This window comes from Panthera onca, chromosome B4 (assembly GCF_046562875.1).
Source record: "Panthera onca isolate mPanOnc1 chromosome B4, mPanOnc1 haplotype 2, whole genome shotgun sequence".
Lineage (NCBI taxonomy): Eukaryota > Metazoa > Chordata > Mammalia > Carnivora > Felidae > Panthera > Panthera onca.
Window position 1 is genome coordinate 112,603,049 of NC_138345.1, and position 72,089 is coordinate 112,675,137.

The 72,089-nt window shown below is 37.3% G+C and overlaps 1 protein-coding gene and 1 long non-coding RNA gene across 3 annotated transcripts; one reads left to right on the forward strand and one right to left on the reverse strand.

Moving 5' to 3' along the window:
- The first annotated feature begins 4,177 nt into the window (after positions 1-4,177).
- LOC132693974 (uncharacterized) lies at positions 4,178-4,801 on the forward strand. Its single transcript, XR_009617085.3, has 2 exons — positions 4,178-4,420; positions 4,508-4,801. It is a non-coding gene; the product is annotated as an uncharacterized LOC132693974 (long non-coding RNA).
- Positions 4,802-9,826: 5,025 nt separating this feature from the next.
- On the reverse strand, positions 9,827-51,803 carry DCN (decorin). 2 transcript variants are annotated; one of them, XM_060656791.3, is made up of 8 exons: positions 51,556-51,803; positions 47,352-47,598; positions 32,362-32,474; positions 25,371-25,584; positions 24,490-24,603; positions 19,326-19,419; positions 15,759-15,897; positions 9,827-10,112 (listed from the first exon to the last, which is right to left on the reverse strand). In XM_060656791.3, the coding sequence occupies exons 2-8, from the start codon at positions 47,563-47,565 to the stop codon at positions 9,918-9,920; spliced, it is 1,083 nt and encodes a 360-aa protein (XP_060512774.1). In that variant the 5' UTR covers positions 47,566-47,598; positions 51,556-51,803; the 3' UTR covers positions 9,827-9,917. The 2 variants fall into 2 exon arrangements, with proteins under 2 accessions (XP_060512774.1, XP_060512775.1); XM_060656792.3 differs by lacking the exon at positions 51,556-51,803 and adding an exon at positions 48,369-48,499.
- Between the last annotated feature and the right edge of the window lie 20,286 nt (positions 51,804-72,089).

A 72,089-nucleotide genomic window follows, 5' to 3' on the forward strand; every position in this document is an offset into this window, starting at 1 on the left:
TTATTATTACTACAAAGCAAAACCCAGAGAATGTCTCTAAACTGTTGGAGATTAACCAAACTCATGGAGGTAATCTGTTTGGGATATATATATATATATATATATATATATATATATATATATTTTGTCAACACCAAATCATTATGTTGTACACCTTCAATGTATATAAGGTTATATGTCAATTATATCTGATTAAAATTAGAAAAAAGTAAAAGTAACACGTGCCCACAAGAAAACCAAAACCAAAAACCCAAACCGAAAACACTCTGAATCAGTGTGCAATTTGCAAGAGTCAGAGAGAACCAATATCAAGAAGTTCTAGCGAAAATGACTGTTTACATTATTACCTGATTTCCAACTTTTGCCAGCTAGGGCCTGGAGCGTTCTTTCCGAGAAAGAAGCTTAAAAGTGGATACCGGTTATCTGGAAAAAATGTAGGCTTTGTGAATGTGACAGCAACTTTCAAACTGGGAATAAACTGGACCTCCTATTCATGAGTCTTTGGAGTTTTTTGCACTGACATGGCCTCCAGAAATCTAGGTCTATTGCCACTTGTCTTAGGTAAATAGATCTCAAATATATCTATCAATGAGAGTTGCTGAAGCTAGAAAGAAATACGCCCCCCCCCAAAAAAAAAAATCCATCCATCAATCCAGATGGTATGAGAAGGATCTTAATCAAAATACAGCATCCAGAAACATCTGGTCTCATAAGCTTTGTTTATCATTGCCTAGACCTCAGTAACAGCTTTGTGATTTGTAGGTGGCCTGGTATTTCTTACAGTGTTCCAGATGTTTTTTTCTGAAGTCAACGACAGCCACAGGAAATTTGTTTAACATTATAATTTTTAATCATGAAGGAATACACAATACTCTTGGTTTTCATTTCCTCTCAGAAACTTCTCAGACCTTACCTTTGAATTCATTTTTAAAGTTTATTGAAAGAGTTTCTCACTTTCACATGCCTCAGTTATTTATTACAGGGGAAAATATATATATTTTTTTGTTTTTATTATCTCCGGACCTATCATAGTTCCTGTCATATTCTAAGTCCTTGGTAAATGTGTGAATTAAAGGAATAAATGAATGATCAATTTAATTAAAATGTTTTTTTCCTTAGGATCATAATAGCATTGCAAGGGGGCTTGCCCGCATCCCCCCCACACATGCAGATAACTGGTTTTGTGAAAAGAGGGGAAAAGCTCAATTATTTCCAGAGAATTATCTTCTATTTATCATATGTCGGTTCCAGATCAAATGACCGTGTGGAATTTTGATAAACTAGTGATCAATATAAGTTATTACAGGATTGTCTATGCTAGGATTCCATAATAAAATCACTTTGGCTGTGGAATTTGCACAAGGTTCTCTAGTTAAATGTTCTGGTACAGTGTCTGAGGCCCACTGAGACCTTCTGCAGTTTCAGGAATATGTTTGCCTTATGGTACAGAATTGTTTATTCATAACTGTCAAATCATCAGCAAGTTATCAGCCCACATTCAAGACAGGCACCAAGCTGCACTTCTGGTAATAGGAGTTCTTGAGGGAAACAGAAACTAAACCGTTTTTATACAATTCTAAACTCATAAGAGAAAATACAGGGACCTTTTCAAAAACAATAAAATCCTTTCTCCTCAAGAGGTTTTACTTTCTCAGTGTTGTTTAGGCAAGGACTGTTTTGGAAATATTGACATGATCTTAGCAAAGGCATCCAGAGGGAAACATATAATATGTTTATTTATCTTAGAAACCACGAGAACATTGCAAAAGGCCAGAATTGGCCCTGTAAAATGTGCTGCTAGCATGTATGGTGGGATTGCTTAGTTTGGATAAAGTCAAGTCATTTCTGCACTGATAAAGAAGGACAGTCTATATTCTGGCACCTCCCAAATTTGTGTCTGTAGCTCAACCCTCTCCCCGGAGCCAGACTCCTAAATCCAAAGCCTCCTCGATACCTCTATGTGGAAATTGAATCGGAATCTCAAAATGAACCGATCCAAAAGCAAACTTTGCTTTTCTGCCCCTCTTTCTCCCCCTCCGCCTCCTCAGTCTTTCCCATCTTGGGCAATGGTGATTTCATCCTCTCCGTGGCTCAGGCCAAAATTCTTGGAGTCATTCCTGTCTCTATTCTCTCTCTCTATTTGGTTTCTCAGCCATCCTTGTCCTCTGTATCTTTAAAACACCTCCACGGTGTGACCCTTCTCAGCAAATTCTCTGTTACCATCCCGGTCATATGCTGCCACTAACCAGCATCATATCGTGCTTGGTTGTTGAAGTAGCATCCTAACTATCCTTCCTGCGTCCGTCCTTGTTGCCTTACGATTTTTGCAGTCGGAGACGTCCCTTCAGAGACAGTTGAATCAAGTCATTTTTCTGCTGAGAAGTCTTCAATAGTTTCCTGTCTTGCTCAGAGGAAAGGTAGTCTTTAAAATTGCCTAAAAAGTCTTACTTGGTAGAGGTTCCCGTTCCCTCCCTGACTTGGCCTCTCCTTATTCCCTTTACTCTGTTCACATTTGACCCCTCTGAAGTCACTAGAACCTGCCATGCACCCTTGCTCTTGTTTTTTTTGGGGGGTGGGAGTGGGGGTGGGGGATGAGGTGGGGCTTGCTTCCTTCTGTCTTTCATATCCCTGCTCACATGTCACTTTATCTGAAGGTCTTTTTCTGACTATCTTATAGCAAATAGCAAATAGCAAGTCCTGCCCCCCACCACCCCACATGCCTGGTTCCCTGTTTCATTTGTCGTTCCCTGTGGTGTCCCCTCCCACTGTGACGTCTGCTGCTTGGTGGTGAGACACCCTTCTGTGCTCTACTCAGCCCCTAGGACACTGTCAGGCACCTAGCTGGGCTTTCATAAACTTCTGTTGAATAAACCTATGTGCCCGGCGACATATCAGACCTGGGCAGGAGAGTTGGATTATTTTGATTTTTTATGTAGACTTTAAAGTTGATTTGTGTTCCTGTGCTTGTTCATGACGACATGGAAGCATTCACTTAGCCCTCACGGTCCATCAGTGGCCTGGGGAGAAAGTCTCAGGATCACCAATGGCTCACGCTCTGCTGAGCCATATACACACGAGGCACCACTCCCCAAGTCAGTCCTTTCCTGCTTCTCTCACACTGAGGGGAACACGTGGACCGTCTCTTACTTCAAAATTATTTCAATCCATGTGAAGGTTGTTTTACATTCCAGGATGTTTAAGTTCGTCTTTGACTTCATTGAGTTGGGTGTTTTCCCCCTCTTGCTTTCTCTTTTGTTTCCCACTGTTCTGCTTTGTAGTGTGAAATCGGCAGTCTGTCGCAGACCTGAGATTCCAAGTAACTCTGACAGATGGTGTGCTGGGATACAGAAGCCGAGCCCCTAAAAAAATTCCTCAGCGGTAAATGTGGGAATGAAACAAAACATGAGCAGCAGAGTGAAGAATGAAATGGCTGTGATATCAAGTCAACAACCTGTAATACCTCTGCTGTGGGAGATCAGAGTCTGACGGGCAATGGAGACTAGCAAAGAGCTGTGTGTGTGTTGGGGGCAGCCTTCCAGAAGGAACTCTGGATGAATGGGAAACTGCTGTATGTAACGTTTTAGTTTACTTGAGGGATTAGGCATTTCTTTGTTCGCGTGGACAATAAGGCAGTGAGGGCATTCATCTGCAGCTGCCATAAACCGGGGGATGGAGTGCCTTGGAATAGCATTATGGAGAAGGAGGAAGGGAAAATAAGGAAAGAAAGATAATGATGATGATTCAGTAAAATGAGTGAACCAGAAGGAAAGCAGAGACCCAGTTTACGCCTGATTTATGTGATGAGAATGACATAGTAATTTTCTTTGCCAGATCAAGGTCATTGAAGAAGAATGCATTCAAAAGAACATAAGTGTTGTGTTCTGGAAAACTTGGGTCGCTTGAATACGGAAAGATGGCTTAAAACTAGCATGAACGTGTGAAGGGTGCTTGCCCAACCACAAAGGGTCAGAGGCGAAAAGACACTTCCCAACCTCTTACGTAATCCAACACAATTGTTAGCAAAAGTAAGAACAAACACTAGGTATTTCATAAAGATAAAAAGAAAGTGGATGCTAATGGTTGAATTGTGCCCCCTTCACACCGACACAAAGATATGTTCAAAGTCTAATCTCTAGGACCCGCAAGTGTGGGTGACCTTATTTGGAAATAAGGTCTTTGCAGATGGGATCAAGTTAAATGAATTCCTGCTCAATTGGGGTGGGGCCTAATCTGATATAACCAATGTCCTTATAGGAAGAGAAGAGACACAGACACACAGGAGAAGACGGTCCTGTGGAGATGGTGGCAGGGACTGAGCCTTGCGGAGAAGCAAGGAGGTGTTCTTCCCTAGAGGTTCAGAGGGAGCGGGGCCCTGCCAACGCCTTGATTTTGAACTTCTAGACTCCAGAATTGTGAGAGGGTAAATTTCTGCCATTTCAAGCTCCTAGGTTTGAGGTACTTTGTTAGAGCAGCTCTAGGAAACTAACACAATGGGGTTTTCTCACAGGAGCCAACCAGTAGGGGGGACAGGAGACAGACCCAATCCAGCATGAAATAGAGGACTCTGTTGTTTTGTTCCTCAAAGTACGGACCAAGAAGCAGCAGCCTTTCTGGGAACCTGTTCGAGATGCACAATTTCAGACCCCATCCCGGACCCAAGACCTAATTGCCCTTGAGGTGATTGCAGCCCAAACTCTGTGACCTGGCAGTCAACCTGTGTGAGCCCTTTCCATGTGCTGGGCTCCAGTCTAAAAGTTACACACTAGGTTAACCCGCTTAATCCACACACCAGCCTGCGAGGTAGGTACCATTATCATTCCCATTTTGCAGATAAGGAAATGACTCACAGAAAGGTTGAGTAATTTTGCTAAGTTGGGCAAATAACAACTGTTGAAGTCAGGGAAATGAGCCATATTTATCTTTATTTCAAAGGAAAAATATATAAGAAAGAAGTTGTATCGTTACTTGAGAGAGGGGTCCTGAAGGGCCAGGCCTCTCCACTCTCTGTGTCCTGAACAAAATTGGAAGCTGCTGGAAAAGATGTGTTTGAAGATGCGTTTTGCAGATCAAAGTCCAAAACGGTGATCTCTGTTCCTCTGTCTTGACCCATTCTTCACCCAGTTGTAGGTTAAGCAGCAGGTAACAGCAGACTTTCTCCTCCGACAGGAAGGCTCCCACATGCAGGAGGCAGGACTAGAGAAGAGAGCGTGGCACTCAAGGTCCAGCTCTGAAGAAAATAATCTAATGAAGCCATGGACCTTGAACACCTGAATGCCTTCCGACAGAAACTCCCTTTTCACTGTCATGAGAATGAGATCTCTCGGGAGGTGTAAGAGAGAAGGAAGATAAAGCCTTTCCTCCCTCCTGTTGAACATTCTGGGAGATTGATGTTTTGCAGGCCAGCAAGACTGGAAAAAAGGAAAAGAGTGGCTTCCTCTGATACCACCTCGACCCCTGTATACATTGAAGGTAAATATAAACTACTACACTGGTTTCAGAAGAAGGTAAAGACCACTGCAGTAGAGTGAATATCCCTATAAATTGAATCAAAAGTATTTTTTAGTTTCCAGTGCATATAAAAGTTATATGTACAATATACTGTAGTCTATTAAGTGTGCAATAGCATTATGTCTAAAAACTGTACATACCTTAATTTTATAGCTAAAAAATACTAACCATCATCTGAGCTTTCAGTGAGTCATAATCACTGGTAAACGATCACCATGACAAATACAATAATAAAGAAAAAGCTTGAAATATTGCAGGAATTACTAAAATGTGACAGAGACACAAAATGGGCACATGTCTGTAAACCGGCTCCATGGAGGATTACGGAAGATTGCCACAAACCTGCCTTATTTATTTATTTATTTATTTATTTAATTTACTTTAATTTCTAAATGTTTTTAAATGCTTATTTATTTTTGAGAGAGAGAGAAAGACAGAGCATGAGCAGGGGAGGGGCAGAGAGAGAGGGAGACACAGAATCTGAAACAGGCTCCAGGCTCTGAGCTGTCAGCACAGAGCCCAACGGGGGGCTGGAACTCACAAACCGCGAGATCATGACCTGGGCCAAAATCGGACCCTGAAGCGACTGAGCCAACCAGGTGCCCCAAACCTGCCATTTTCAAAAACCACAATATCTGCAAAGTGCAAGACAGTAAAGCACAGTAAAATGAGGTATACCACTATTTCCAATGATAAAATTTATTCCTCTGTATTTCTATTATTTGGTTACATGATTGTGTCTTTGTTAAACTATGATCACCTTAAAGTCAAGGATGACATCTTCTTCGCCTAGTAAATATTTTTGCATGACCAGAAATACACATCATACCATGAAAATCACAATTAAACTCATTAGGAGTATTTCAAACGTGACATCCAATATGATGTCACTAAGCGACATATGGCTATTAACTTTAAATTAATTACAATTACACAACATTTAAAAATCAGTTCTTTGCCACCTTTCTATTACCTATGGTAATAGGTACCATATTGGACAGTGCTGATACAGAACATTTTTAAGGTTGAACAGTGTTGTAGTTTCATTTTTTTTTTTTTTTTGCAAACAAATGTATCCTTTTTGAAATGTAACAAATCACATTGGTGGGATGACCCATTATCTTATAGCCCTGCATAAGAGGGCAAAGATAAAAGATGCTGTGGGTGTGCAGTGACTGTTCATTGTTGGACACAAACTCATTCTTTTCTAAAGTAGCAGGAGGCAACACACTGAAGGAATGAAATGTTTGCCTTTTCTTACTTACAAGCTGTGTATCCATGCGGAAATTATTTGACTTCTCTGGGGCTTCATTTGCTGATTTAAAAAGGTATTAAATAACCACACATAGTCCCCAGGGCTAATGTAAGTATTAAATGAGATACTGTATGTCCAATTAAGACATAGAGTTGAATAAAGGATAGTTTTTATCTCTATGGCACCTGAGCCTCAGGACACTCACCTGTTGCCACAATGCAGAGGGACTGCTAAGAGCCATGAATGGATTATCTTCTCAGTTTTCACGACTACCACCCTTGGCCTTGACATGCTTTGAGTTGTAGAAACTATTGCAAAAGCGGAGGCCGATCCTAACTGGCTCAGAACACATTGCGGTTATAATTCTGACTCTGCACTTACTCTTTCTAAATTTCATCATCTGTGAAATAGGTACAGTACATTCTTATGGGAGTTTTGTGATAAGCAGATGTGGACCAGAAAGAGCCTAGCACAGAAGCTTTGTATGCACGGAATAAACTCCAGAAATAAATGTATGTTGTGGTTGTTATCTTTCTACCAGGACTTATATTTACAAAAAAAAAAAAAAAGTTTATTGAATGGATGAATGTATGAATGAATGGAGTAAGCCAAATCAATAAATAGCCTCTCCTAGCTATTGCCTGATGCCACACTGTAAATAAATATCACTGACATGATTACTTCATGAAAGACGAGCGTGTGATTAAATAGCTCACACAAAGCACTGTGCTTTTCAGGTGGTGACTGCTGTAATGGAGAATAGGACTTTGCTAGAGCTTAGATCTGTAAGCTCTGGTTCTCAGGATTATCCAAATATTATTTTTATTTCCTGCCAAATTTATGCATACTATATAATTGACCGTCCATTAATATTGACGGTGTAAATTTTCTGTTTACACTTTGATTTTTAACACTGACCGTATTTCTTTAAAGAAGTAAACACTGCTTTAGTCAAAGCCATTATAAAAATAGCCCGTGTTTCCTAATGGAAAACCAGATTCAGTTAATCACTTGACAAAGTTTCATCGAATATTGTTTTGTTAGCAACTCCGATCAATGCAGAAAAGTCTAAAAATAATTGGGTTTCAGAAAAGGCATCTGGGATGACATAGGAGGGGAATATAATGTTTATCTGTGGCTGGTGAATTTTGTGTAATAATCCTACAGATAAAATTATAGTGCCTGGGCTAATTAGTTGTTCTCCAAGTGCCCTGACCAGATCTATTTTTTTCCCATCTCCGTCTTGCCCCAAGAAGAGCTCTCATCTTTCTAGCTTTCTTGACGGTTGTCTTTCGTTTAGGCTTAATCGGTGGGAGGATCTGACATAAAAGGTGAGGAGAGAGACCCTGTTTCAGGACCTCACCTCTGGCAGATGTGGCAACCTTCCAGAAACATAGCTCCCTGGGCACAGAAATCCTCCAAAGCTGTTCTCTTACTTGGATCCAGAAACTCAGTTCTTCCCCTGTCCATGTAGCCATTGGGGTAACAATGGCTTTTCACCACTGCCATCTTTTGGTGCCTTGTCGTCCCTTGCTTGGTGCAGTAAACTCTGTGCACACTGTATAATAGTCCCTTCATTTGAACTCTCAGAGGTAAATTCTGTTTTCTATCAGGCTCTGATTTACACAAAGATCAAAAGAGAACACTCTGTTGCCACGTATTTACCAGTATTTGACTTTTCTACAAAATGGGAATAACAGTATTGACTCATGTATACTCTGCAAGGCTGTGAAGTTGCTATGTAATAATGAGAGGGAATCTCATGACTTCTCCTGGAAATTTTGTGTTGATAAGCTTTTGTGTTCTGAGTGGTAAATAATGAGGGACACTCATTTTTTTGACCATAAGGAAGCCAGCCTGAAAATGTAATGAAGGAAGACAAAGTTGAACGAGATGCAGAGAAACTTGGCTGGAACTCTGATCAAATTGTACCTACGGGCTCCTCCAATGGCAGGACGGTTTGAGTTTTCCTTTGCGGTTTAAACCAGTTTGGATTTGGTTGTCAGTATTTGCAAACACAAAACAACTCTTCTCACATATTTGCTTATTGAATGTGAGAGCATAAATGTAGTTTATGATAAATCTCTACTTTTTGTAAATCAGCCTATTACCCCAGGCTTGCTGAGTGGTCTGCTTTGATAGGTCTTTATAAACCCTGCAGAAAATAAACAAATCTAAATTTGAAGATTTAACTAAATGCAAGAAATGTTTCTAATATTTACAATATTAGAATATTAATCGAGTAATTATAGAAATATTCAAGCCAGCGCCCTGGTTATACACATGATGTTTTAAACCTGATTAGTATCTTAGTAACTGAAAATACCAGCTTTCTAGACCAATCAGGAAAAATCAGCTTTGCACGTTATCAGCTCAGCACTGAATATAGGTAATGTAAGTTGTAATACACAAAGGTCAAAAAATAGGAGGAGATGAAATATCTGAGAACTTGAAAAGATGTACTATTTTTGCCAAGAACACAATGTCTGCTGTCTTCAGAAAATTGAGTTTAGGGAAGATTACAATTACACTTTTATACAATAGTAAGTTTGAATGTATTTGTAAATTTATTTGTTTCAAAATGATGACATTAGCAAAAATTTTACATAGCCTGTATTGAATTTACATATTCAAATGAGGCTTTACCAGTAATAATGGGGTTTAATACAGAGCTAGATAGAATTTGAAGTTCAACGTTATGTCAAAGAATCTAAGACCCTATGAGTTACAAAAGATCAATGTTTTTTTATTTGATTTCTTCTGAAAATTAGACAAGATTTACTAAATTGTTGACATGTATATACATATATATATAAATATATATATATATATATATATATATATACACACACATTTACTCCAAATTTTACGTTTAGGGAAATAAGAATATTTGCAATAACTCAGTTAACATCAACAGAAAGCTTCAAAAAAGAATTCTGAAAATGGCAGGCAAATTATTTTTTTTATTGTAGGCAATTATTTAAACTGCATATTTGGCTTTATATGCATTATAAATCATGTGGGGAAAAGATCCACATTGCAGTTAGGTTTTCAGTATCTAGCTTTCTTTTTTTTTTTTTTTTTTTTTTTTTTTTTTGAGCAACGATATTAATGGGATTTTGCCAGGTTATAAAAACGAGGGCTTTCTTGGGAGTTATTTATAATTTCCAAGCTGGATGGCGGAACGCACATAGACACATCGGAAGGTGGATGGTTGGATCTCCCAGTACTGGACCGGGTTGCTGAAAAGGCTCACACCTGAATAAGAAGCCTTTTTGGTGTTGTATCCAGGTGGGCAGAAGTCGTTAGACCCGACTGCAGAGATATTGTTGTTATGAAGGTAGACAACCTGCAAAACGAAATAATGGAGAATGATTATTTTCCTCTAAATATACGAAGCCATTCATGCAAATACCTTATTCTTTTTCTTTTATTATTTACTCTTTATCCTAGACCCATCCTTTCTCTTACACTTTCTGCCCAACCATCAACAAATGCTGCTAGCTTGATCTTCAAAATGTACCCAGAACCCAGTCCTTATCCCCACATCGACTTCTACAACATTGTCCAAAACTGCCATTATCTCCTCCTGGATGATTCAAGCTGCCTTTATTGTTGTCTTTCCTGCTTCCTCTTTTGCTCTGAAGTCAGTTTCCCTTCCTTCCTTCCTTCCTTCCTTCCTTCCTTCCTTCTCTCCTTCCTTCCTTCCTTCTTCCCCTCCCTCCCTCCTTCCTTCCTTTTTCTTTTTTATTTTCTGTAACCCTGTAAGTTAGCTCATAGAACAATTACTTAAAAAATTGAGCCGTTATATATTCTTTGCCTCAACACTCCAATGGCTTCCCATTTCATGCAGAATAAAGTCCAAAGTTCTCACAATGACCCACAAATCCAACATGGTCTGCCATCCTTCTGCTCTGACCTCATCTCCCCTCACTATTCAATCTAACTGGCCTACCTGCTTTTCCTCTATTACAAAGATCAAGGTCCTTCCTTAGGTTGGCACACATTGTTTCCTCTACCTGGCCTTATCTTCTCCACGATATCTACAAGGCTTACTCTTTCACGTAGTTTATATAACTTCTCCTTACCAGAGATGTCTTCCCTGACTATCCAATGCTGCCATTCATTCTCCATCCCAGTCACACTACTTTAAATCTTCACAGTAATTATCACTATAGAGCATATCATATGTTTGTTTGTTTGTTTCACCTGTTTTCCTTCTCTAGAATAAAAGCTCCATGAGGAAGGAAACTTGTTTTGTTTTGTTCATGACTGTATCTTCAGTGTCTATTAAACACAGTAGGTGTCCAATAAATATACATTAAATGAATACATGAATAAATTGATGTTATTTCATAAATTGTGTCTACATGGGCTGTTTTCAAGGCAAAGATAAAATGAGGGACCTTTGAACAAGATTATGCAGAATGAGGAAGTAATATATAATGAACAAGAGGAGTGTGCGTAGTATTTGAATCAAAATAATCACAAAGTCTAAGAAACACTTGAGTGTCATAGCATTTGGAATGAATAGACCTAGAAAGTTTTTTTTAAGTTTATTTATTTATTTTGAGAGAGGTACAGAGAGCATGCAGGGAAGGGGCGGAGAGACAGGGAGAAAGAGAATCCCAAGCAGGCTCCACACTGTCAGCACCGAGCCTGATGTGGGGCTCAAATTCATGAACTGCAAGATCATGATCTAAGCCCAAATCAAGAGTCAGACACTCAAATGACTGAGCCACCCAGACACCCCAGACCTAGAAATTTTTAATAAAAATTTATTCCATATTACAAATTCTATCTTATGAATAGAATTCTATAGTTCATTAGAATTTTTTCTGAAATGTATTTTATGATTATGTTTAAGATAATGGTAACTTGTTCATAGGTTTTTCTCAGGGATATTAAATATTACACTTATGAAAGGGCTTTAGAAATGGGTTTTCATGTAGATGTGATTTCTGAAGAGTGAGAAGTGACTTATCATACAACCTAACTTAAAATATAATAGTAACGTGACAGTTTCTAAAGTGTGTTATAAAGCCTATGAGATGCTTCCTTAAAATAATTAACTTAACCCAGAACACTCCTACTTATATGCAGGTGAAAAAGGCCTTGTTTAAGAAAGGTTTTAGAAGGAAGACAATAAAAACAGAAACAAGTGATATTAAAGCCAAACAATAGCTATAAGTATTTTTTTATAATTTTCAAACTTTGAAAATTTCTTCTCATTTGCCATTCTCTATTTCCTGGAAGTGACTAGCAAGAAAGGGGGCTCATGTTTGGTTAGAATTTAGGGCTAATACTGAAGGTGAGAGAAGAAAATGTCAAGACATAAAGCAAGTATTAGTCTGTGTAAAAAAGAAAATTAGATTCTCAACTCATTTTATAAGGTCATTATTTTCTATTATTAAAACCAGGCAAAAATCATGTTCATCATCATCATCATCACACACACACACACACACACACACAACCTACCTGTAAATATTTCATATTAGCATAAAGAACTTTAACAAAATATTAGGAAACTGTATCTCACAAAATATAAAAAGATTATACACCATGACCAAGATGAAGCATAATTTATCTCAGGGATGTAAAATTGCTTTAACTAGAAATTAATTAATTTAATTTACTCTATTAAAAGAATAAACAACCAAAACCACATGATCTTCTCAACAGACACAGAAAAAGCATCTGAAAAATTCGCTACAAAAACTTTCAATAAACTAATAAAAGAATCTTCTTAACTTGACAAAGAGCATCTACAAAAGACCTGTAGCTAACATCACACTGAATGGTAAAAAATTGAATGTCCACCCCTCTCTTAAAAGGAAAACAAGTCAAAGATGTCTAATTTCATCACTTCTATTCAATATTGTACTGGATATTCTAGCCAGTGCAATGAAGCAAGAAAAATAAATGAAAATAATTCAGATAAGAAAAGAATAACTAAAACTGTATTTATTTACAAGTGACATGATCCCAAATACAGAATGTCCAAAGACGTGCACAAAAACTTCTGCAACTAAAAAAATTTCAGCACAGTACCAGGATAGAAGATCAATAAACAAGAATGAATTATATTTACATATACAGTAAAACCTTGGATTGCAAGTAACTTGCTCTGTGAGTGTTCTGCAAGATTAGCAAATGCTTCTAATAAATTTTAACTTGATAAATGAGCGATGATGTCTTGCAATAGGAGTAGTATGTGATGACAAATGTCACATGGTCACAACTGAGCCAATTGTTCTTGAAATTAACTTTGATTAATTTGGATTACAAGCATGTTTCTGGAATGAATTATACTCACAAACCAAGGTTTTACTGTACTAGCAAAAAAAATGCAAAAATGAAATTAAGGTAACCATTCACAACAGCATCAAAAATAATAAAGAAAATGACAATAAACTTAGTAAAATAATTGTGAGACATGTATACTAAAAATGACAAAATATTGCTGTGAGAAGTTAAATAATATGAAATAGAGAGATATTCCATGTTTATGAATTAGAGGACTCAATATTGTTCAGATGACAATTCACCCCTAACTGATCTATAGATTCAACACAATCCCTATTTTGCAGGCTATTTTTGCAAAAATTAAAAGCTGATTCTAAAATTTATATGAAAACGCAAAGAAACAAGAATAGTTCTTATTTTTGAAAAATAAGAACAATGTTAAAAGACCTTCACTCCCAACTTCAAAACACAGCCAAAGGCTATAGTAATTAAAAAGCTTAGTGCTAGCAAGCAAAATGTGGTATATCCATACAACGGAATGTTACTCACTGATAAAAATGGAAGAACTACTGATACATGTTGTTATGGGTGACCTAACATCATTACAATAAGTCATTCTATTTATATGAAATGTCCAGGAAAGGCAAATCCACGGAGGTATAAAATAGATTAATGATTTCCTGTGAAAGGGGATGAGATTGAAAATTGACCAGAAATGGATATGAGGAATATTTGGGGGTAACATAAGTACTAGAACTGAATTGTGGTGACGGTTGAACAACTATATAATTTTGCTAAAAACAACTGAGTTATATGCTTACGAAAAAAGCAGTGATATGGGTGAAATCTCTAAGAGCCTATAAGAAGGGATGTGAAATGGGTGCACGGATAGCCAATTAGAGATGAAAAACCAAGAATGAGACCCTTCTGAACGTGAGACCCTGTGTGAATGCCCATGAGATTTGCTGACATTCAACAAAGATTTCAAAATAGCATGTTTTATAAATTTTTCTCTGTGACTCACAATAAGAACACATTATACACTAAGGTTTGGTATATATGAAACTACGCATTTAAACAACATTTTTACGAAATCCTTACCATTACAGTGATATTTTCTTTCCATGCATCCTATCCTATCCTTTCTTATCCCATACATGTTAATTAACTCATCAAACTTATTTTATGAACTCAATAATGTGTCCAGACTGAAATTTGAAAAATGGCAATCAAGAAGATAACACGGATTATTCTGGGATATAAAAATGAAAACAAACCAATCCCCGCAGCCCCCCCAAAAATGCCCACCACCAACAGAAATCTTAATAGTAACAATGGTAGCTATTACTTGGTCTTCTAAGTGTCTTGCTTTTGCTTGTGCCTTCAGATCTGCTTGCTCATTATCCTACCACCATCAAAGACCCACTAAAAAAGAATCAGCGTGAAATACAATGTTTTCAAGTGTCATCTTTATACTTATAATTCAGATACTTTATTGAAATCTAGCTAACGTGAATCCTTATAGCTATTTCGCTTGGAGTTTTTGTCACAAACCAATAAAAAAAAAAAAAAAGACGTCCATCACATTTTGGCAGAACTGATGGCAGAGTAAGGGATAAACTTATCTTGAACCACAAGCAAAAAAGTTGAGGTACTAGATTACTAAAATGGCAACTTGATGAAAAGGTTTTATCTATAATAGAGCATCAATGTCAAGATATAATTTCTGAATCATCATGGTTCAACTAAGTACCTAGGTAAATATCTGACAGAAGCAATTTAAATCTGAACTTTATAGAAGCTGAAAAATTAGATAAAATAAGCCAATACATAAATCTATGAATAACCACATTAACTTTTGAATATAAAATTTGAATAATATAGGGGCGCCTGGGTGGCTCAGTCGGTTAAGCGGCCGACTTCGGCTCAGGTCATGATCTCGCGGTCCGTGAGTTCGAGCCCCACGTCGGGCTCTGTGCTGACAGCTCAGAGCCTGGAACCTGTTTCAGATTCTGTGTCTCCCTCTCTCTGACCCTCCCCTGTTCATGCTCTGTCTCTCTCTGTCTCAAAAATAAATAAGCGTTAAAAAAAAAAATTAAAAAATAAATAAATAAATAAAAAATAAAAAAAAATTTGAATAATATATTTGTGCAATTTCCTGAGTAACAGTGGAAATATTATTTTGTTATACGTGAAAAAAATATTATCACTATTTAAACTGATGAGCATGCCTTACATTTATAGGTTTACAGACTACAAAGCTCTATTATCACCATGGGCCATTGGACCATATCTTCTTATCCTTATGCATGTACTATAGCTTGATAACTGACATGAAGTTAACTCAGTCACAGAACATTCCTTTTGACCTATATTGCATCTGTTAAAGCTAAAATTTAAAACTTCTCTTTTATTCCATATCTATTCATCATAAATGATCTCATCTCCTTCAACCAATATGTTTTTGTTACACTGATCTATGGCTTGAAACTACCTTGCCTGCTTCCTAAAACATACTCTATTCTAGAAGATAGCATTATAATAAGGTTAAGGTAATAGTCCTATTAAAAAAATAATAATTCAAGCCTGTATTTTTCAGGAAACCAGAATGAATACTGATGTGGAAACATGAAAAATATCTTTCTGCAAAAATATTGCCAGGCAGAGCTACCTGCCCCTCCTAGCATCCCAGTAGGGAGGGTTTGCTCCCTAGAGACCCCTTACAGGTTTAGTGGTGCTGCATTACCTGGATGTATTTGTGCTCCGCCAGCCCACCAGGTACTCTGATAAGCTTATTGTTGTCCAAGTGAAGCTCCCTCAAATGAGGAGTGTTGGCCAGAGTGCCATTGTCAATAGCAGAGATGCTGTTAAAACTCAGTCCCAACCTGCAAAAGGAAGTGGAAATGAATGCATGTCCTCTGCTCAGGGCACATGGATGCTTTCTTCACAGGTGCTGTGTGATTTATCAAGTCAACAGCAAGGACTTTCTTTGTTTTTGTATTTACTGTTCCCTTTGCTTAGAGTACTTTTTTCCAAACTTGCTGAGCCTACATAAAGCCCATTTGTTCCAAAGTTCCCACCATAGAGTCACTTTCTCTCTTTTTTTAAATGTTTATTTATTTTGAGAGAAAGAGAGCAAAAGCACATGTGTGCAAGCAGGGGAGGGACAGAGAGAGAGAGAGAGAGAGAGAGAGAAAGAAAGAGAGAGAGAGAGAGATAATCCCAAACAGGCTCTGCACTGTCGGTGCAGAGCCCAACCTTAGGCTCCGAACCAAAGACCATGACTTGAGCTGAAATCAAGAGTCTTGGGTTTAACTGACTAAACCACCCAGGCACCCCAACTTACTCTCTTTGAAACTCGTCTGATCCTACCAAACTAGATAGGTACCCCTAGTAAATGCTCCTATAGCATCCTGTTAGCACCCTCTTAAAAAATTCAAGGGACTGTGTACTTGTGGTCTCTCCTAGAGAAAAGTGACTGTTTTGCAGCATATCCAGTCTTAACAGAAAGCTTCTTATGATCAATGAGTCGCTGCTGAATTGATTTCTATGTATAATACATATGATGAATTCACTCCGTAGAATACTCAAAGGAGTACTATTATCATTTGGGTCACTTTAGAAATCAAACAATTGTATACTTATTATATACATTTCTTCATTGGAAATAAAAGGTAGAAGGTTCCAATGAATCAGTAAACATATCTGCCAGGAAGGTTAACAGAATTAGCATTTTGCTTTCGTTTGAGTTTATCAGTGATCATCTGCTACTATCAGAATTTGCCTGGTGCCAGCATTCCTGGCTTCTGACCCTGACCTCTGACCTACATGTCTGTTTCTTGGCCCTTTAACATTTCTTCTACAATACCACTCAAAGTTTTGGGCTGCATTTTTTAAATTAAGTGCGTAACAAGTGAAAGTTCTGCAGCCATGCGGTCCCTTCCTAGTAAATGGGATTCAAAAGTCAGAAGAGGTTAACATGGAGACAAGGTTGATGTATTTGGCATTCCGAAGATGAATGCCTCTGTCAAACTAGGGTGCTGTCAATCCTAAAGGGCAGAGAGGAGATACCTGGGATGAGGCAACAAGGTAATGAAAGAGAACCAGAAAACTCAAAGGGAGAGAAAGAGGAGGAGTCTATTGGGCTCCTTCACATGATGTGGAATAGGCTTGGAAACTTTGTAGGATCGTTTTAGCTTGCCTTCAGCTAGTTCTGATTTTTGAGCCCTTCTGAGATTTAGATTCCGGTTTATGTAACCCAAGTCTCTCAGTTTTAATCATGACTTGGTATTTGAAATAACTGAGATTATACTATGCTAATTTTAAGCTATTAATAAAACAGTGGATTTATCTTAGCTATTGATTATTAACCTGGCATCTTGGCAGAGAACACGTTGTTTCCCCACCACCCCACCCTCCCCAGTCTTAGACATATTTCTTGTTTCTGATCTTGTCTCTCCTATCACAGAGTCATGTCTCCTATTTCTTACAACACCCCAAATCCCATATCCAATTTTGGGCTACTACATTCTTAGAATATAATATTCTTAATAACTGATTCAAAGAAACTTCAATTTTATGGTGATTTATTTATATGTTCAATCAATAAATATTTTTGAGGACCTGCTATGTTCAAGATATTATTCTAGCCTTATGAAGGCAGAGGGCACATGGCTCAAAAACAATGATTCCTTCCATTGAAGAGTATTTCATCAAATAAGGGAGATGATGATATATGTATACATATATAACAAAAAGGAAAGTGTGCCCCAAAACCATCTTATATTTTTGGAGAGAGGCATATACTATTTCTCCCCACATGTTCCTAATAACTAATTGGAATATTTGCCCCACAACGTTCTGAGATCAGTGGCTGCTTTTTTTTCTTCTTTTCCCAGTTTTGATTTTCAATACCAAAATACTTCTCATGTCCCAACATCAACGAAGAGTAAACAACATGAGGATTTGATGGTTTCATAGACATATTTTTCTGGACTTGATTCCAAAAAGAAATTTGTCTGATAAATTCAAGAATTGGAAAAATTTGCTTGGCCAATGGGTCAATCTGCTCCAATTTAATGAATGGAGTTAAAAAAAAAATTCCATACCACTTTCAGTATAAAATAAACTTTTATTCTAAAAAGGCACAGATATTATTAGGGGCTTACCATATTTGGAATTAGACTATTGTACATCTCAACCACTGCTACCACTAACAGCTGTCCTAAAGACAGTTCTATACAATAGGCAATGCAACTGATCTTCCTACATTTTTCTGCAGCTAGAGGGACCAAATCAACAAAAAAAGGTCAGTGATGCACAATGCTATTTCAAAATATATTTTCTATATTAGAGGCTGTAATGAAAATGACTTTAGATTTCTTCTCGTCTGAGACTTAGGGTAATACACTGTGTTATAGTCACATCTATATGCTCACCTTCAGCTCTCACCACCCACCAGCTCACTGGGGAATACCCACAGAAATGGGAAAAGCTGTGTTATATATCATCTTGTCTTAGCTATTTCTCAAGGATAAATGATATACTTTATTTGTCTCCCATAAAATTTATAAAGAAAAAAAGAGAAGTGAGTCAATTTGGCATAACACTACGCTCCTTCGTAAGAACATTCAGCAATACAGTTCAAGAGCACAGTGTTTTTTGAAGATAAAGCAAATAGTTTGCAAGCCTTCTCCTCTTTTTATTACTTAACCAGATTGCAAACATAAAAAGATTAAAGTTAGGGTAGAAGTCAGGAAAGGAACTAATGATTATCTGTCAGGAAAAAAAAAGTTAACAAGGCCCAGAAACACACACACACACACACACACACACACACACACACACAACCCAATGACTTTTGTAAGACTACATTAAATGTCCAGAGACATTTTAAACTCTTCAGAGAATAGAGATATGAGAATCTCATCATAATCATCCGGATACAATGGTGTGGGATGCCCAGTACTTCCATGTCCTGGTAGCTTTCATTGTAAGGCATTTTCAAATTCTGAACACTGGGTTATAATGTAATCAACCTTCTGTTGAATTCAACTAAGTTAGAACCTACTGAATAAGCATGTTGATTTAATCAGGTACATTGTACATGAGATATGTCATGGTTATGCTAAGTATGCCATTTCATGGCTTTTTAAAGAAATAATTGAGCATGCTGAGGTCTGAGATTGTTGGGACCAACAGCAAAAAATATGGTATGGTCAGAAATTGCCCGTGGCATTTCTAGTTCTAGGCATGTGGGCACCTATACATCAAGCCATTTTACAGACATAAGGTTATGAAAGAATATTATTACTTAGCCAAATTATTCAGTCCTTTCAGGCTAGCTGCATCAACTTTGGAGATTTTGTTGCCTTCAAGATGTAATTCAGTAAGGGAAGGAGGAAGACCTGGAATACAGAAATACAAAATGTTACATTAGCAGATAAACGTGATGATGGGATGTAAAGACTTAATGAAGACAAAGGCCACCAATTTTCTAAAAGACAGAGTGTCAAAGGATTTGCTTTACATCATTTTCATTGGTTTTGATTTTTATCTTTTTTCTTCATCCCTTTCATAACAATATACACTTCTAGAAGTAGTACAGGGGCTTTTTCCTTTTCTCGTAGTTCAATTTTAAACAAAAACATGGACTGTGGTTTCTCACATAGTAGATTTTTGTCTCAGGAATTCTTAGGATACAATTGTAGAACTGAGGTCAAACCCTGAATCTCATTAGTTTCTTACACTTCTGCTAATAAGTTAACACTACCGTGGATAAAAGATGACAACTCTTTATTATATGCTTTATTATAGCATTTGAGCTATAATAAAGAGATCATGTATAAGTTAAACCTATAGGCAAATTTAACTAAGTATCTCATTCATGGGCATTATTAATAATTGACGCTGATATACTGTGCTGGCTTCAGTCTTAATCAGCTTTTCTGCATTAAAAATCAAACACATGGGACGCCTGGGTGGCTCAGGAGGTTTAAGCGTCTGACTTCAGCTCAGGTCATGATCTCACGGTTTCATGGGTTCGAGCCCCACGTTGGGCTCTGTGCTGACAGCTCGGGGCCTGGAGCCTGCTTCGGATTCTGTGTTTCCCTCTGACCCTCCCCCACTCATGCTCTATCTCTCTCTGTCTCTCAAAAATAAAAAAAAGAAACAAGAAAACTTTTAAATAAATCAAATGCAGAAACAAACCCAACATCAAATTCCTCTGCAACACGGATGTGTCCAAAGAGCTAAGAGCTATTACTTGGACCTTTCAAATCAAGACTGTTCCCCTACACAAGAGGAATGTGGAGGCCTATAATCAAGCAACCTGCCATATGTAGAACACCTGGGGAAATAATTTCAGATCCAAAGTATCCACAAAACCTCTGGATAGTGCTTCTTGAAAGGCTATGACTTCTAAAAATTTAGTAATATTAATATAAAAGTTTAAATATTTTATTTTCATTTCCTCCTGCCATCTGAGGATGCATTATGCTTTTATACAGCTTTTTAAAGGGCATATTGTTCCACTTACAAGAATAGCACCAACCACGAAGAAAAGAGCAAATTGGTTACATGTAGAACTAACATCTGCTTAGCAGAGAGTGTCGGTTGTTTGTCCATAAAGAACAAAATTGGAAAACTGCAGGTTATGTTCGGCATGAAATTGTCATTGCGTGTCACTGAATTCTATCAGTACTGTCTATTTAATGTAAAAGTTTAGTCCATATTTGATTTGACCTTAGTATCAGTTTCTCTATGGTGCTATGTTTTGTGTGGGAGCTGCTAAGGAAGGAATTTCTACTCCCTGCAAGTCTGAAACGTGGTCAACTCTGTGGCACTTTCCCTAATTTAGCTCATTTACTTGTTTCAGTTTACAAACTATTTTTTGTTAATCCCTGTTCATAGACGAAGAAACAGAGACTCAAAGTTACAAATTTGGAGACTATCTAGCTGCTAAGTAGGGAAGGTAAAATGTTCCCAGACAGTCAAAGGGAGTTAAATTGAACTATAGTTGCTCTTAACTGAATGAAATGAAGTTGAGACAGCATGAGAGAAGCAAGAGGGACTTAACTCCCATAAAGCCACTGGTCTGAGGCAAAGGTTAAAAGTTTCCATATACTTAGAGACAAATACCTCCTTCTGGGAAAGCGAACAAATGAGATAATAGTCATTACGAGTAATGGTTGTCTGGGCAAAATTAGAAGTAACAATTTAAAGCCTGCTTGCACAAGTATTTCTATTTTCCAGGAGCCCTAAAAGAATGTCAACCATAAAGGCATTCTAGGATTGTCTCTTGTCCACTGAAAACTAACGACCGCAGATAACGACCGTGGGATTGAAGAATGCTTCCCAAATCCTAGCCCCTCTCCCCTAGGAAAAATGCCTTTACAAGTCTTGCACAATACCCTTTCAGAGAGCAACAGTTCTCTTTCTTGTCGGCTCCCTTGTACACAAGTTATCTCTAATAAACTCCACCCACACTCTTTCCCCTCACTTCAGTGTTCATTTCTATGACACTGAGACTCAAGAACCTAGTCTCCGGGGTCCGGTAACAAAATCACAATTGCACAGTTCTTATGACTAAATATCATGAAAACATAGTCACTCTTGGAAGAAGGGATTCTAACTACTCAAGTCTCTTTAGAATACACAAGTGTGGATTTTTAAATTACTCCCATATGTAATTAATGAGTGACTTTATAACAAACCATACTGAATACACATCGTTTCTTCCCTATCACCATGAAAAGATAGTATTAAAATGTAGTGTCTCTAGAACAATTATCCTCACATCCATAACTCTTACCAAGGTTCTAAGTGTCTTCCCTTTTGCAATGTCAGTTTCCCCAAAGTTAAGGTATAGCCAGGAGAAAGTTTGTGGAAGAAAACTTTGCAATAAGATAGAGAGAGGCAAATTTGCAAAGAATACCATTAATCTTTGCCACCGTAGCGTTTAGCTAAGGAACCTACACTCTAGTTACTTTTTTTGTTCCTTTCCCTTTTCATTTTTAAGGTAAATATGAGAGCTTACCTTGGGCCAGGTACTATGCATGCACATTCAAGTCTTATTTGTGTCTATCCTCACAAATATACTAGAAGATAGGTGTCACTAATACCTCTGTAGATAGTAAAACTGAGGTTTTAGAGATGTGCAATAACTAGCCTAAAGTCACAGAAAGACTAAGTGGCTGAGCCAGACCTCTCACTCCTGTTTTCTAAGTGGAGAAACCATAACTCATCACTTCATTCCACGGCCTTGTGTTTCCATCAGTGATGGTAGACCATTAATGTGGACATTAAGCCTCCCAGAGGCAGCTGATGGTCTGGTGTAAGAATCCAGCCTAAGAAAGGCAGACTCATGTATTTCATCAGCATAAATATGCATAAGAGAGAGGACTTAGGTAAGCAGCAGAATACAGTGGTCACGCACATGGGCTCTGACATCAGCACAGCACAGTCCCAGCTTGGCCACCTCCAAACTCCAAGACCTTGGTCACAATTTACTTCATGTCGTTAAGCTTTGGTTTTCCGTATTTATTAAGCAGGCATGATAATATTCCTAGAGAGGAATGGTTTGAGATTCATATAGAAAAATCCACAAAAAGCATTTGGCACAATACCTGCTACTAAATAAGGGCTGAACAAAATTTAGTTACTGTAATTTTTATAGTAAGTGTTTAATAAATAAAAGTAAGCTAGAAATGGTGAGAAGAGAGTACATAGAATAGGGAGAAGATGTGAGGAATATAGATCCCTAAGTGATGAAATGTGTCACTGAAAGATATTTTGGAGGATGCATTAAAAGGGACAGCAAAATCAAAGACTGGTTCCAGTTTTTTTATTTGGCCTTCTATAGCTCTATGGCCGTAGGCAAAATGTATGCGTATATATTCTATACAAAAATATAATTAAATAATTAAAATATTACTAAAACTGATGTGCCTGGGTGGTTCAGTCGGTTGAGCATCTGACTTCCACTCAGGTCATGATCTCACAGTCGTGGGAATGAACCCTACATCGAGCCCCACATTGAGCGTGAAGCCTGCTTGGGATCCTCTCTGCCCCTCTCCCTCTCTGTCTTACACTCTCACACTCTCTTTCTCAAAACAAATAAATATTTTTTTAAAGAATGACACTCATTACATGCAACAAGTTGGAGGCTCAATATGAGTGCTTTATAAACTATAAATGAGTATCTATCATCTATCTATCTATCTATCTATCTATTATCTATCTATACCAATAGTTGCTGTTATGGGCATAAACACATCTTCTGTAGCAAAAAGACTATGGAGAGAGCAAGGGGTAGTAAGAAACCATTCTATGGAATATGTACTCACAGGAGCTGACGTTTCTGTGGAAGCACAATAAAAGGTAATTGTTTTCTGTGGGCAGAACCTACATTTTGTGCCCAGTCCAAGAACAAGATATCTAAGCTGAGAAAGGGCCAGATGGAGGGGAAACTTGGAGAATACAGCTGGGCTTTTGAAAGACTAAAACCCTGGGCCAGGTAAAATGTGAAAATTAGAGGAATTTCTTTATGGTAATTAGATTTCTTTTCTTTGTGGCTTATGTGTCTCTCCCAGGTAGCCCTTAGCACAATGACCTTAACCCCATGGCTGTGTAGTGATTGCTATTTATTTTCTGGCTTTGCTCTAGGTAATAAGGTCCATGAAGGCAGGCAGTATACCCTATTCACTGTCCTGTCTCCAGTGTTTGGTACTTTGCCTAAGCAAAATGAGTGTTAAAACATTTTTACAAATAATAAAAGGTAATATTAATCCACTATTTATTTACTTACATGCCTGATATTTTTCTAATTAGTTATTTAATCATTAGACAATCTAATGAGTTGTATGTTGGTGTTATTACCACTTTACCAATAAAGAAGTTAAGGCATAAATATTGAATAACTTGTCCAAGGTCTTAGAGCCAGTTAGGGACACACTGAACTCAAGCAAATAGACCAAAATACATATTCTCTACAACACTATTATATAAGACTTATTATATAAGTGGCCACTATGGATCCTCTTATTCAGAGAGTAAGATGGAAAGGAATTCACTAAAAGATTGGAGACTCAAAGTAAAAATTGGCTCAATTTCTGAGGTGTTCCCATGTATCTTTTTTCCTTTAACACCAGCAAGGGATTCTATTCTTTAAATAACTGTACTTTTTCCCCTGTGCTCTCACAATTCTTTAACATGAAATCATTATGTGTAAGTTATATCTTAGAAGAGACTTTATAAGTCTCGCCATCTCTACAATGAGTCTAAATGGCCCAGGGGTCATCCAGGCTCAATAGAAACAAGGGTAGACAATTTACTGGAAATAACTGGAAATGTCCAGTAAAGACAATTTACTGGAAGTTGGCTGCTTCAGTCACCGTTTAAATTTCCAAAACAATTTTTTTGAATGTTAAAGTTGTTATATTTGGATGTTCAAACTGCTTTGGAGAATTTTCTATCACCTTGCGGGATGGTGGTTATATTGGTGTCGGCAATGCGGATGTAGGACAGCTTCTTCATTCCCTGGAAGGCTCCATTTTCAATTCCCGAGCTCTTCAGTGGGTTGGTGCCCAGTTCTACAAATGCAAAAAGTGCAAAGTTCTTAGAGAACAATATTAGGATATTGCAAATCAGAGTCGTGTCTGTTTCAACAAGGAGTTTAAGAGAAATTTGGGTCAATAACAGCTTGACTGAAAAACAAAACAGAAATTAATGAACACGCTCTTCATAGGGATGGCAAACTAAGGTAAAATTTTCTCTCATTAAAACAAACAAAAACCAAACAATAACAATAAAACACAAAGATTTGTGGTAAAAGCAATAGGTTTGCCCGGAAATCAACAAACACAAGTGTTTATAAGTCACACTTATGGTGGGGCTATTACTTTCCTGAGATGAGTTGCAATGCTAAATAATCTGAAACTAGCATTTTGTAAGCCAATTATAAAATCACCATTTGTTATCACGATTAGAACACATTTGTTAAAACAAATGATTTATGAATGTTCACAATAGAAACAATCCCCACAGTGGAAAGGTATCCCCCACACATCTCTAATTAATTACTACTTAATTCCATCCATTCCATTGCATCTTGGCCATACATGAGGGTGACTTTGGGCCTACAGTTTTCTCCACACTCCCAGATCCTTAAGATTGAGGAACAAAAACATCGTAAAGCACAGATTCAAAATCTCATGTCTGCCGGTCTTGCTACTGTTCCTGGTATAGGCTAAAGACATGCCAGTTCTAGCTAATTTTCCCTTCCTGCAGCTAAAGCTTACTTGGAATCTTTTAAGGTGAACCTTCAATCCTGGCCTTAGAGTTATAAGAATATCTGTACCTACGACGATCATCTGGTTCAGGCCATTGAACACAGCTTTTCGCACTTTGGTGATCTCATTCTCGTGAGCACGCAGCTCCTGAAGAGTTTTGGGCATTTTTTCTGGCAATTCCTTCAGATGATTCTTGGACAGATAAAGTCGTTCCAATTTCAACAAAGGTGTAAATGCTCCAGGGCTGATTTTGCTAATTTTGTTGTTGACAAGGATCAACGTCTGTAGATAGTGAACAAAAACAACATATATATAATAGGTGTGTAGTTTATTTATTTCATTCATGAGACTAACAGAGAAATCTACAAAACTGCAAGAGATCAGAAAAGAATTAACCAAATGTGATTCTTTCATTTCAGAAGTGTAATGAGGATCTGAACATCAGAAATTAAGGTGATGAAATATAGATTATAATATAGATACAGAGACACTTAATTTTTCAACAGTAAATACTCCTAAAGATTGAAATTATGAGAGTAACCCAAAATGCCTGAAAACAAGCCAATGCCACAGGCATCCATCCCCCAGTCAACTTTTTAACCTAAAAATCCAAATTCATTGACTGCTGTCACGGATTCCACTGCAATAGGATGGCATTGATTTGTCCTGTCATCAGCAATGCAAGACATAAAATTTTCTTGCAGCCTTACAAATTCAGATAAAACTTTTCCCCAAAAGTTTGCCAAATTGGTATATTATGTTGTAGCTCACTGTAATTTCTTTGGATTTCTTGGTCACTTGAAAGGTAAAATCAATTTCCTTTTGTTCGGTATCTTATGGAAAGAAAGATTTGCGTGATCACAATACTTCTCATTTTTATTACATTTTAATATATTTAATAACTGGTTTATAGAAAATAAAGATATAGTTAACATGAAATGCAGAGCCTTAATATTTTTTATTCTGTTTTTGTCCTTTTTACATATAAGGTTTTATATAGTCAAGTATGTTAATATTTTTGGTAATTCTTAAATTTTTGTTCCTGCCTTCTCCTAATATAGAAAATTACTTCTGGGGCACCTGGGTAGCTCAGTCGGTTGAGCGTCCGACTTCGGCTCAGGTCACAATCTCACGGTCCGTGAGTTCAAGCCCCGCGTCAGGCTCTGGGCTGATGGCTCAGAGCCTGGAGCCTGCTTCCGATTGTGTCTCCCTCTCTCTCTGCCCCTCCCCCGTTCATGCTCTGTCTCTCTCTGTCCCAAAAATAAATAAACGTTAAAAAAAATTAAAAAAAAAATTAAAAAAAAAAAGAAAATTACTTCTCATTCCTTATTGTTACACATATAGCTATTGCTAAACTTAGTTTTGGGCTACTTCTTTCTTTTCCAATGGTACGTATGTCTATAGAACCATACTTCTTATTATTCCAAGTCTTCTTGTCAACTAATTCTATGGGATTCGGGATAATTTTATCCAGGTCTGAGAAACTTGCTTTTCAGTTGTAGTTCACTTTGTGCATATATGAAAATGCACGGGAACAAAAAATAAAACAATGAGAACTTACACTATCAGAAATGCAGAAATACTTTCTGAAGGTAACAGCTGGTAGGTTAACCCATGTACATCCTCATGTTGTTCCCATTATTTGACTAATTAAACCTTATCACAAGTAACAATCTTTTAACTGATCCTGAAAGATGCATGGGTTGGTTAAAACAAAATCCCAGGAAATCCCAAAGCATATTACAAAAAATTCAAACACCCGCCATGGTTCAAGTCATAGGATATTAATATTTACAAGCAAAATGTCCAGGAAATTAGTAACAGCAGAGCTAAAAGAGCGGTCTAAGAGGAGCTGCATCGTTGAAAGACACCCAACATGGCAGATGCTTAATTAATTATGAAGAAAGAGGAGAGCATCTATTGCCATCTATGGAAGAAAACTCTGAAAGCTTGGCATCAGTAAATGTATTAAACGTGGTCTGAAAATCTGCTTCTTTTACGTTAAATGTCAAAACCTATTATGCAGAATCACCCTGATGATGCATTACCTGTTATTTCAGCCAATAAAATATTACTTTGTTCACTAGGTAATAATTAAATAACACCTCTACCTGTGAGCACGCCATAGTACTATCCGCCGTTAAGTTTTAGTGGCAGTAGGACACTTGCCCCAATTATTTCTTCAGTACACTGGGAATAATAATAGCACCTACAGGGGGTTATTGTGAGAGTCAAAGCACAGTGATGCATATGGACTTCTTTGCAAAGCACTTTTCAAATGGCATTGCTGGTTGAATGTCTTAATCCAGTGGAAATCACACCTGCTTTCAAATTAAAATACATTTGAAAAATAAATATAAGCTATGAAAATTTCGGTCATAATGAGGTAAACTTTTAAGAGCTATATGAGCTAGAACTTCACATAAAACAGATCCACAAGCGAAAACAAAGTTATTTGTGTATATACAGTATTTGTAAAGATGGTTGATGTTAGTTCCATGCATGCTGATAACTATTTAAGAAAGCACACTCATAAAATAACAGGCAATGACAAGATTGTAAGATAGGAATAAACTAATTACATTGGCTAACGCCAAAGGCCAGCAAAAACAGAGAAAGAGTCAAAGGTGAACCTCAGGTAGTCATCAGGAGATCAGCTAATGAAAAGAAGGAACCTCTTCCCATAAACAGCCTGAGATGATCTCTGAAAATGGTTCACCTCTCACTTGATCCAGAAAATCCCACAAAATCATGCAAGCCGAGACAATCAAATCTTTGTGTTCACTTTAAAAATGCACGTGAGATTTCCCAGGACATCAAGGAAAAGCCACCGATTATCTGAAGGATGTCACTTTGCAGAAGCCACATGTGCCACCCTGTCACTACGATCGTGGAGTTGGTAGCTGTGCCCAGGCCAGAGAGTGAAGCTGGACACAGGTGACTCAGAAAGAGTGCTGAGTTTTTACTGAATATGCTTAAAAAACGCAGAGAGTAGAGCTGGACTTAAGGGTTTAGATGTAGATTCTCTGGTCATTGAGCACATCCAAGTGAACAAAGCCAAGATGCAGGAGTTAAACTTATAGGGCTTATGGTTGGATTAACCCCTACCTGAGATAATCCTTACTGTAAAAGAGCAGATTCCTCTTAAATCAGAAGAGGAGGATGCACAGAACAAAAAGATATCACAGAAGAAACTGAAGAAACAAAAACTTATGGCCCAGAGTCAATTCTGCAAAAGATAAATGCAAACAAGAGTGAAAACAGAAAGAAAAGAAAAAGGAAAGAAAGAAAGAAAGAAAGAAAGAAAGAAAGAAGAGAAAAGAGAAAGACAAGTAGAATCGACTCATCAAGACTTTGCTAAGAGGTGAGAGAAGTCAGAGGAGAAGAGAACTTGCTGCTTGCGGGCAGGAAATGACTTGAGCATCACATAGACTAAAATTGAAGCACAGCCTCAAAAATCAGCACAACCTACTTCCTTTCCTTGGTAACTAAATAAAAAGGGATCTAGCCTGGGAGGTATGGGAGAGGAGATGAAAAGAAAACAGGCAATGGAAATGGAGTGGAAGAAAGAATAAAAGCATTTTCACCACCTTCATCCAAGAAGGTGATCGAAAGTTACAAACTTCCAGTTAAATGAGGGCTGGGATGTAAGGTACAACATTACGACTGCAGCCAACATTGGGGTATGGTATATTTGAAGGGTGCTAAGAGAGTAAGTCTTAAAAGATCTCCTCGCAAGGTCACAAGGAAAAATACATTTTTTTTTCTTTTCACACACAAACACACACACACACACACACACACACACACACACATTGTTCAAGATGAAGGATATTAACTAAACTTATTGTGGTGATCACTTTGCAATATATGAAGTCATTATGCTGTATACCTTAAACTAAATACCTGTATTTAAATACCTTAAATACAGTGCTGTGTGTCAATTATATTTCAACACAATTGAAACAAAAAAAATGTTAAAGCCTGACTTAGTATTATTTCCCCAAAACCACTAATGCAGGTTTATACTGTACCAGGTATCGTTTTAAGGGACTGTATGGTTACTATCATATTTATAGGCAATAAACGTACAGAGTCAATTCAGAATGCTCTCAAGTTTAGATCTAAAGATTTGGCTCTTATTTGCTGTGTGACTAGGAACAAGTAACTGAATAAACAACCTCTCTGTGCCTGAGTGTCCTCATCTGTATAAGGGAGTTATCAAGAGTGTCTACCTCATAAGAAGAGTTGTAAGAATTACATAAGTGACTGTATATAGGTATTAAGCCTAGTATGTAGTAATTGCTACACAAATGTTTGTTATTATGAAACTTTTGACAATTTTTTATTTTTAATTAAAAAGAACTTCCTTACTAGATTTATTAAGCATTTATTCAAAGGAAATATATGAAAAGTTGACATTGTAATACTTAATTTTCCATTATTTCACAGAATAATTATGTTTTTTCTATTACATAGAAAAGTATTATATTACATTTCTATAAGTATAAAACTACTCTTGCACAGCATATACTACTCATTATGAGACAAAGAGTTTAAATTGATCAAATTATTGAGAAAAAAGGAAGCTTTCTGTTAAATCCTTTCTATTTTAATCTTTGCTAAATTTTCATTTCTCTTCTTCCTTCTCATTCAAGCGTGCCTTTCCTGGCTGAAATTATAACGTTTATTTGCAAAATAACAAGTTTAGAAATGATCATGAATGAAAGAGTAAGAGAAAAATAGCTGGTTAACATTCCTTGAACAGTTGGAAGCTCTAATAAACTCTTCCTCTCTTCAATGTATACTTTGAAGTAGAAGGAAAGAGATTCCAAGATAGTAGTTGCCTAAAACATACTGAGAGGGAGACGTGGAAAAGAAAGAACATCTTATTACAAATGCCAGATTTAATGAGAGTGTCACAGAAACTAGATATCTCTTATTTAAGGCTATAAGGAGGTCAAACAAATTATTCAGATTATACTTAAACATACAGTAATTTGAGATTAGAGTAAGAGAATTCTCCTTCCTTAAAAAAGTACCTTTAGGGTGAAGTTATAAAAATAAAATGAAGCCTTTAAATTTTAGCTCATTGGAAATAACATTAAATTTTTCTTAATCTTCTAACATATTCAATGACAGTTTGAAGAGTCATTGACAGACTGTGTTGGTTTCACCATCAGCTCACTCCGAGTGAAATCATACCATGAAGGCAGAGAAAACGTGAGTTGGGGCTCAGGTCCGTATCTTATCAGTAGAAATGGATCCCATTGCTTCAAGATTTGAGATCTCTAGCTCATGCCTCATCTTCACTCTTTGCAGCCTGTATCTTTCCCTCCAGCCAACTCCTGTATCTGCTTATTTTCTTTGCCTTGCCTGTCCTTTCACACAGAAAACCCTCTTTTCTTCTCTTCCTTTCAAAATTCTGCTAACCCTCTAGATCCTTTGTCCAATATTCTCTCAAATACTAACTGGTAACCTGATGTAGGACATGTCTGATTTGACTATTTCTTAGTACCCATAACATTATCTCTACATCTCATAACTATGCAATTCTCTCCCTTTTTTTTCTGAAAATTCTAATGCTTTACATTGTATTTTTAATGTTAAGCAAAACTCTGCTCCCCTGAAATTTCCACTCAGTTGCCAATAGGACAATTCTGTCACTTTGTAGTTGAAGTAAGTAAATTCAATTTCTCTTCTCCAATATGGCCCTTCATATATGTCACTCGTGACCTTTTTTCATTCAATTTAGATATCCACATCTCTGTCAACTGTGCCCATAAGAGATGATTTCCAGATTCTTTATCCCCATGATGATCATTCTGAAGATACTTAAAGGTTAATGCCCTTCTAAAAATGTCTTGCCCAGGACCAGACTCAATACTTCAAGAGGGGCCTACAGTGAGGTGTTTGGCATTTATTATGGACATTGAAACCCAGCTTCTTTATAATAAACGTGCAATGATATTCTGAGGGGAGACTACATTCTACTCATCCCACAGGTAGAGAGCTGGACTAAAAATACAGTTCATAGGTATTCTGATGACCTACCTGAAAAGGCAATGCACTTTCTCTTACAGAAGGCTGCCTTAGCAATACTTAACCCTATTTGATTGGGTTGGTCTTTCTCCATTTATAACGTACTTTCTCCCAACTACAGTTATACTCATTCTTTGTTCTATGTGACCTTCCTCTATGTCCTGGGAAGTGAACTTGGAAACTGCCTAACCCAGATGACCCTAACCTCTGACCTCTCATTAGGTTCATCCATAGGAGACACTGACAGGAAATCAGGAGGTGGGAATACAGTTCCCTACTTCTCTCAAGGTGGGCTTGCATACTTCATAACGCTTTGCTGGCTCCTATATCCCTTTGTAAATAGTCCCTTCAGTAAAGCCTTCTCTGTGAGCCCTTTTGAGAGTGCCATTAATTTTCTGCTGGAATCCTATCCGGTACACTGGATGTGTGACACTATAATAATGACAATAAAAGCACAGATACAGATAAGAATGAAGCATGCATACTCCTGCATACAAAGCAAGATCTAGATATATAGATATAGATGTTTGGAGATAGAATTATATTTACTAAGTAAAACATGGATGTTTATCCCTTTTTCTATTGGTGCCAATCTTTGAGCCTTTAAAACACTTGCACCTCTTAGAAAATGAATGAAAGAAAACAAAAAGAAATAAATGAATGCTAAGATCAGTAGTCCATTTTGTTCGCCTAATGAAGTACTATCTAACTGGGGAGATAAAGACTTTTATTCATGAAACATAAGAGAAGATTAAGATATATATATTTTTAGGAAGCAAATACTAAAGATATATGGGGTATATGCAAGAAAACTGGCTGACTTTTAGGGGTTAATGAATACGATGCTTTGCACCCCTATCGCTCCCTAAACAGAGAATTTAATCAACACTTATGTGTTGATTTATTACCATATAGTACCCCAGGCCTTACCTAAGTTTTGTTTTGAAAAATCCTCTGAGTCAGATCTTGTTACAACTCACAAACCAACCAACAAACAAATACACAAAGAATCCTTACATGAAGGTTCTTCAGGTTCTTGAAGTCTCCATCTTTGATTTCGGTTATTTTGTTGTTTTGCAAGTCCAGCAGCGTAGTGTCAGGAGGGAGCTCTTTTGGCACTTTTTCCAAACCTTGCATGAGAGTAAAAGTGACGTATAGTCAGTAAAAGGGGCACATGACTACACAATCACAAGGGATGTGTTTGCAAAGAAATCAGTGTTACAATGAAAATTTTACCAGTACCATAATTTTCTTCTTCTAGGAATTATACCAATTGTAGTTTAAAATATCTGCTTTATTTTTCCCAAAGAAGTCAAAGGATGTATACAAAGGATACATATATATAAAGGTTACATATATGTATATTCAAGTATAAATAAACACATCATTTTTCCCATGTAATTACTTTTCTGAATAAAAGTAAAATTTATATTTTGTAAGAGAGTGGCTCAAATTTCTCAGTGCACATTGTTTTACCTCACTGTTCTTGTTTTAACAATCAATTCCTTTGATAAATGTTAAGTGCAAGCGACCTCTAAATCTATACTTTCTGCATAAATATACCATGAGTAGAGAAGAGCTTCAGCCAAATCATCAAAGACCCTTTAGACCTAACATGACATTCCCACAGATCTACATTTAAAATGCCTCTCTTGGGGCGTCTGGTGGCTCAGTTGGTTAAGCGTCAATCTCGTGCGGTTCGGGAGTTTGAGCCCCGCATCAGGCTCTGTGCTGACAGCTCAGAGCCTAGAGCCTGTTTTGAATTCTGTGTCTCCCTCTCTCTCTGCTCCTCCCCCGCTCACACTCTGTCTCTCTCTGTGCATCTCAAAAATAATTAAGATTAAAAAAATTAAAATGCCTCTCTCTCTTCCATTGGCTTTGTTTCACATTGGTGTAGGTCGTTAAGCAAAAATTTGATATTCTATTGACTCAAATTCATGTGATCATTTCTGTATTTTAGGTTGTATCACATAAACCAGAAAAGTTGTTTAACCTCTCCATCATATCTGAAACTTGAATTCTTTCATTCATTCAACAAAGCTTTACGGAATACTTCCTAGACACCATCAATTTATTAGGCCCGGGGGACACAGCAGGAACAAGACAGAAATTGTCCACATCCCCACAGAACATATAATTCAATGTTTTCAATTACAAAGAAAATTTCTACAGGGACAACAACTGCTATGTTGCAAAGGTATCTTTCCAATTTTGAATTTTACGGGAGTACAGACTGTGGAATTACCATTGCAGTCATAGTGCTATATTCGTGTCTTCCATGAAAATTGCAGAGAATATTCCTGAAATCACCTACCTTCTAAGTTCTCTGCAAATAATTTTTTACTCACATTGTCACATTATCAGAGATCAACTATCGTTATAAATTTAAATAGCGGAATGCAGGCGATGCTAAACATGTACAAATATATTCCAAGAACTCACTACAGAAACAGTTCACAGAGAAGAAACAAGAGTGAAGTGTTTTCAGCGATGAACAGCTATCTTGTAGGAGGATATTTAACTGCTCTATGCAGTCATGATTGCTGCCATTTTCAGAAATGTCAGATTGATAATTTCATGCAATTAGGAGTGGCAGGCTTCTGCCAAATCATTGATAATTAGTGTTCTCCAACCAAGTAAAGACACATTTCCTTTCCTTTGGAAAAAAGTTCCCATCTACATTTCATTATTAATCTGTGGGCTTCTCTGTCAAAGTTTTAATCTCCACTTATGCTTACTTTTACGTATTATTGAACTTAAATCCTAGTGACTCTCTTAACATTTGTTTAATGCCAAAGTGCAGATAAATGTCAGATGTGGAGAGGGAAAAAATGATATATCATTTTTGATATATCATTTGGCTAACAATTTTGATTATTTTGTCCTGGAATTTTAGGAACTGCTTGAGGTGAATTATATATGTCATTTTTCTGAAGATTTAATGTCAAAAAATCTTCAGGCTTGTGATTTTTGCATTTTAGTGCTTAGAAAGTCATTTTCTCGATTAAAATCATAACCCTACCATCTACTCTGAGCTACTAGTAAATTTATATCTATTTGGAGGATTTATAGAGCAGTATTTTTATTAAAGCTTTCTACTGATGTCGCTTTATAGTTTATAAAAACTGAAAATATGTTATCTTATTTAACTTACATCAATCTGGCAAGATAGGTAAGGCTGTAGGGTGATTTTACTTTTCCAGATGATTTTTAGAAAAGGCTTCATGCCGTGAGCAACTCACATAAGAGGGTCAAAGTGCAGACTAGAACACAATTTTCCTGTATCCCCAACAAGAGCTATTTTTTTTAGAAAAAAATTTTTAATGTTTATTTAGTTTTGAAAGGAAGAGAGAGAGACAGAGCATGAGCAGGGGAGGGGCAGAGAGAGAGGGAGCTGTCAGCCCAGAGCCTGACATGGGGCTCAAACCCATGAACTGGGGATCATGACCTGAGCTGAAGTCTGATGCTCAACAGACTGAGCCACGCAGGCACCCCAGAACCATTCTGATGTCAGATGCAATCACATGTTGTACATTTAAGGTCTAGACAGGGCATTGAACTTGCTCAACAACTAAAGGCAGAGTACAATGGGGACATTATCCCAGTTATGATTTCTTAAAATGTCACAAAGGAAAGGACCATTAAGTAACAGCTTGTCTATGATTCCCAAATGCTGATCAGGGAGACACTACAATGAGATTCTTACCAGTCTACATCAAACAAAATTCGACAAAAATAAGTGCAACTGAGTGTGTTTTTAATGTAAATTACACACCCACACCCACATATACACAAACACACACACACATTTCTGAGACGAGCATCTGCCTCCATTTCAAATATACCTCTTAAAAAAATAATTCTGATAGCAGACGGCAGGTTGTTGTTACTTCGTTGCATTTGGTTTTGATCTTATAAGAAATCAACTTGTTCAACATTCAAAACTTCACTTGTCCCAGAAATTAGGAGACTTCTAATATAGACCGAGGCTCTCTTTTATAGGTAATTTAAATTTAATGGAGTTATATGGCTTCTCTAAGGCATCTCATGTTTAACCTAAACCAAGAACAAGGTGACATGAGTCCTCACTCTAGATCTACCCGATGTGCCATAGATGTATGTAAACACGGCACATATTTTTTTTAAAAGATGCTGATCTACACTGTTCCTTAAACATACTGTGCTGATTCTTAAATACTTGTTTTTATTTACAATTTATGTTTTATGGAATATTCCACCCACTCAAGTCCTTCTAGCTTCATTCTAATAACCCCTTAAAGTGTGCCCTTCACCCCCTCCTCTATAATATTCATCCTAACCACACCAGATAACAGTGACCCCTCTGCCACCAACTCCTTATATATAATCTCATGAGGTATTGTCCTGCACTTCAGTTTTCTTTCTTTTCTGTAAATTCTGGGCAAGCAGGAACAAATGACTATATTTCATGAGAGCTGTGGTCTTACTGCTTTACACATAAAGGTGACTTGTCGATTGATTAGTTGGAAAATCATTATCTGTCCTGCTGTCCTTGGTGAAATGTTCATGGTCATGACTTCAAGATCTTTTCTGCTATGTTTTGTTACAATCATCTCTTCGCATCTTGCTTTCATAACGGTTCTTACTTTTCCTCAGAAGTACTAGAATACAACTGGCTATAATAATCAGAATTTTCTTTCTGATTCTTGGTTTAGCTAGAAACATTTTAGTAATGAACACTACCATCAAATATGCTGTCCCCATTATCTGCACCTGAAAACTGCTCTCAATTTCTTCTGTGTCTATGACATATTTGTGAGGAACCTTTGTTCACATATGTCTGAAGTATACCACCTTTTCTGTCCCACGTGGTAACTGATACAATGGTAACAGTTTTTTTGTATGACATATATTTCTCATGGGAAGAGATCAATTGTAAACCCTTGGATGGAGGAACAGACCCTCACTTATAGATAAGTATTATCAAAAACAATCAAGCAAATAATGAACCCTGAATCTGATTAAGCCTGTAGATGTAACTCCCAATTTACAAGAGATACAGAAGTCAAAGGTATATGCTTAAGTCTATTAAAGAAATGGATTCAACAATGTCAATTAAAAAATGGGCAGAAGACATGAACAGACATTTCTCCAAAGGAAGCATACAGATGGCCAGCAGATACATGAAAAGAAGCTCAACATCCCCCATTATCAAAGAAATACAGATCAAAACTCCAATGAGGTATCACCTCACACCTGTTACAATGGCTAACATCCATAACACAAGAAACAACCAGCATTGGTGAGAATGTGAAGAAAAAGGAACCCTCAAGGACTGTTCGTGGGAATGCAAACTGGTACAGCCAGTGTGGAAGACAGTATGGAGGTTCCTTAAAACGTTAAAAATGGAACTACCTTAGGATCCAGCAGTCACACTACTGGGTAATTACCCAAAGAATACAAGAACACTAATTCAAGGGAAGCATGCACTCCTGGGTTTATAGCAACATTATTTACAATGGCCAAGATATGGAAGGAGCCCAAGTGCCCAGTGATTAATGAATAAAAAAGATGTGGTGTATACACACACACACACACACACACATGCACACACACACACAAAGAAATATTATCCAGCCATAAGAAGGAATTAAATCTTGTCATTTGACATGGCATGGATGGATCTAGAGAGTATATTGCTAAATAAAATAATTCAGTCGGAGAAAAACAAATACTATATGATTTCACTCATATGTGGAATTTAAGAAACAAATAAGCAAAAGGGAACAAAAATGAGAGAGAGAGAGCAAGTGAGAGAGAAATAAACAAATTCTTAATTACAGAAAACATACTGATGGTTACCAGAGGGGAGGGGAGTGGGGGGATGGGTTAAATGAGATGGAGATTAAGAAGTGCAGTTGTCTTGATGAGCACAGGGTGATGTGTGGAACTGTTGAATTCCTATATTGTACACCTGAAATTAATATAACATTGTATGTTAACTCACTAGAATCAAAATAAAAACGTAAACAAAAATAAAGAAACGGATTCAACAAAATCCCTATTTCCTCAACAGATAAACCGCAGGGGAAAGTAAAGAAAGGCTTGTTTTTCAATCATTTATAGTTTACAAGACTTTAAAGCTATTTAAATAATTGCAGTGTATGTACTTCATTTGGATCCTAATTCACACAAACTGTAAAATTAAACATTCGTAATATTTACTAGATGGTTGAAAATGTGTACACTGAATGAATCTCAGATGACATTAAGAAATGATCTTAAATTTTAGATGTGATCTGGTTGTCGTGATTGTATGAATTAAGAGCTTTAATCTTTCAGAGAAACATACCGATACATTGTTGGAAAAAATGACAGGACAACTGAAATTTGCTTTAAAATAACATGGAAGGCAGAGGCACCTGGGTGGCTCAGTCAGTTAAGCATCCAACTTCAGCTCAGGTCATGATCTCCCAGTCAGTGGGTTCGAGCCCCGCATTGGGCTCCATGCTGACCGCTCAGAGCCTGCAGCCTGCTTCAGATTCTGTGTCTCCCTCTCTCTCTGTTCCTCCCCGGCTCGCACTCTGTCTCTCTCTGTCTCAAAAATGAATAAATTTTAAAAAATTAAAAATTTAAAAATTAAAAAAATAATATGGAAGGGGGAAGGTGGGTGGAGATATGTAGAAAAATACAGGCATTAGTTGACAGTTGTTGAAGCTTGGTGATGAATATACAAGTCTCTCTTATTTTGCAGATTTTGTATATTTAAAAATCTTCCTATAACCTTTTATTTTTTTAAACATTTTTTATTTTATTTATTTATTTTTTGAGACAGAGAGTGACAGAGCATGAACGGGGGAGGGTCAGACAGAGGGAGACACAGAATCAGAAGCAGGCTCCAGGCTCTGAGCCATCAGCCCAGAGCCCGACGCGGGGCTCGAACTCACGGACTGCGAGATCGTGACCTGAGCTGAAGTCGGACGCTTAACCGACTGAGCCACCCAGGTGCCCCTCCTATAACCTTTTAAATAAGACTGTTATTTGAATTTTAATCCTGGTTCCTCTTTTTTGATCCTTAACATCCTTGGGTAAGTTGCTTAAGCTGTCTATGCCTCAGTTTTCTTGCAGCTTTCAAAGAAGTTTTGTGAGGATTCACTAAATTGTCCTACAACATAATTTCTTACCATCTTGCAGAGCAGGGCCTCAATTACTGGTACCTACAAGTATTTTCAATAAGGAGACAAAAGGGTGCCGCTCCGATTATCTTGCTGATTATTAGTCTGTAAATCTGTGGCAAAGTGACTGTTTTTCGGGGGTTTTTCCCTGTAATCAATACAATGATAACACGTATTATCCTGGAAGCTGACATCCGCTCTGCCTATGTGTCACACACACATTTTTCATTTATAGTTCTTACTCCTGGGTTGGCTCTTCTCACCAAACCCCGTGTGGTCTTGTTGCATTCATCCTTGCTCCCATGACGTTCAAAGTCTCTAAAGACGTTCACGGTCTTTGATGCTCAAGGTCTCTAGAGAGCTTGTCTACAAAGCCCTGCCTTTTGCTGGTATCTCCTCATTTCAGGAAGCACATGTTCCCCAACAACTAACTCGGCCTCCCCAAAGCTGTTGCTGGTCCATTTAACTAGATTTTAATAGTGGCAAATGCTACACTCCTTTGGCAAATTTGGAAAATTTCAGTCACTTTTGCATTGGGCTATTTGTTTTGGTCAACATTATCATATTTAGAGTCAGAGTGACTTCGTCTTAACATCAACTCGGATGCCAACCAGAGATAACTGGGACCTTTAATTCATTATATTCACGTATATAACGCTTCTTGATCTTAAAACGCTGAGCATGAAGTAGACTAGGGTGGAAATCCTAAAGCTAAAGATTATTTTGAGGTGATTAAAAAACTTTATTTTAGTTAAAAATTGTTTACTTGAACTAAAACTAATCTTCAGATAGCATACAAGCAGACAGTTGTTCAATCTTAAGTATATTTTTATCTCAAGCTTTTAAATTAAAAAAAAACCCTCAAATTCTGTCTTTATATATGATTTTATTAACCATCTATGATTTTAACTAAACCATTCCTACTGATACTGATGAATTTTATATTAATTCCTAAAACTATATGGAAAGTAAGATGTTAAGCATTTTATTTTATTTTATTTTATTTTATTTTATTTTATTTTATTTTATTCTCATATAAAATTTATTGTCAAATTGGTTTCCATACAACACCCAGGGCTCATCCCAACAGGTGCCCTCCTCAATGCCCATCACCCACTCCCCCCCACCCCCTGTCAACTCTCAGTTTGTTCTCAGTTTTTAAGAGTCTCTTACGTTTTGGCTCCCTCCCTCTCTAACTTTTTAGGCATTTTAAATGAAATACCAATTTTCAAGGTAAAACTTGCTTCAAAAAAGGTATTCTACAGGGGTGCTGAGGGGTTCAGTCAGTTAAGCGCCCGACTCCTGTTTTGGCTCAGGTCATGATCTCATAGTTCAAGGGATCAAGCCCCATGTTGGGCACTGTTTTGACAGCATGGAGTCTGCTTGGGATTCTCTTTCTCTCTCTCTCTCTCTCTCTCTCTCTCTGCCCCCCCCCCCACTTTCTCTGTCTCTCTAAAAAATGAATAAATAAGCATTTTATTAAAAAAGATACTTCTACAATGGAAAAAAAAGCTATGAAGATATGATTCAATGCCTTTCTTAAACTCAAGTAGAAAGTTTCAGTAACTATGAAGTAAACTTGTCAATTAATTTTCATTATCATTGACTTGACCTCTTACGTAGTTAAATAATGACCTTCACAGGGACATGTAATATCTGTGGAGTTTCCACATAGAATACATAACTTATGCCTATGTTTCTCATTAGAAACATATATAAATCCAAGTGAGCGTGTAGAAGGTCACAGTTTCCAAAGATGACATTAATTATATCTCCCATCTCATATGCTCTTATTCAATAACAATAAAAAGATGAAGTCAAATCCCCCTCCTTTCAAACCTGGGCTGGCCTTACAATGTCTCTATGACCTAATGGAATGGGCCGGAGGAGACACGGTGTGACTTTTGAGGCCAGGTCAAAAAAGGTTGTACAGCTGCTACCCAGTTCTTCTGGGAAGCTTGCTCTGGGAGCAGCCAGGGGCCATGTAAAAAGCCTGTCTAAGCTGAGACCACCCTGCTGCAGGGGCCATCTGAAGCACTCCAGATGACAGAACAGCTGGGCTCATAGGCAACAGCAGCAACAATTGCCAGTTATGAGTGAGCTGTTTTGGGTGTGCTAGACTCCCCATGGCCCCGGCCCCAGCCAACACCTGTCTGAAATGCAAGAGAGACCCCAAGTCAAATCTCCTGTCCTTAAATAATGAGCGAAGCAAAATTATCTTTTTACGTGGTCAAGTTTTGAGATAGTATTTATTCAATAATAGTAACATGAACAGAGTGGTTCTCTCCATTCAATTATCTTTCAATGAGCTTCCTTTAATGTGATTCTAAATTTTCCATTGAAATGCAATTGTTTCTAAGGCTAGTCTGAATTATTTATTTGTTCTCCCAAATTCTGTAAAAGGAACTTTATCTTCGTTAAAATAGGGTTATTTGTTAAAGTAAATAAGATTCTACTTAAGATATTACCAGAAAATCATTTCTGAAATGAAGGCTAATGACAAATTGTACTTTTTTTTTTCTAGTTGCCCCAGTGATGAATAGCATGGTTCTTTAGCAAATGTCAGCAATCTGGTAAACTGCATGTTGGACAAAGGCCAGGTTGCCCTAAGACATCATGCTTCCCCCCCCTCCCCTGTTCTGTGGCAGGGGTCCTAACTCCACAATTTATTCTTGTTGACTGCCAACAATATTTTTTAATAATGCTGTCTTCAATTTAATAATGAAGACAATAGTGATACACTTCAGTTTTGGCACATGACAGATACAACAGGTTGGAGTCTCAGTTCCACCAAAAACCTTTCTGTTCAAGGCATACATGTTTCCTGATTCCCCTCTTAAAAACAGCAATTTGATTGTGATGGCAGTTGCATTGGGTTTCAGAAATAGGAGATTCCCCCTTTAATTTGATTCTCTTTTCAGATAAACTCAAGGAAGGTTTAAGCTTCCTGATTCTATGGCCATCCTCAAACAAACAAACAAACAAACAAACAAAACAACAACCAAAAAACAAAAATGCTGTGCACCACAGCTCCAGGACTCCTAGTCAGCCATGTTTTCTCCTTTTTCCAGCTTGATAGAATCAAGAATATTGTAGAATTATGCACTCATCCAAGCACTAGGTCATGCATATATTCACTTATTCATTCGTCAGGCAATTATTGATGTTTGAGAGCCTAACAAGTATAAGGCATTTTGTTGAGTACAGGGTATACAAAGTAAGTTATCACTATACTTTCCTTAGGGTATTGGAAGGAAATGTTTCAGTAAATAAATAAAATATACTGAATAACTACTATATATATGTTATATATAATTTATATATATATAAATATATAAGAATAATCAAGGAAAATATAGATTATAGTGAAAGCACAGAAGTAGACAAGCTACAGGAAAGCAATCCGCCAACTAAGTCAAGGATTAATTGAACCTTGACTGTTATAGTGTAGTTGCTTCAGGGCTTTCTCCTTTTATTGAGACTGGAATGAAAAGTGGATTACTTCTCCTATATCCTTATTTTCAAGGAAATATATAATCTCTTTGCTATTCTCTGAAGGAGAAAAGTTAAGATTAGAGGGTCCCCTGCATTTCTTTTGCTCAGGGAGTTGATATTCCGGTAACCTATTCTCAGCCTGTCCTCTGGAGCCAAGATGATCTTGCAGGGGAGAACACATCGCAGCTGTAGTCTGACCAAATGCCTTGATCTCACACAGCTGCCTCTCTCTCCCTCCCGGGACTGAGAATGAAACCAGGGATGTGTCAGTTCTCAGTCAGCTCAAGAAGACAGATGCTTCCTGTGGCTTTCTCTGACTCCTTTCTTCCTCCTCCCCATCTTTGACCCCTGATGTCAGGAACCTCGGCCATCCGAGTCGCATGAGAATTCCTCTTGCTGCGTCTAAAGATCTGCCATACTCCACCCTACCCAATAATAGTTTAGGCAACCCATTGGGCATGCTCGGTGCACAGCCTCCTTCCCGCACCATGTCTTAGACATACGCTTTGGCTGCATCTGAAACTCCCAGTGAGGGTCACCCATGTCCCTGCTGCTGCAACAGAAACTATAAAAGCAACTGAACTTCCAGCATTCTCTCTGCCCCTCTACAAAACAGCCCTAATTTATTCTTCTGAGTTGATTTCACAGAGTAAGTGTAATGGTTCATTTACCTCATGGATAAAATTTGCTTCTGGAAAACCAGTTTCCCCAGATAAGAAACAGCTATGGCATATATGTCTCAAGTGGTGACCACTGACAAAATTTTCACCAGTTGAAGCAAAATGATTAAAAAGAAGAAAAGTAACTCTACGCAACTTGAAGGCTTGTATTTTTTTTTTTTTTGCTAAGATTTGTTTTAAACTAAAATATCCTTTGCCATATGAAGTACATTTTAGGAACCAGTAGCTATTTGTACTGCTTTTACAGGGCAAAATAAAATGTTACATCTTCTGACATCATCTCTAGAGAGCTAACTATGTGGGTTGTGAATCATTTATGATTATAAAATAGCCAAATGTTTCATTGTTCTCCACTTAACCAAACCCCTTTTATTCAAAGGAATAGTGTTTGGAGAAGAGTGAACTGCTTGATAATTGCAGCATTTTCTAGTTCATGTCTGCTTATAGCTGGAGGTGATACAGTCCCTTTGGGAGGCAGGGGAGAGAAGGTGTTATTTTATATCAATCTTGACAAGCCATGTACTTCTTAGAGATTCTCAATTTCAAAGAAAAACACAAGAACATTATGAGGAAGAGCCTCATGTGACTAGCCAACTTTGTCTGAAATGGTAAGCTAAATACAACAGAAAGGTAGACACTATTACAAACATTTCTATTCTTACCTAACGAAATGGGATCTATTCCCACTTACCCAATGAAAGTTGCAAAGTAACAGGTAGTAAATGGTAAAGCAGAACTTCAGTTCAGAGGTATTGAACGGCATAACCCAAGTTCTTTCAACTATTAAATAATTTTAAAAGGTATTTAAATTCCTTTCAAGTTTGCTTATAGGAAATGTATCGACAAGTATTATTTAAGTTTGGAAGAATAGTCAAAAAACAATGCTGATCCTTATTTTACCTGCCAGGATCGATCTGCCTTTTAGCAGCCAGATGAAAGTACCAAATAATGCTACTTGGTAACATGTGAGCCAAAGACGAATGGTTACCTGATAACACTTGGGCCAAAGAGGATACGTATAAGTAAGGGGACTGTTTTCCTGCAAGATATGAGGTACATAAAACAGAACTTCCAATCACAGGATCAATATTGAACATTTTGAAAAGATTGCACTAAAATGAGTTACATTGGTGCCTTTTTGATTTTAAGGGAACTCACAGATTTCAAATTTGCTAAGCTTATGTTTATTTTATTTTTGTAATAAATGTTACATTTAAGAGTAAATTGCTTTATGTCTTAAGAGAAAAAAGAAAGAAGGAAGATTTCATAAAATTCTGATCCAAACTGCAATTACGAGAAAGTACAAGAAATTCAGCCAAACAACTTGGCCAATATCTATGGAGCATTCATTATTTCTTGGACGGGTTGAAATATGCTTACTTTCTCAATCCTGGATGCTATAGAAATAATAAACATGCTATAGAAAATATACCATAATGCTATTCAGATACATTAGAATGAAGGATGAAAGCAGTCAATGTGTCTTCTTGAACCACCTCGAATTTTCCCATGGACTAATTATTCAATTGTAACTTCACAGTTTTAACATCTCAGCTTTGAAAGAACTGTTTACAAATTTGATGCCATTTAACTTTGTTAAAAATACTTCTTAGTGGCAAAAATAGTCAAACGTTTTAATAAGAAATGTTTGCTTCTGTTAAACATTGTTTAGATGACAAAGGCCTACTGTCCTTCAACACTGTAGGTCCTCTCCCCTCATTAGAAGCTCTGGCAAGGATAATCCTTAAGAAAACATTAGCCTTTGATGCAGATAAGCATTCACATTTCTCGTTCCAAAGTGCATTACATTTTTTTTCTCTGTTACAATAATTCAAGCTTCATGTTCAGATCACTAGAAAATTTAAACCAAAAAATAAACTGCATTGCCTTTACTATGAACAAGGTTGCCTATTTCTCCTTCCTCTTTTTTTCTTTTTTACATATCTTTCAGCCTTTATTCCATAGAATCCTCATATAGAAAATATGTATTGGGGCACCTGGGTGGCTCAATCAGTTGAGCGCCGAAGTCTTGATTTCAGCTCAGGGCATGATCACACAGTTCGTGAGTTCGAGCCTCAGGTTGGGCTCCATGCTGACGGTGCAGAGCCTGCTTGGGATTCTCTCTCCCCCTCTCTCTGCCCCTCCCCCACCTCTCTCTCTCTCTCTCTCTCTCTCTCTCAAAATAAATAAATAAACACTTAAAAATATATTTTCTGTTTTAGAAATATCTGACCAAAATTATTTACAATATATTTAAATATGAATTTAACAGAAACTAAAAGTAACTTAGATGAGACCATTGCTCATGGGAACTCAGTTCTCTTAATTATATAGGGTTTCCTCAAACAAATCATTATTACAATGTTGACTACTTCTTTGGTATATAATGTCAGTAAACCTTTTACAGGAAAGACGTGCACTCTGGGCTCTTAGATAAAGGTAACACGTAAAAAATTTCCTCATCAAAAAACAACTCAAAATAAACAATAAAAAATAATAACAAGGACAACAACAAAGCTGTATCATGAGATGCCCAAGTCAATGAACTTGATGTTTCCTGAGACTGATTTTTCTGTTTAGTTTTGAGAAATAGCCTTAGGGCTTTTTTATGAAAGACCAGTAGAAAACTGTCTCCAATGCTTTCATCAGAGTCAAGCTTTATAAACTATTTATCATGTGAGCAAAATAAAGCCACATCTATGGAAAAATAAAACCAGTGAAGTGACCGAACAAGTCTTTGCTCCTTAAAATTATCAACTGTTCATTGTTGGTATTATATGTAGTGGGAATAATCATGAATCTTTTTAACATTGTTACGAGAGGCCAAGTGAGATTTAACGTGTATCACATGTCTTAGGAACTTGGCCATTTAATAAATTTTTTAAAAGTCTACCACTTGGGGCACCTGGTGGCTCAGTTGATTAAGCATCTGACCCTTAATTTTACCTCAGGTCATGATCTCATGGTTCTTGAGTTTGAGCCCCACATCAGTCTCTGTGATGGCAGCACGGAGCCTGCTTGGGATTCTCTGTCACCCTCTCTCTCTGCCTCTCTCTGCCTCTCTCTCTCTCTCAAAAATAAATAAATAAACATTCAAAAAACAAAAGTTTACCACTAGTATATCCATCATATGATGATTCCTCTGTTCAGATATTTTCATCTCCATTATTTTTCTGCCTATATGAGTAATGCAGGTAATCTCTAGATGCTTATAATAGTTTCTGTAGAATTTGATAGCAATCTAATCCCCCTTGTAGTGAATATACAATTCAAAAAAGAAATAACCACTAATATAATATCAGACCCACATGAATAAGGACCATATTTGTCTTCCTCATTCCTTTCTTCCCAGGGCTTACAACATTGTGGGGTCTCGATGTATTTGCTGAATGAATACATGAATCCAGTGGAATTATCCTGTAGCCTTTTTAAAGCCTTCTACACACTTTTGTGGGGAGGGGGTTAAATGGCTATACAATACGTCAGCACCGAAAAAGCTATCTTGAAGTGTTTGATTTTCAGTTGTTAGTATTGAACATGTTTTATGTTTTCCTGGGTTCTAGTTTGTAGTTTATTCCAACTATAGAAGTTAGTGGCAAATTTCCCTGCAAAATATTGCTAGAAAGCATGTTCTGAATAAATATAGAATGTTGAAAAGAAGTACCCTACTACACTATGGAGTTTCTCCTGTAAGGAAATACTCCATACCCCATGGTAAAGTCATTCTGTGGGGATTTTTTTTTCTTTATTTTTCCTTATAATAAATGAACCGAGAGAGAGAGAGAGAGAGATACAAATCAACTGTCGTGTCAACTACATTCATTCCCCTTTGGCCCATCTGCTGGGGCCTCAAACTTTCTGGAGATTTATCTTTTGAGTGTATTGCTCTTGGAATTCCCAGGCCAAATTTTTCCTGAAACATGATAAATCAAAGTGTATACAGTGTTGGGCTAAAGTTATATGTCTCGTGATTATATTGGATATTTACACCATATCTTGGCTGTAAAGATTGCTCTTGAAACTTTCTAAAGAATATAAATAGCTAGATTACAGAATGCCAAATGTAAAGCCAAAACTAAGACCCAGAGATTAAGGGAGTAGTTTGGTACTTGAAAGATAATTTTTTGTTCTAAAACTTTACTTGTTTTACTTCTGATAACTCTACATACTTTACAATTTAGTAATGTTCAAACACCGTTATCTGGGCTAAGCCAAGAGTAGAGACATCACCCACGTCTTAATATCTAGTATTTCTTGAAAGCAAATCACTGAATTAAAATGAGCCTTCACTTTGGAATCATAGGACAGTGATTTGTTCAAAATTTTATTTCAAAGAAAGGGGACCATGAAGCTCAGAAAGATTTTTCAAAACGTGATTTGTCTAAGATTGTGCAAGTGATGGAGCCCCTACTTTAAAAAAGGGAAGAAAACAGTCTCCTAACTTCAAGGCTACTTCCTTCTACGCTATTCGGCTTCCTTTGCTTCTCCATAGGTGGCACTGTCTCTCACATTTGGAACTGCGGGGATTCAAAATGAAAATGTTTTAACTCTCAAGGAAGCCCATTCCTGTGAACACAACAGGGTAGGGGATATGTTAACTAACTATTTGAAACAAACAGTAACAAAAAAATAGAACATAAAACAAGGTAAGGAAAGAGGGCCTCCTGCACCTACTCACCCAAATCAGAACACTGCACAACTCGAAGGTGGCACTGACAGCGGAAAGGACACACTGGTCCCAGAGGCTCTAATTCAGAATCAATAGGAGGGTGCTCTTCTGGGCCTATCCCAGAAGCCTCATCTTCTAGCATAAAGTCAAATAAGCCTCTCTGTTGGAACGGCCCAGCCCAGGAAACTTGTGCAAGCAGGAGGAAGATGATAGTTGCCTTCATGATTTATCTCATGTATTTTCACTGCCAAGGAACCTGGGAAACAAACGAAAGGTTTAGAGGAGTAGCACTGCCTGGTTACGTTGTTATCTCTGATATGAGATAGAGTAGAGTGAGTGTAAAGCATAAAAAAAAACCATATTTCATTTATTGTTAGGAAGCCGAATATTGAAATGTATTTGAAAGGTACATAATAGACTACCTGGCACAGCTATTTACTTCTGTAAAGAAATGTGAATGTTCTTGAAATCTGCTTGCTTGAATTTGGAGTCTGAATTAAGGCAATATATATTCACATCATTTGCAAAATCGTTAAGATGATAGATCACGTTGGAATTTTCAATGCTCATTCAACATAAGCCATGCTACGGTCAAATAAAATTTCATCTATACACATGAGAGATCTCCAATTCCTGTGTCAGAAATATCTCTGGAAGCCAATCTCCTCTCTCCATCCCACTGTATTTATCTTGGTCCAGACCTTTCTCATCACTCCCTGAACTTTCACAAGAGCTTCCAACTGGTCTCGGCCTTGGCCTTGAAGATTCTCTCTACTCCAGGCCATCTTCAACTCTGCTGCCCAAGTCATGTTCAGAAAATCAGATTTCATTGTATTTCTATTCTACTGAAAACTCCTTGTTGACTTCTCAAGGCTTGCCCATCAGGTCCACATCCCCTTTGCTGCAAGTGAGACCATTCACAATCTGGTGCCGATGTTTCAAGCCCTGTTTCTCTCCATTTCCTCTCCACTCCGACCCCCACCACAGCCCTGACACTCAAAGCTAATTGCCCTTTAAAATACCTACCTTGGGAGAGAGTTGTAAAGATTGAATGAGATAATGGACTTCCCTTGTGTATTCCCTGGCTCATCCACACAGGATGCTGCTTCCTCCCTCTTCTGTGTCCCAAAGCACGTTGCTCTTACCTCTTTTAAAGAACTTATCACATTATACTGTAATTTGTTTGGCGTGCTTGGTCTGTCCCCCCCAGCTAGAAGATGCACTCCTTCAGGGCGTGTCTTATTATTCTTTGTTCTGTACCCAGGCCTTGCACAATATTTTGCACAAAAATGACTCAATTGACCATCAATTTATTAATAATACACGTTATTCGGTTTGTTCCAAGCAACCAGTCTGATTTTTTAAAACACAAAGTTGTATTTTTTCAATAGCAAATTTCTAGCATGAGGAAGGTAACAAATCCAAAACTTAAATTTGGTATAAGCACAGTTTACTTTTCAAAATAAATCTATTGACCAGTTTCTCAAACTGATCATTTTTTTAAAAAAACAAATAAACATCTATGGAAAATCCTACTGATTTTTATATGACTCCCATGTTATCTGGTTTTTTGTAAAGAAACAAAAGTACAGTTTTGGCAAATCCATGTACTTCTCCATTCATTCAATGAGCCCTTTAGATTTATATATCTGTTGTTGAATTTGTTGTTTTGTTAGCTGAAGTGAACTAAATAAATCTTAATTGACAAAAAGTAGCTGATCATATGGAGAAGAAGCAGTCTATTTTTGAGCTGATATATTTTAAAACACCACTGGAAATGTTCTAAGGATTCCAAAAACACATTGTAGATACTATCTTTAGTTTTGCCACATCTACGTTGAATTGTACACTTACAAGGAGCATATTAAAGCTGCAAATTCATAACTAGACTTAAAGAATGATTTTTTCATCAGCAGCCAATGGTAGCATATGCAAAAAAAAAAAAAAAAAAAAAAAAGAAAAAGAAAAAAGAAAGAAAGAAGGAAGAAAGAAACCCAAAAAACAAACAACAACAACAAAACAAGCAACTTTATATGCCCTGACCTTAAGGTATCTAAGTATCTTCTGGAAATTCTTGGCTAGGTCCACTAGAGAGGGAAAAAACAGTTTTTGGATTTCTTACACTTTTGTTCTTAGTTTCTACTTATTACTGAGGTGTGTATAAGGCAGCACATATACAGAACGGGTCGTGGCTTTTCATTTAAAAAATACCACAAAGTTTATTATTCACGCTGCCCCTTTAAATTTGGTATCAGGTTTTCTCTAGGAGTATATTCCCACTCATTTACTGCATAGCCTTTTTACGGAGACCCTATTGTTTTGGCAGTGTTTCCTTGGACTGGATCTCAGGGAGTGGTTTTTGGTCTGTTTCACATTAAAATGCAATGTTTACGGTTTACCACAGTTTGCTAGCCTTGCATATTTAATATCTTACAATTTTAGGAGAAAAATGAAGCAAAGTAATTGCAGATTTAATAAATAGCAATGCGAATTAACGCAGATGTTGCCTTTTGATCTTTTCTCCAGAGCAGAGAATGCCTGGTTGTTTCACTAACTCAAAAAAAGAAATGTTGAACATGAGCTCAGAGGAATATTATCATTTATATGTGTTTCCTCTTGTTAAAATGGTGCAAATTCTCTGCACAATATTTTTCTTGGTTAAAGCTGAACACAAACAGGAAGTTTATAGCTTTCATTACTTATATTATATCACTTTGATGTGTGTGCATGTGCGTGTGTGTGTGTGTGTGTGTGTGTGTGTGTGTGTATGTGTGTGCATTTTAACCCTGAATGTCCTGGAGAAGAATATGTCAAGTAACTTTATACAAATTCCCCCAGGAGATTATTTCTTTAAATTACTGTCATCATACTTGAAGATGCAGCATCTTAAAACAATTAGTGGAGGCTATTGATATGAATAATTTTTAATCACTTTTCCTTCCTTAGTATATAAGAAAAATAAGCACAAAATAGCAGTTGCCCTGTGGAACCCAGAAGATTATTTACTGACATATTATATTTCCCAAGTTTCTTTGAAATTGTTTTAAGCATTCTCAAAATGTATGACTCCTTCTTACCTGCTAATTGTTAGGTATAATGTCACTACTGCACTAAAGCTACTTGCCCCACTTTCTAAGTGTTTCATCAAAAATAATAATTTCTGTCTCCTTAAACTACTTCAGCCCATTAAATTCACTATGTAATTCAGATCACCATTTGTAGGATGTCATTTATGCCTTTGGTGTGACTTTCAAAATCCAAATTTAACCCTCAGGAGATTAGTAAAACTATAACTACAGACAAAAATAAAAATCCCCCAGCACTAGGTGAATGGAAAACCCCAATAATAACAGAAATGATTTAAAAATAGACAATAAAAAAGGCATTTATCCACAAATAAGGGCTGCTATAGGAGGCATTTGGTTCTTTTTCTGGTCAAAATAGCAATAGGAAAAGCAAAAGCCACAGGAATTTATGTCACTGGGAGCCCACTTAACCAGTGGTCATCGGTGGTACCCTCTTTTGAAATTAGCAAGAAAAATAACCTACACCCTAGTGATGTATCTTACAATACAATTTCATTTGCATTGAGAAAACTGACTGGGTCTTATCTTTCCCTGTAAGGAATTATGTAGCTAACTGTGAGATTTTCTTTAATAAACAGCATAATATTTGCAACATTTATTTTCACCTCTGTGATGATAATTTCTGTTCTTTTCTAGGTTGTAGAAATATACATTTAACTTCTGCAGCTCACCACCAGAGTTCACATCACTGAGGTTTTAAAAGTTCTGAACATATGCAAGAATTCAGGAGGGGACTAAATCCTTAAATACATACATATAACCCAACTACAAATTCGATGCTGATCTAGAATACTTTTTTATAAATACTTTCTAAAGAGGTAAAACATTTCATTAGTACAAATACAAAATACATCAATATAGATACTCATGGTGTTAGGTTACAGTTTTTTTAATAAACATCTTTGCAAGAACAGAAAGAACTAAAACAATGCATTCAACCATTTTACCAAATATTTAACTTCTGTCTTCAAGCAATACTTGTTTAAAATGCTGCATAAAGATTATCAAAAGTTTAGCACGATTTTTTTTCTTTCCTTTTTCTCACCAAACAATTCCTTTTTGCTCTCAACTTGATCGAAGTTTTATTAGTCTGTAGCAGAGTTCAGGACAATTATTGAAAACCATACCTTTTAATCCGGGGATTTGCCACAGGAGCCCTCAAAGCTGAGATGTAATTACACTAAATATTCAGCCCCAGCAAAAGAGTTTGCAGGTGTGGAAAGGAGGAGGGGGTAGGTGCTGCTCTGTGACTGTCACTAGGTTGAAAACCTCCTGCTTCTACTCCATAGCACGGTTAAAAAATAAGGTTTCCCTCAATGAACACAATCCGGCTGACACCCACATTAGATCATATGGTAATGATATGTCTCTTGTATTGCAGCCAGAAAGTTTATCGACCTTTTTTCTCCCCATTTGCTTTATTCCTTTTGCATCTGCTTAAGATTCTAAACTGCTTATGTGGTAGAAAGGGGCAACTTGATTTGAAATTTGTTTTATTGTGTGGATTCATTTCCCTAAAACATTGTAGCTAAAGGGTTTGCTTCCCCACCCCCAACCTCACTGCACTAGCCACCCTTTCTAGTCTTGTTTATAAGAAGCATTTATACTTCCAAAATGACAGTTTTTCTTGCTATCAGGATGTGTAAATCCAGCAAATGGAACGAAATTAATCTTGTAGTTATTTTAAATGTGGTCTGCAGAAATAAATGAGTGATTTAGGTGAAAATTTTCATTCAGATTCTTACTTGCCTTGGGCTGTTTGCACAAATTCAAGTACTCAGCTGTGGAGTTTTCCTGTGTATTTTGAACATATTTCTAGTGTCCTGGAAAAAAGTCATGATTTTTTATGTGAAGAATATCACGTAGTTATTATTTCCTTACTCATAGTTTATAATCTCTCTTGTTGTTTACCAGCCTTTAGGTTTCTTTCTATTTTTCTAAATAAAACACATAGATACCAGAAATGGGTTTCATTTTAATTTAGCCTGTATATGAAAATTTTGATTTTCATGGACCACACTTTTATATAATCCAGAATTTTGAAAAGGCAACAAAGTCTATGGCTCTTTTCAAATTTCAGTAAATAGCAAAAAGGAAATGTAAACACAAGGAAAGATATTTATTTAGCCACTGGAAAGCTTTTTTGAGTTTTTCTTAATTCCCTTGCTGGATGCTCTTTAATTCTTTTCCTCTGTGTCTCTATGTTTTGACTTGTATCTTTATGCCATGGCCCCTAGGCTGTTACCAGGTGGAAACTTGAAATCCACATCTGTGAAACATGAGAAGTTAACCCTCCCCTCCTCCACCTTCCCCTCCCCTCCTCTAGCCATCCAACTACACAATTCTACAGTAAATACTTCTGCCTTAATGAAACTTGAAGGAATTAAATTCCTGAGTGGATATCTAAAGGAGGGGAGGGGTGCTGTCACATGATATTTTTCCTTGTTTCCCAAGACCAGCCTCCCTTAATTTTACAACTCCCTGCCCAACACCTCCTCTCTTTGACATCTAATAACCACATACCCAGTTATTTGGATCACTTAGAAAAAAGCCAAGAATTATTTTCCCTGGACATTGGTGCAAAGTCCATGATCCCCTTATGTGGAATCAATTACATTTTCCTCTTGAACTCCTCTTGTATCTATTTCTTTCATATACAGGTAATCCCTTCTTCTTCGTATTGTAGCTTTTTATGTATGTGTCTTACCCCAAGGGAGGGAGCACATCGTTTTCTTTTGTAGAGTGCTCGCACCCAAGCACAGTCACGGTATACAGTAAATTCTCAAGAAACACTTGGTGAATGACCACATAAAGTCAGTCAGATCTTTGGCTATGGATTCCACCATGATTATTGTTTTGCCCAGTCCTGGTTTGATCCTTATCAAAACTCAACCCTACCACAGAGTATATAATGAATAATGGCGATAATTGTTGCTGAAGAGAGAGAAAGGGGTGGGAGGATAAGGATATTAAGGAGAAGTAGGAAAGGCAATGGAAAAGACGACACATTATCTCGATATGTAGATACTTTCATAAAGCAGAGACATTTTGGTTATGGTTCACATCTGGGTTCTTTCTTCTGATGGTAAGTGTATGAATTCAGACAATATTTAACATCTGAGTCTCAGTTCCCATATCTGTATGATAGGTAAAAATTATTACCTAACTCAAATTGGAGAGAAACATTGGAGAGAAAACTAAATAAAGCAATATACATAAAGCATACAACTCAGAACATGTCCCAGTTAATTAAACTCTCCATAAATGTTAGCTTTTTTTGTTCTGATGTACTTCACAGCAATCCTTTGTGATGAGCAAGGGAAATCGTCTTTATTCTTTCCATTTTACAGATTAAAAAACAGAAGTCCAATGATCTGCCCAAGTTCACAGAGCTAGCTGGTAAGAAGCACAACAGAAACTAATACCCAGTTCTTCTTGAACCTAATCTAGCTTTCCATTACTGGACTAGATTTTAAGAAAGATCAAACTCTTAAGATATAAAAAACTAATTAGCAAAATTCTTGGGCAACATGTCTTTGCAGACTAGTTTAAGATCTGTGACCAAGTTACAATTCTTTCTACACTTTGTATTTGTGCAAGAACAAATCTTTCCTCTTTTTTTTTTTAAATTTCAGTAAGAACCCCACTTCTAAAACCCCAAGGATTTTACCAACATCGTCTGATTTAAAATCTGTTCTAGGGTGCCTGGGTGGCTCAGTCGGTTAAGCATCTGACTCTTGGTTTTGACTCAGGTCATGATTTCACCATGGTGAGATTGAGCCCCATGTCAGGCTCTATGCTGACAGCATGGAGCCTGCTTTGGATTCTCCCTCTCCCTCTCTGTCCTTTGTACATTCACACGATCTCTCTCTCTCTCTCTCTCTCTCTATGTCAGAAATATATAAATAAACATTTTAAAATATAAAATTTGTTGTTTAATTAGATGTTAAGTTGCATACTGTCACACCCACTTTTAGGTAGGAGACCCTAAGACACAATAAAGTCATATGCAGTTAAGTCACAAAGATGCCACGGGGCTATCATCAGAATCCAGGTATCTTGCAATCTAGTGGGAAATGGAACACTTTTGAGGCTAGAAGTAGTGCTTGTGCAGGCAGCCGAAACTTACCCTGGCTTGGAATGCTTGGGGGTAGGGTTTACTGAAACCTTGGCTGCCTTATAATTATTCGAAATATTCAAATTCAGAGCACATACCACATCTGCTGTTAAAGACACTTAAACTATGATTTCTACTGACAACCCACTAGTTAACAGGGTAACTATATTCTACATGTTGTCAAAGTTCATTTCAAGGCTAGTCACTCTTCTTCACCAACATCAAATACAAGTGATTTAAATTGTACCTGTATATTAAAGATGTGAAACATGCCAGAATTTAGAAAGGTCTCCTTTGGACACCCTTTTATTTTCTAAGAGGTCTGGAAACAAGTGGTTATCTTCACAAACCTGATGTGACTGGTTTATTCTTAGACTGACTCTTCAAAGTCAGGTCAGGGGCTGGAATGGACTATCTGGTGCTTTATTTTGTCACCCAGGACAGGTATTTTTTCTTTAGCGAAGAAAGAAGCCTCAGGTGAAGTTCAGGACAGCCTTGAATGCCGGGTGGCTTGAAACACAATCTGGTAGTAGAAAACTATGACCTTGGCCATCTTTCTTTCCCGCAAGCCTCCACTCCCCAGACCCCTCACCATCATGTTCAGTGTACTTGTGCCTTGTATAAATAACCGAACCTCTCTGACATTCAGGTTTTTAATCTATAAAATGTGGATAAGCATAGTATTACCTACTTCATAGGTTTGCAGGGAGGTTTAAAGTAGGTTAGTACATATAGCTAAATAACTGTCTGCCTTGACTTAGGCATAACATCTTTTCTAGGTTCTATGTCCTGCTGAAAGGCATTCATGGACTTCATAAGGATCCAGAGACTCTAGGTGAAGAATCTCTACTTGAGCAATGAAACGGTAATAGGAATAAACATGGGACATGGAAAGTTATGAATGACGATAAGGAAAAATTATGGAGATATGTAGCTCTCTTTTACCACAGGGATGTATTCAATTCCTGAATTCTCTGCCTCTTTTCTTGAACACTCAGGAGCATCTCGTTTATCAATGGCAGTCAAGGGATTTTTATTGTTTTCATAAATTAAGTAGTTTGTACTGAAACAACAAGTCAACATTAATTAAATATCTGGTAGTGTGAACAAAGAACATACCTTTCTGTTACATAGGAAATTTCCCATAACTTAGCAAATAATTGATCAATCAACCAGCAAATACTGACTGAGGGATCACCATGTGAGAAAATATTAATACTAGGTGCTATGGAAGATACCAGGAAATAAAAAGGACAATGTGAAAGGCATGACCTTAAAGAACTCACATCGGTAAGGAGATAGGACATAATCTACCTAAATATATTGAATATATATTTATTTAAATATATATATTTAATAGCATTTTAGAGTTATCACACCATGAAACTTATAATGCATTATATAATTATAATTCCTAGGCAAAGTAAAGTATGATATAATTAAAAATAATGGTCTTAGGAAGGCAGAGGAGGGGTGGGGGAGAGATCATTTTACACATGGATAGTTAGGTAAGTGTTTATGGAGAACAAGTACAATTTGAGCTGAATCCTGAAGGCCAAAAAGAATGTGAAAGAAGAGAGAGCTTTTAGCCTGACAGAACAACGTTATCAAAATCTTGGCAATGGGAAGGCGAGAGACAATAAATAAATCAATGGGGCTTAAGTGGATGTTTTCTTTCAAAGAAGCCATGGGCCCTTTTGTCATCCTTGAATATTTAACAACTGCCACGGTGTCTGACATGTTGAAGTCACGCAGTAAATGAATGTCCCTGTGTATGGTCGTAACTAACAGGAGCTGAGGTAAGACATGAAGGTTGGGTTTGTGAAAAGACTTGAAAGTCTCCCATAGAGCACTCGTTTACTCATTCATTTGCTCACCGAACCCACTTGGTGATTAATATCTACCAATTAATGTGTTGTCGGCTGGATGTTATCAAAGGTATTTGGATGAGGTAATACCGTGATGAAAGTTCTATTTTAGCAGATCAACGCTAACAAGTGTCTGCAGGGTGTTGAAACTAGAATCAAGGAAACTAGCAAGGAAGTTCTTGCTTTAGTCTTGCTGTATTAATACCTTAGTAACGAGCAGATGGACATGGTGAAAATAGGCCCACTGCCCAGGAAGCTGCTGTGATATATTAAGGACGAATGTTTGGAGCACCGGTTCTTGGTTGTGTTCTTTCAATGCATTATCTCAGGTAAGACTCATGATAACCCTATCATCGAGGCACTAGCATAATCCATTCTTGTTATCAATTTCTGTAAGATTGTATTTTTAAGTGATCCCTACACCCAATGTGGGGCTGGAACTCACAACCCCAAGATCAAAAGTCACATGTTCTACTGACTGAACCACCTAGATGCCCCTCGCATAATCAACTCTAAAAGCACAGAGCTGAGGCTGGAAGAAGCCATGCCCTCCCCTCGCTGTTCTCTGCCATCCTAACCAGATGCTTTTGTCATGTAAGCAAAGACAGAGTCAACTTCTTTACAGGCATCTTTCTCTCCTGGGAGAACATTCTTTAAATGGAGAAGAGTCACCATCAAAATAAAGCTACGTAAAGCTCTGGATGTCTGCAAAACTCATAAGGAATTGACCATCTTATATGAATTCAACTTTTAGGGTACGAAAATGATTTGTAGCCTTGATGGTGACTCCGGTGCGAGAAATTAAGGAGAAATCAGGCAATCTGAATTATGGGCTTAAAAAAAGGAAAGATTGATGTAGAATCTTTCCCTGCGAAGTCTCACACAGGGTAAGACTTCATGTTGAATGAAGGCTTCCCATACTGAGCGAAGGCAGAATTGTTGACATTTTACAGAGGACACCAGCTCAGGAGATGTGCATCTTGGGAGTGAGTGGAAACTACAAAAGAGAGAGATAAAAGCCAGACCTTCCAGTTTCCTGGAAGACCACCTCCTGGCCGAGCTCCTGCCTGTTTACTTACTAATTGACTGGTGCTGCTGGAAACAAGGCTTGCTACCATAAACCCACTGAAGCACTCCTTTGGCAATGCTATGCTTCCTTTCCAAACAAAGGAAAATATACTAGATGAGGATGAAAGTTGAGTTCAAGCCCAAGATAAGATTGAATCAAATAATGTGCAATGCCTGAATTGCAGAAACAAAGAAGACCCTGTATTTGTAATTACTTTCAACGGAGATCACTTCATTTTTCAGGGAGGTAGCATACATCGTGTAATCATTGAGTACACAGACCCTGGGGCCAGACAGACGATTCAGGTTTGATTCTCGGCTCTGCCACTGAGTATCTGTGTGACCTTAGGCGGTTTCCCCATTCCTGATCACACCTTATTTCACAGGACGATACAATGAGTCTATATTTGTAAAGAGGGTAGAACAGAACCATGGAGGAGAAGCTCTGTGAGTTTATGTCAAGTAATGAAAATGTTAGAATGGGCCGAGGACTTTAAGAGATCGTTTTCTTCTTCGTCTTGTTTTTCATTCGTACTCCAGCCTGAAAGTTCTGTCCTGTTTAGTTTGGAGCATTCAAATGCAGGTCATGTCTGTGCAATGTGTATTGGCTGTGTGGCACCTATTTGGTCTGTAAATATTCTCCTTTCTATTTACCCTGTATCCTAGGAAAAGTAAATGCTCTGCCACAGAATAGAGCCTTCCAGAATTTAAGTAGGCAAACGCATGAAAAGTGTTGTTCTAATGTCTGTACTGTACAATAATGACTTAGTTTAGGAACTTGTTTCTGAGATGGTTATAGTCCCTTGAGAACTATTTGATTTGATTCAAGTTGTCCCTGTAATAGCAATAATTCATTCCTTGTAATTTGCCTTGTTGAGGTTATTTCTTTAATAATTCATGAGATGAATTTTTTGATGCAGATATACATTAACATGACAAACAAAGTGAAACATGCTTTCCCATTTAAATCATATGAGAGCTTTTATATTTGGAAACAATCCTGTATTTTGAATAAATCCACTTCAAATACTTGAGGAAATATTACTCTTCACAAATGATTTATATGCTCATTTTTAATAGAATGATGTCTAAGCATATCATTTATAAAAGGATTAAATCACCAATATGAGCACTTACTTTATAATTATGAGTCTATGGGGATAAAAAAGAAAATTGAGGCATGATCACATTTGGTGTATCGGGTTTAAATCTCTTTGGAGCTTTCTTCATCAAAAGGTTGGCTTCTCATGAAACATCTTCATTCCTGGAGGCCATTTTCAGTAACTTCCCTAGCATTACTCATGGTCTGAAACAATACGAAATCTAACCAGAAACAGAGCATTTAATTCTTCCCATAGGCCAACAACCATAGAAGTTTGTGTTATCAAAGCAGCACTTTAAATAGGTGATTTGGTAAACTTCTGAATGATAAGAACATTATGTGCCTCTCTGATGAGAGTAAAACCACATAGCAAAAGCTGCTGACAGATTATAGGAAATATTGAGCTTTTTTTTTTTTCATGTAGTTGTGATGAGGGAGCATAAGGCAAGCTGACAGGCCGCAAACACCACCCCCAACCCCCCACCCAGGCGGGATATGTGTGATATTCCTCAGGCACCCCTGGCTGCCCAAGAACAAAGGAAAGGGGAAAAACAAATGGCTAACTGATAGAAATCCTCCTCCTGCAGGACCTAAGTCTCCATCACCCCTCCGTAGTAATGTGGGAAACAAAGAAGGAGACGGCAGATAGAACTAAATTTCCTTATAACCTGAAGCCCATTGACAAATACTTGAGGCAGGCAGAGTAAAATGTTTCTCCAGGAACTCCTTTACTGTCTTAATGTTAATGCTTGGCTAGAGGGAAAAGCAACTTTAGCCTGACCATAGCTAGGCTTCCACTATGGCTGAAGTATTCTTTAGCATACGAAAATCTCACTGGAAACTTCCCCTGGACTTTACCTCCCCCAACCCCATAGTATATAACCAGTCTTTCCTCATTGTCCCTGGGCAATGTTCCTGTCTGTGGGTCCTGTCCCTGTGTTTCAATCAAATCACCTTTTTGCACCAAAGACAGCTTCAAGAATTCTTTCTTGGTTGTCGACTCTGGACCCACAAACCCCGCTGTCACCCGCCCCCCCAAAAAAACCTCGTAAGTTGCAGATCTTGATGGTGGCTAGCTGGAATGTTTTCATACATGGTGACACCCACATTACACTAGGAAGTATTTAGTGATGCCTTTGCAAATCTGGTGGTTTCAAAGGCTGTGTGTGTATTTGTGTGTGTGTGTGTGTGTGCGTGCGCACATGTGTGGTAAAAATATACATAACATGTTATCACTTTATATTTTAAATGTTCAATTTGGGGGCATTAAGTACATTTACAATGCATCCACCACTATTCTCCATTTCCAGAACTTTTTATCATCCCACACAGAAACTCTGTACCCACTAAACCATAACTCATTTCTTTCTCCCCTTTGTCCTCAGTAAACCCTATTCTACAATCCCCATAGATTTGCCTATTCTAGATACCTCATTTAAGTAAAATCATACAATAAATTTTTAATTTAGAAAAAAAAGCTTTCTTTTTTTTGTTTGCTAGTTTAAAACTATGTATATATTTAAGTGAGAAGATAGTGAAATGTAAGGAAATTATCACAAGGGCTTCTTCAAAAGAAAGGGTTTCTTCTTGGAGAACATCCCTGGTCTCAACCAATAAATCCTAGTCATTGGGCCTGGGGGCTTGCTATGTTTATGTCACAGAGGAAATTGAAAGACACCTCACATTTTTAATTAAAATCATTACCAAACTGAGCATAACAATTAAAATACACAGATTTTCTATAGAAAGCAATTCACCCAGAAAGTTTTAATGTCACCAAGTGTTTGTTTACAAGCGTTGAGGACATAATCTGAAGACCAGATAATGCATTTGGAATGATGGTACTAACTCCTTATCACCAGGCATTTATTTTCAGTTCTCTGCTCAGTCTTGATAACCGAGCTTCAGTAAAGTATCTGTGTCTTGTCACAGCAGTTCTGTGAAACCAGGAATATAAGGCTATGTTTTGTGATTATAAAATACAGTTAGACTAACTTAGCATAGTCAAATAAACCTTGGTCTTGCTAGAAATATTTTCTACACAAGCTGGCTGTTTTGAGGACAGTACTAAAAACACGTTCTTTCTGAAAGAATAGCACCTATTTCTGTAAAGCGCTTTTAAAATATTGAGTATGTTGAAATTAACAACTGACCACTTAAATGTTTAATTCCAAACAAGAGAAATAATTTAAGCATCATATAAAGATTTTGAGGGAAAAAAAATCAGTATTAGACCAAAGGTACCTCGGGAGATGTGAAGTTTCTTTCATTGATCATTTAAGAGCCATAATGTAGTTCACCACAAACTTACTGTATACTAATGTATAACTTATGTATAACTTAATGTATACATACTTAACGTGTACCCACATCCAGGATGTGGGTACCGGAATGAAAGCTCCATTGGGGCAGGGATATGTGCTTCTTTTGTTTACTGCTCTGTCTCTTATGCTTCAAACAGGTACGGCACATAGTGGGACAAGGTAAATAGTTGTTGAAAATTAGCCCTTAGGACCTAAGGTTCCACAAACCCCAAGGCACCCACATTCATTTCTTCCGTGTTACCTTCCCTTAAACAACTAGAAGAACCTGTCTTTGCTGACAAAGTCCCCTTAGATTGGCAGAGGATCAAGTCAAAGTGCCACCTAAGCCGAGTACCATTTCGGAGGGGTAATTTTGAGGAGCTCAGCCCTTCCAGTTTCCCTGCCTTACTGCAGAGTTGAGACATCACTATCCCTGTTTGTTCTTCAAAGCCCCACAGATGACACCCAGGCACTCACACATAGAATATCAAAATCACATCTGTCTAAATTTTTATGTGCCTCTCCACTTCGATTTCCAAGCCCAAGCTTTTCCACACTGCAACTTTCCGTTACCACTGCCATTTCCCCCATAAGTTAGTGACCCTCAAAATTCAGTCAGCTGATGACCAATGGCGTAAGTTTTTATCATCTCCTGTTTTCCTCCATGATTATGTATGTTACGTATTGATCATTCCTTATTTACTTAATGGCTATTGTTCTAAACAATAACAAAATCTGAAAAACCACATCATGGTATGGTAGTTGTATTTTCTGTTACATGCTTAAGGGAATATGAAATTATTCTAATAAAACTGTTCATCGATGGATCATCTAAAATCGCATCGCCTGTTATCAATGGCAGAGGTTTTACTCCTTGGGAAATATTTAATAACCCCTAATCCAAGACTTTAAAAACCAAATTCCAATATTTTATATTTAATTTAATGTTAGTAATGATTAGTCCATAATAGATGTCAGGCATATACATATTTGGGGGCTTCCCACCTAAGGCTGCTTTAGTTTGTTGGAATCAGGTGGGAAATATATCCTTAGTTCTTCATGTTTCTGAAATGGCACAGAGACTCCCAATAGCAGCAGTGTAAGGGCTACGATAATCTTATTTTCTATGTGTTAAAACTACTCTAAATGGGTCCCGGGCTGATCAGCCACTCTGCTCTTACTGGGTGAAGTTACGGGAGCAGGTGTCAGTAGTCTAAGTCTCAAGGATCTTCTAATACCCTACAAATCCCACATTAGATCTTTCCTAACCGTTTCCCTTAATTAATGCCTAATCCTGTGTCCAGTCTGGCCCCTCAGGATTTTCCTTGACACTTGGGATGCTAATGTGTGCCTATAGTCAGAGATATCTCAGGTCAGCTTCACCAGGAAGCAGATTCTGAGCCAAAGCTTTCTTTCGGGAGGTTGACTGGAGAAAGCTCTCAGAAACAACCCTTGTAAGGCAGAGATGAAGCAGGATGAGACATATGGAGCATTGGTGCTGCGTTGCAGTGACAACCTCAGCCTCAGCTGGTCAGGCGGGAAGCTCTGAAGCTGAAAGGACTTGAGACTTAACTTGAATTCCTTTGGCAAGGCAGCTGAACTTCCGTTCCCCAACATCGGCCAGAGGAATCATCCCTGGGAAGGGGCTAAACTTTAGGCAAGGTAGCTCCCTTCACCAATGGGACCCTGCTGTGAACTGTCAGTCTTCAAAAATTCTGGCAGCTAGAAGGTGAGTGTCTCAATCTCTGCTGAGGAGATCTGGGCGATGGTCTGTGGCCCACAACAGCAGGCACAAGGGCTTCCAGCCCTATCATGTAGGGAAAAACAAGCTATGTTTTCACATGAATCAAGCTCACATGGGGCACCTTTGTGGCTCAGTCAGTTAAGTGTCCAACTTTGGCTCAGGTCATGATCTCACGGCTTATGTGTTCAAGCCCGACGTCAGGCCTTGTGCCAACAGTGTGGAGCCTGCTTGGAATTCTTTCTCTCTCCTTATCTCTCTGCCCCTTCCGCATTCTCTCTCCCAAAGTAAATAACTAAATTCAAAAAAAAAAAAAAAAGAGAGAGTTCATAGTATTTTCCATTACTTTGAAAAGGTCTTTGTAATTGTTTATCCCGCTACACTATGAGTTGGTTAAATGTAGGGGCCATGTCTTTTCAACTTCATCATTCCTGATGTATCGGTCATATGGTTGCTCCATAATTGTTAAATCATCGAAACTAAACCACTAGACATTTGGCACAAGTCCCTAAACAAAATACAATGGATTAATAGTATATAAAAGTCATGAAATGGGCTAATAGACTCATACGTAACTGTTTATATATTGTTGAGAGGCTAGAAATGCTAAGTGGACTATATTTTTGATTTTGTTATAAAGTGTGATGAATTATAACTTAATCCAGCGGTTTTCAAACATGCTACCATGTGAAGGTTGAGGAAAGTGGTGGCTGATTCTCCCCCAAGCCCCTCTGCAACCAGGGCAATACTGACATTTTATGTTCATGTGATCCCATCCCTAAGAAAAAGGCCCATAAAAATCTAAGTGTCCAACAGTCATTTCCTAGTACATCTGTGAAGAAAACATGGTGTCTCGGTCCATACCGGCCATTACAATAGAACACCAGACACTGTGTGGCTTACAAACAAGGTATTTTTTTCTCACAGTTCTGGAGGCTGGGAAGTCCAGGAACAGGCGTTGGCAGATTCAGTGTTTGGTGAGCTCCTGCTTCCTGGATCAGAGACCATCGTCTTTTTTGCTATAATCTCACACGGCACCTTCTCTCAGGCCTCTTTTATAGGAGCGTGAATCCCACTCATGAGGGCCCAACCTTCATGACGTAACTACCTCTCAAAGTCCCTGCCTCCAAATACCTTCACACTGAGGATCAGATTTCAGTATATGAATTTGGGGGGAATACAAACATTGAGTTTATAACACACTGTACTCCAATTTCTCATATTTACAAATAGCTCTAAAGCCAGATCATTACAGGCATATAAAAATTAGAGGTACCATGTCAGTTTTTAAAAATTTGGCTCTTCATAAGATTAATTTTTTAATGTTTATTTATTTATTTTGAGGGAGAGCGAGAGAGAACAGGGGATGGGCAGAGAGAGAGAGAGAGAGAGAGAGAATCCCAGGTAAGCTCCATGCTATCAGCACAGAGCCTGACACAGGGATCAATCTCATGAACCGTGAGATCATGACCTGAGCTGAAATTAAGAGTCTGATGCTTAACCAACTGAGCCACCCAGGCACCCCTATAAGATTAATTTTTTTGAATTTTGTCCGGTTTTTTAAGATGAAATTGGCTACAGATCTTTCTTTTTTTGTAATATATGCACTTTTCGCTATAAATTCCTTCTTACCACTGTTTTTATGGTATTCCCCAAGTTTTGATAATTTGTATTCTCATTTTCATTTGCTTCAAATGAAACTTTCTCTTCTTTGACCCAAACACTCGTCTTCTTTAACCCAAAAGTTATTTAAAAGTATGTTGTCTAATTTCAAACATTTGGGGTTTTGACCACTATCTCTTATTTCCACGGAGTTTGAGAACATACCTTGCATGTTTTCTAATCTATTAACTTGGTTAAGGCATATTTTATGTCCCAGCATGTGTTCAATCCTGATGACTGTTCTGTGCCAGCTGGCGAAGGATGTGTCCTCTGCTGTCATTGGTTGGAGCATTCCGTAAATATCAGTTAGATCAAGTTGATTGATAGTGATATCCAGGTTATATACATTCCAATTTTCTGCTTGATCTATTACTTACTGAAAGAGTAGTGTTGAAGGCATCAACTTTAGTGGTGAATTTGTTCATATCTGCCTTCAATGTTACCAGCTTTTGTCTAACTTGACTTGGCACTTTGTTGTTAAGTACGTACACATTTAAGAGAAATTAAAATTTACTTCTTTATCATGATGTGATGCTCGTTTACCCATGATAATTTTCCTTGCTCTGAACTATGTTTTGTTTGCAATTAATACAACTTCTTTAGTTTTGTTTTGCTTATTGTTAGCGTATTTTGCTCTATCCCTTTTAACCAATCTGAGGCTTTGTTTTTAAAGTCGGTTTCTGTGAGACAATGTGAAGTTGGGCCTTGCTTTTTTATCCATTCTGACAGTTTCTGAATTTTAATTGGTGTTTTGACCATTCACATGGAGAACTATTCTTGACATAGTTTGGTTAATATCTAACATGTTTGTAACTTTGTTCTATTTGCCGAACTTGTTCCTTCTTTCTTTTTTCCCTTTTTTTGCTTTGTCTGTTTTTTAAATACATTTATTTACTTTATTTATTTTATCTATTTATTTATTAATTTAGTAAGTGGGGGAAGGACAAAGAGAGGGAGAGAGAGATTCCCAAGCAGGCCATGCACTTACAGTGCAGAGCCCTACGTGGGGCTCAAACTCACAAACTGTCAGATCACGACCTGAGCTGAAACCACCAGCGTCAGATGCTTAACTGACTGAGCCACTCGGGCACCCAGCTATTATGACTTTATAAAAGTTATATTTTATATCAAATAAGAATAAAAAATAAAATATTTTTATTTTGTCTGTCTTTATTTTTTCCTCTGACAGCCTTCTTTAGGTAGACCCAAGTTTGTAGCTTATATCATTTTCCTTCTGCCTAAAGAAATCTTTTCACATATTTTTGTGTGTGCATACAGGTATGCTGGCAATAAATTTCTTCAGTTTTTGTCTAAGGAAGTTTTTATTTATCTTTCAATTTGAAGGATAATTTTTCCAGATACAGAATTCCTGGCTGGTACTTGTTTCTTTCCTTTCAACATTTTCAATTCATCCCACCTTGTTCTTCCTTACATGATTTCTTATAAAAAGAAGTCCACTATATACTTGTTCCTCTATAGGTAAGTACATTTGTTCCCCTCTGGGGAGCTTTTTTTGTCTTTCTCTTTTGGGGAGGTGGGAGAGAGGTTCTAAATACAAATTGCCTTGATGTTGCGTTCCAGTGTGTATCCTGCTTAGTGTTTTCCAACCTTCCTGGATCTGTGGTTTGGTATCTATTATAAATTTTGGAAGACTTTCAGCCATTATAACATCAACGTTTTCTTTCTTTTTCTGCTATTACAATTATGAGTATGTTATATCCTTTGACATTATTCTACACTTTGGGGATATTCTGGGTTTTGTTTCGTTTTGTTTTGTTGTTTTGTTTTTTCTCATTGTCTCTTTCTCTTCAAATGCCAGTTTGTGAAGTTTCTATTGATCTATCTTCAAGCTCACTGATTCTTTCTTCAGACATGTCTTATATCTAATTTACTAATGCATGTGTCATGGGCATTCTTTGTATCTGTTATGAATTTGGGATTTCTAGCATTTCTTTTGTAATTTTCCTCTGGGTTTCCATCTCTTTACTGTTACCCAACTGTTCTTTCATGTTGTCTACTTTTTCCATTAGAACTGCCACACATTATCAAAGTTTTTAAAAATCCCCTGTGAATATGCCAGCATCTACGTTATACGTTAACGTTAACATATACGTTAGGATTACTTTGTTTCTTATTTTTCCTTGCTCTTTAGCTTGCCTTATAATTTTTTGTTGAGAGCCAAGCATGTTGTATTAGGTGAGAACTGAGGTCAATAGGCCTGTAGCATGAGGATGTGCATTAATATGTTTAGGAATTGGACTGTGTATTTTTTGTGGCTTTAAGTGACAAAAGTTTCAAAATCTTCTAATGCCCTTGTCTCCTCACTTGCCTTTGAATTTTCCTAAGTACCCTTCCTCAGAGGGAGTGCCATGAAGCTCTTTTTACAATAATCTACTGTTATTATAATGGAGCTTATTATTTGTTTATTTATTTGTTTTTGAGAGAGAGACAGAGAGAGAGAGAGAGAAATGGGCAAAGAGAGAGGGAGAAAGAGAATCCCAAGCAGGATCTGCATTGTTAGCACAGAGCCCTACGTGGGCTTGATCTCAGGAACTACGAGATCATGACCTGAGCTGAAATCAAGAATTGGTTGCTTAACAAATTGAGCTACCCAGGCATCCCAATAATGGAGCTTATTGTGTTATGAAAAGGAAGGGGGAGGCATTCAATAGTCTCACAATGAAATCTTAGTTTTTAGTGTGCCTGTATGTCTGGGCTGTGACCTTCACAACTATCTGTCCCCTGGTATAGCCTCATCCCCCGCCAACCCCAAACTTGCTTTGGTACAACATGAAGGCTGGACAAGCTGGAGTGGTAGGAACCCCCTTCCCCCAACTGGGATAAGGCTCCGGTCAAGCCTTTTCCCTGAAATAGATCTTTGTTACAGGGAACATTCCAGGTACATTCCATAGTATTTACTCATCTTCTCCCATTCCAAAACCACAAGAAGATCTTCCTCAGATCTTCAGCTTGAGAACCTGGTGGAGTTTCCAGAGGCAAAAATCCTGAAAATGTAAGGTCACCTTAACATTGAAGACCAAGAAATTTCTCATTGTCATGGTAGTACACATTCAGCCTTCAGTGACTGCTCAAAAGTGCCACTTATGTGTTTGTGTCAGTTTATGGCTACAGTGGCTTCTGCTCCACTTAAGCACATTCCGGCTGTGACTCTGAATTCACCTGTTTAGCCGGATTTCAGTATAGTATTTTGCCCTGAAACCTCCATTTTCTTATGAGTCCAAGAAGGTCACTGATGCTCAGTCTGTTCAGCTTTTTCTTACTGTAACAGGAGTTACTTCCAAGATTCTTATACATTGTTGCTGAAACTGGAAATGTCTTAGTTCTTTTAAGCCAGTGAGCTTTATCCTTCTTTCTGGCTTCCAAAGTTCTATTGCCACGGTCTTATTTTCTCTTTTTACCATCCTTTTTGATAGATTTTTAAAGACTTTTTGAGGTGCCTGGGTGGTTCAGTCAGTTGAGCGTCTGACTTTGGCTCAGGTCATGATCTCGCGGTTCAAGCCTTACATTGGGCTCGCTGCTGTCAGCACAAAGCCTGCTTCAGATCCTCTGTCCTCCTTTCTCTCTCCCCCTCCCCCACTTGCACAAGCACGCGCATGTGCGCGCTCTGTCTCTGAAAAATAAACATTTTTTTAAAAAGTCTCTTTTTATTGCTATCTTAATGGGATTTGGTAAAGAAATAGAAGTTGATGAAATTGTTCAATTTTCCACCAGCTATTTAAACTTTACCATTATATTCCCTTAGAACTCTATAAGACATAATTTCCCCAGCTAGGTTAATATCTATGTTGGTTCCTAGAATCGTTTTTCTTTGTTCATTTTTCTTTTTTATCTGCAAGGTCAAAACAGTTCTTGGTAAACAGTAGGCACTTCAAGAATGTTTGCTAAATAAATGGATGGATGAATGAGTGATTGCATAGGTGAATGGTCACCTGGTTTATTGGAGTTGTAGTTATGCCAGGAACAGTCCTCTCTTCAAACCACAGCATCAATGGCCTACTTGTGCTAGAAGTTCTTTTGGAGTTTTCAGATGTCAGTCTGGAAGCCTTTTCACATTTCTAGATTGTTGATTGTTTAAGTTGAATTACTCTGGAAGAAATGACAGAGAAGCCAATATCACCTAACATTCCAGTAAAAATTTGCATGAACCTAAACAAAACTGAAGACTGTTAAAACTGGAAGGACTCACATATTTGCCTTGGTATGATTTTCCTTGTGATGTCTTGAGGGAAAAAAAAGTCTTTATTATTAAGTCCTTTCCCGTATCATGATTATATCTGCATCCTTTTAAAAGATGCATCCTTTTCCTGAAGAATTTCCATGTATCATTTGTGAATCTAATCCTGGCACACAAATACTTCTTAATAAATAATATTTTCAAATTGATTAAATAAATGAATGAATGGGCTTAACCCACACATTTGGTAGAACGATGTGTGTTTACTATATAAACTAATCTCTTGCTCTAGAGCAGAAGTCGGAAAACTTTTTCTAAGAAAAAGTCCAGGTATTAATTTTTTTTGATGTCTGGGCCATAAGTCTCTTTTGTAACTATTTAGCTCGGTCATTGTAGAGCAAAGGCAGCTATAGACATTAAGTAAATAAATGTACATGCTGATGTGTCAATAGCCTTTATTTACAAAACACTGCACTACTGTCTGGACATTTGCTCTGTTCTCTATAATTTTCTATTCCTCTTTTTACTGAACATTCCCTCTGGGATGTCCCATAGGCATTTTATATGATATATATATATATATATATAGCCAGATTTTCATTTATTTTTTTATATGTCTGGCCTTTGTAGGCATTAAAATTTGGGATTCCCAGTGTAAATAATATAGTGCTGTCCAGTAGAATTTTCCACAATGATAAAAATGATCGATATCTATACTGTCCCAAATAGCAGCCACTAGACATAGAGGCAATTAAGCACTTGAAATGTGGCTGAGGTGATGGTGCAATTTAATTCTAATTATATTTAATTTTAATTTATTGACGTTAAATTTAAACAACCACATATGGAGGCACCTGGGTGGCTCAGTCGGTTAAGCGTCCGACTTCGGCTCAGGTCATGATCTCACGGTCCGTGAGTTCGAGCCCCGCGTCAGGCTCTGTGCTGACCGCTCAGAGCCTGGAGCCTGTTTCAGATTCTGTGTCTCCCTCTCTCTCTGACCCTCCCCCATTCATGCTCTGTCTCTCTCTGTCTCAAAAATAAATAAACGTTAAAAAAAATTAAAATAAACAACCACATATGGCTGTGGCTATCTTCTTGAACAATACAGAAACAAATCTCACTACTTCAAATACAAGATCAATGGCAGGTTCTTGCTAGGTCTCCAGCCTCATCTTTTAATGTGTCTTTCCATGACCTATCTGAAAATCAACCATAGTGAATAGCCTAGAGGACCCCAAATGCATCATATTGTTTCATACCCCCTGGCTCATTGCTCATGCTTTGTTTTCTCTTCTGTGAATTAGTGAAATTTACTTAAGTTTCAATATTCATTTAAAATATAACTTCTCAGGGTACCTGTGTGGCTCAGTGGCTTAAGTGTTTTAACTCTTGATTTCAGTTCAGGTCATGATTTTACTGTTATGAGATTGAGCCCTAAGTCAGTCTCCACGCTGGACACACTCTCTCTCTCCCTCTCTAAAAAAAAAAAAAAAACAACAACAAAACAAAAAAATACACAAACAAAAAAATAAACACCACCACCACCAAAAAAAAAACCATACATAAAATATAAATTCTGTTTCAAGTGTAACTTGATCTGTGCCATTGTCTTGATTCTTAGAAGTAGTTATTAATTCATTTTTGCCATTCACAACGTCATGTATGTAGGACAGACTTTTCTCAAATCAACTATAACATTTGTGTTTGTTTGTTTATATGTCTTTCTCCCCTTATAATACAGTGCATTTTGTATATTTCTTGAGGATAAAAATGTTGCACTATTATCTTTTAAAAAATTTTTTTAAACATTTATTTATTTTTGAGAGAGAGAGAGAGAGAGAGAGAGAGATAGTGGGGAAAGGGCATCGAGAGGGAGACAGAGGATCCAAAGCAGGTTCCGTGCTATGAGCACAGAGCCTGATGTGAGGCCCAAACTCATGAACTGCAAGATCATGACCTGAGCCGAAATTAAGAGTCATCAGCTTAACTGACTGAGCCACCCAGGCATCCCTGCCCTATTATCTTTAGTATCAGCAGAGTGGGTACCCCTATAGATGCTAAATAAATGTTGAATGAATGAATGAATGAATGAATAGAAATTTGGGACTGTGATACAAATCAATTTAAAAACTGGATAAATGATCTTATATATATGTATTCTCAAAAAATAATCCTCCACTAAAGAAGACCATATTATCAGTCTCTTAAAAGTTTGGTAGAAACCAGTATCTCTTTCATTTTCACTTTTAGTATTAAGATATATAAAAATAAGATTTGAAATCAGCTGTGTCTCTTTTTTATCTTTAAAAATTTTTTTAAATATTTATTTATTTTTGAGAGCACAATTTGGGGAGGGTCAGAGAGAGGGCGACAGAGGATCCAAATCGGGCTTTGTACTGATAGCACTGAGCCCAATGTGAAGCTTGAACTCAGGAAGCTCGAGAGCACGACTTGAGCTAAAGTCAAATGTTCAACTGACCAAGCCACCCAGGTACCCCAAAATCAGTTGTGTCTTTAAAGAAGTATGATCATAATTTCATTTAAATTCCATCAATGTATCTCTGAAATTATATGTACAAGATTATTTGGAGGTAGTGGTGAAGTCAAAATTTGAAAAGCTGTGAATGTCAAATGGAATGCTAAGTGGTCCTACCATATAGCTCGTCCCGATGATGGGCTTTAATGTTCATATATGAAAGCATATATGAATCAATGTGTATATATATATATATATATATATATATATGCACATATACATATGAATATATGAATATATATTCATGCACATTTACTGTTTGAAACTTTACAAGTTTTCAGTGAGAAAACGTAAGAATTGATGTGTTAAGATATTTTATAATACTGTTTTGAACATTATACAGATGTTCTTGAAACTGTGAATTCAACATTTCCAAATTTCTTATCAATCGATTGCCTTCGTTTCTTACTGCTTCATTTTGTAAGTAATTATGGACCACGCCTAGTTGTTCTCTAAAAGAAATACATTTCCTCAGAATGTTTGTATGGATGTGGGGCTATGAATCAGAGAGACACATAGTTTATGTATATGGAGGGATGCATTCATGTTTTCACTTGCAATTAAATTATACCCTGAAGATAACAGTAAATATTACTCCAGCAGCTTTTTGTTTTTTAACATACAAACACAAATTTCCTTGATCTATATACTGTGGATGAAGAAGATGAGAATTCAAAAGTTATTTTTATTCTTAAGAAAAAGAGCATTAGCTCTTAAGAAAAAGAGCATCAGAAAGTATTTCATTTGCTTTATGAGAATTTCCGTCCGTGAACAAAAGAAATTGCTGTAGCCATAAAGCAGCTCAGCCAGATACTGTTTTAGCAATTAATTTCTTGAAGGCCTCATTATTCTCACATTCATGCAAATAAAGCAGAATCTGTTGACAGCTACATGTTCAATGTGATATGGTTAATATTACCGAGTGTAATGTTCCTTAACCACTCAAATTATTTCATCTGGTCTCATATCTGTTTTCCTACACTCTTCTCGGCACCACAAATATACGTCCATTGGTTTTACATGGTTAAAAGGGGAAAGTTTCTGTGTTTAAGCATATATTCTCTAGGTA

What these genes read in the sequence shown, in the direction of transcription:
- DCN (XM_060656791.3), bottom strand. Translation starts at nt 47,565, where the DNA reads ATGAAGGCAACTATCATCTTCCTCCTGCTTGCACAAGTTTCCTGGGCT. An exon ending in AGAACCTGAAGAACCTTCAT is followed by an intron (nt 25,585 to 32,361) that starts GTAAGGATTCTT and finishes CACTATCTACAG; the next exon opens with ACGTTGATCCTTGTCAACAA. An exon ending in GGACTGAATAATTTGGCTAA is followed by an intron (nt 15,898 to 19,325) that starts GTAATAATATTC and finishes TTCCTTTTGCAG; the next exon opens with GTTGGGACTGAGTTTTAACA.